General features: G+C 39.8%; 1 protein-coding gene across 1 annotated transcript; it reads right to left on the bottom strand.

Moving 5' to 3' along the window:
• Positions 1 to 14,265: 14,265 nt before the first annotated feature.
• HAAO (3-hydroxyanthranilate 3,4-dioxygenase) lies at positions 14,266 to 48,378 on the bottom strand (the record flags this gene model as incomplete). The annotated part of the gene is made up of 10 exons (XM_084283930.1): positions 14,266 to 14,344; positions 15,753 to 15,835; positions 17,020 to 17,088; positions 18,201 to 18,346; positions 29,524 to 29,567; positions 30,335 to 30,424; positions 33,280 to 33,386; positions 34,999 to 35,082; positions 43,922 to 44,000; positions 48,299 to 48,378. 10 exons carry the CDS (start codon positions 48,376 to 48,378, stop codon positions 14,266 to 14,268), a joined length of 861 nt encoding a protein of 286 aa, XP_084140056.1.
• Positions 48,379 to 72,089: the final 23,711 nt, after the last annotated feature.

Genomic DNA, 72,089 nt, shown 5'->3' with positions numbered 1-72,089 from the left:
AGTTGGTTTACTTGGCCCTGAACAAAAGATTACTGTTTGGGTGGTTTACATGGTATAATTGCTGTAGCTAATCATGTCCCTGGACTCTCAATTTCAAAAATGAACACTTATGTCAATGTAAGTAGTTGCCATGGAAATCCTCACAGCATGAACCTCCTCAGTGAAGACCTTATGGCAGATAACACAAACTATGTCTATGATTTCCCTAAACACATCAGACACCAAAGTGAAAGGTTTTTTGCATGCCTTTAAAACATGTGTGCAAAAACAAGTATTTGTCTGTTCTAGCATACTTTTCCTAACCTTACTTCTTCAAGTCAGATAAAATGAAGGTCACATTCTAACAGCATGCATTCATTTGGAGAAACAATACAAGGAATTGAAGAAATCTCTTTCAGTTGCTAGTGCCCTAAAATATTTTCAGGTGAAATTTTTCTATCCATTCATTCATCCATCCATCTAAAGACTTCTATATATTGAGCTTTTAAAAACACAAGCATGGGAAGCACTGTTGGCAATTGAATGCCTTCTTCCTTCTTTTTTTTCTCACTGATCTACAGTGCTCTCTTCTGTGTAGATCTAGATGTTAACATTTCAGTCATCTAGAGGGTGCTTCTTTTCAACAGGACGCAGCTGCCAATTTCTGGTCTTATAGCATTTCTGGAAAGCGAAATTCAGCTGTAACAAGAGTTACAAAGCCTCCAAAAGAATTGTTCTATTATCTTGAATAAGGTGCACTATTAGAGTGAAATTATAACCTGCGGAAGACTAGAAACAGTGGTGTGTACCTGTTGTTAAGCAGCCTTCGTGTGCCGATGCAGTTCCACCTTGTGTCATGCTGTGGCTGTAATACCTACCTGGAAAGAGAGCCCAGTTGTAGTGCCATGAGATGAGGGTAATTCCATTAGCTACATATTGATACAAAAACAACTGAGAATGGCATTTGTCCCAACACAGAGACATGAGGAAATGAATAAAATAGTTTCAATGCTAAATGTCATGAACTAGATATGGAAAATAACAATTTAATGACAGAATGCACAAGCTGCATAAGTTGATCTGTAAAACAGCTTTTTCAAATATATCCAACTGTTTCTGTGTGTCTTAAATTAAGCAAGAAGAATATTATTACCTTTTACAAAAAGTTTTTTTTGTTGTTGTTGTTCTGCAGGGAAAGGAACTTTAAGATGACCATTCACGTGATCATACAATGTGTATTTATCTCTGTCCTGCTCCCACTGGACTGATGTTGATGTCATGAAAATACCATTCATGACTAACATGGTGCCAGCTGTAGCGAAGGCCAATTCCAAGCAGAGGTGGAGATGTCAGTAATGGTGGGTTTAAGCACACAGACGAGCAAGAGTAGAGAAGTTCACTTTGACACTTAACAGCTGCCCCCATAGTAGATAAAAGGAGTGCTTCATTCCCCAGAGCTTTCAGTCTGTCTCTCCATTCACTATATTCTTTTAAAATTGAGTCTGTTTAACTTCCACTGCCAGACACTCTGGCACAGTTCCTCAGGCACTTAAATATCATTGCGGATTTGGGCTTCCGAGCCTACATCTTATTTCCCTCTGAGGGGGAGGAAGCTTTGCAAGTAGAGTTAATTTTGATTTAGAGGAAATAAATGCCATGAAACCTTTCTATTAGATTAAAACTGATAATAAAAAACAACCTCTGGCCCTCCATGAGGTATGTCTGTGAGCTGCAAAGGCCCAATTGGTTGGGTTGTGTACTGGGTCTGGCTGGAATGTTAACTTTCCCGGCAGCAGCCCATACAGTGCCGTACCCTGTACTTGTAGCTGGAACAGCAGTGTTATCACACCAGTGTTGTGTCTACTGCTGAGCAGCAGTGGAACAGCATTGGGCCTTTCTCTAACCCTCCTAGGGGGTGGGCAAAAAAGTGAGGAGAGAAACATCACTAGGGCAGCTGACCTAAACCAATCAAAGGGATATTCCATACCATGTGATGTCACACTCAGCAATAAAAGGTGGAAACAGGAAGAAGAGGGGAGGGGTGGGCTCTCGTTGAGAAGACGTCGGTCCTCCTCTCGAACACCGGCTGCGTGTGTTGAGGCCTTGCTTCAAGGACGTGGTCAATCATCGCTCATTTGTGGGAAGTAGAGAGTAATTTCTTTCCTCTGCACTTCCATATAGCTTTCATTTATTTTGTTTGTTTGTTTTCCTCCCTTTTTCCCCTTTCCCTTTTATTTCCCCTTAGTTAAATTGTTTAGTTCATGGTAGTCTTTATTTAATTATTATAATTATTTCCCTTTAATTAAATTATCCTTATCTCAACCCGTGAGTTGTTCTTTGCTTTACTTCTCCCCCTCCTTATCTAAAGGAGGGGGAGTGAGAAAGCGGTTGTGGGGTTTAGCTGCCCAGCACGGTAAAACCACCACAGTCCTTTTTGGCACCCAACGTGGGGCTCGAAGGGTTGCGATAACAATAGAATTGATTAAACGCATACAACTAACACACTTGCTTGCTAGTAACCATGTTCCTTGCCCTGTTAATAATAATGGCTTTGTTCATATGTCATGCAATTCGTGTCATATTCTCCTTTCTCCTATATATCCGATCTGACAAAGTGCTACAATCTGTGTTCACTTTTTTAAATTCGTTGTGCTGCCAAGCACTGACCTTGGTTTTACTCTGGAATTCAGGCTCTGCGCTGTTATCATTTGGGTCCCATGGAAACTATCTTTCAGAGAATATTCAGAACTACACTGCCTTCCTTTTCTCATCTGGACACCAGTTTATTAATAATACCAGGAATGGTACCTTTCCCTTCTTTCACAGTGGGCTAATTACAACAGTTTGGGAGTATTTTGAAGATCCATCTGTAACCCATGTATTGCTATTTCTAATTCTGAATAACAGGTTTAATTTTCTCTCTAAGATTAGTCGATTGTTTAGAAAACTTATTTGGGAATCTGTCCCGAAACAGTCTCGTGGTGAGTGGCACGGTGTGTGGGATGATGTTAGCAGATACCTCTCACGAGTGTCTCCTCCAATAGTTTTGAACTTCACCCCTGAGCAAGTGCTAAATCCTAAAAACTTGGTAGAATGTTTGAGAGTTGTATGTCCTGATCCTGATAATGCCGGAGAAAAACAGCTTGCAGCATTGTGCTGGGTCCTGGTTTATTCCTATCAAACACTGTTTAACATCATCCAGCAACTTGAAGAGAGGGAGGAAGTCTCTGAATCTGATGACCAAGTAACACACGCTGTGGCTGACCCAGAGGACCAACCAACTATGGTATCAGTCGCCCCCATAGTCAAGTCAAAACAATGGAAACGGAGGTCAGCTCGTTTAGTAAGGGAAGAAGGCTCTCCTAAGAAGGAGGGAGAAGGGGAATTGGCAGGCACCTCTAAAGCAGAGCCATCACAAAAACAGCAGGAAGATGAGACGGAAATCATAAAGGAATCAGAAATCACTCGATCCATATCCCTGAGTGAGATGTGAGAAATACGAAAGGATTATGGTCGACGCCCAGGTGAACACATCCTCACTTGGCTGCTCCGATGCTGGGATGCTGGGGCCAATAGCATACAATTAGAAGGCAATGAAGCCAAGCAGCTGGGATCCCTCTCTAGAGAAAGGGTAATCGACAAAGTAATTGGGAGAGGAGCACAGGCCCTCAGCCTCTGGAGACGACTCCTGGCAGCTATCAAAGAAAGATACCCCCATAAGGAAGATATTGTATATCACATAGGCAAGTGGACCACTGTGGATAAAGGTCTCCAGCATCTGCGGGAATTAGCTGTGCGGGAGATGATTTATAGTGATTTGGACAATGCCCAGACACCTCAAGACCCCGATGAAGTCCAGTGCACAACATCCATGTGGCGTAAATTTGTGCGGAGTGCACCATCAGCACATGCCAGTACCCTGGCAGCAATTCGCTGGGACGAGGGGACGGGACCAACGATGTATGATGTGTCCTGCCAGCTTCAACAATATGAAGACAATCTCTCTGCTCCGCTACAGTCCTGTGTCTCAGCTGTGGAGAAACTGTCTAAAGGACTTGACAAGCTCGTGGAGAAAGTATATTCCCCCTCATCTAGACAGAGTGATACTTCAGCCACTAAGAATCAGCATTCGCCTGCTCAAGAGAGAGAGTACCCAAGACGTACACCACGTGGCACCTTGTGGTTTTATCTGCGTGACCAGGGGGAAGATATGAGGAAATGGGATGGTGTACCTACTTCAACCCTAGCTGCTCGGGTACGTGAACTGAAAGGAAATACAGCAGCAAGAAGAGGGGCTCCTAAGAGAAATGCTGCTCCAGTTTCTATTGGGCAGTACCCCAGAGGCAGTAGAAGAGCTGATGTTATTCTTGACCACGATGAAGGGACCTCTACCTCTCATTTGCCAGAATTTGTGCATTTGCAAGAATTAAGTGGCAGACGCTCCAGCCAGGACTAGAGGGGCCCTGCCTCTGGCCAGGTAGAGGAGAGGGATAACTGGATTTATTGGACTGTGTGGATCAGTGAAGTCACGCCACCACTGAGTGCTGCAGTGCCGGACATGCTGGAACTTCAGTACGAACTAGAGTCAAAGGCAGCCAAGTGGTATGCCACAATTGATATTGCTAATGCATTTTTCTCCATCCCTTTGGCAGCAGCATGCAGGCCGCAGTTTGCCTTCACTTGGAGGGGCATCCAATACATCTGGAATCGGCTGCCCCAGGGGTGGAAACACAGCCCTACCATTTGCCATGGACTGATCCAGTCTGCACTGGAGCAAGGGGGAGCTCCTGAGCACCTTCAGTACATTGACGACATCCTTGTGTGGGGCAACACAGCAGAAGAAGTTTTTGAGAAAGGGAAGAAAATAATCCAAATTCTCCTGAAAGCTGGTTTTGCCATTAAAAAAAGCAAGGTCAAGGGGCCTACACAGGAAATCCAGTTCCTGGGGGTAAAATGGCAGGATGGACGTCGCCATATTCCAATGGATGTGATCAATAAAATAACAGCAATGTCTCCGCCAACTAGCAAAAAGGAAACGCAAGCTTTCCTAGGCCTCGTGGGATTCTGGAGAATGCATGTGCCAGGCTATAGTCAGCTTGTGAGTCCTCTATATCGAGTGACTCGAAAGAGAAACTATTTTGAGTGGGGCCCTGAGCAACAACAGGCATTTGAACAAATCAAACAAGAAATAGCTCGTGCAGTAGCCCTTGGGCCTGTCCGTACTGGACCAGCTGTGCAAAATATACTGTACACTGCAGCTGGGGAGCATGGGCTCACCTGGAGCCTTTGGCAGAAAACCCCAGAAGAAACTCGAGGTCGACCTCTGGGCTTCTGGAGTCGGGGCTATCGAGGATCAGAAGCCAATTACACCCCAACTGAAAAAGAAATACTCACAGCATATGAGGGTGTTCGAGCTGCTTCAGAAGTTGTGGGTACAGAGGCACAGCTCCTCTTGGCACCGCGGCTACCTGTGTTACATTGGATGTTCAAAGAGAAAATTCCCACTACACACCATGCAACTGATGCTACATGGAGTAAGTGGATAGCGTTAATTACACAGCGGGCTCGAATGGGAAAACCCAATCGCCCAGGAATCCTGGAAGAGATTATGGACTGGCCGGAAGGCAGAGATTTCGGAGTGCCAACAGAAGAGATAACCCGTGCTGAAGAGGCACCACCATACAATGAGTTGCCAGAAGACAGAAAGCAGTATGCGTTGTTTACTGACGGATCCTGCCGTGTGATAGGGAGCCATCGGAAATGGAAAGCTGCTGTGTGGAATCCCATACGACGAGTTGTGGAAGCCATGGAAGGGGAAGGTGAGTCGAGTCAGTATGCAGAAGTAAAAGCCATACAACTAGCCCTAGATATTGCCAAAAGAGAAAATTGGCCAGTATTGTATCTTTATACTGACTCATGGATGGTGGCAAATGCTCTGTGGGGGTGGCTGCAGCAATGGAAAGAGAGCAACTGGCAGCGCAGAGGTAAGCCTATCTGGGCTGCTACCCTGTGGCAAGATATTGCTGCCCAGGTAGAAAACCTGGATGTTAAAGTACGTCATGTAGATGCCCACATGCCCAAGAGTCGCACTACTGAAGAACATCAGAACAACAAAGAAGTGGATCGAGCTTCGAAAATTGAAGTGGCTCAGGTGGACCTAGACTGGGAACGTAAGGGTGAGCTGTTTGTAGCTCGATGGGCCCATGAAACATCAGGACATCTGGGGAGAGATGCCACTTACAGATGGGCTCGTGATCGAGGGGTGGACTTGACCATTGAGGCCATCACACAGGTTACCCATGAGTGTGAGACCTGTGCTGCAATCAAGAAAGCCATGAAGGTAAAATCTCCCTGGAACAGGGGGAGATGGTTAGGGTTTCAATATGGTGAGGCCTGGCAAATTGACTATATCGGACCACTCCCAAAAACTCGCCAAGGCAAACGGTACATACTCACCATGGTAGAAGCAACTACTGGGTGGCTGGAAACATACCCTGTAAACCATGCCACAGCCCGAAACACTATCTTGGGCCTGGAAAGACAAGTATTGTGGCGTCATGGTACACCAGAGAGAATTGAGTCTGACAATGGGAGTCATTTCCGAAACAATCTTGTTACCTCCTGGGCAAAGAGGCATGGTATTGAGTGGGTGTACCACATCCCTTATCACCCACAAGCCTCTGGGAAGGTTGAGAGGTACAATGGACTGTTAAAGACTATGTTACAAGCATTAGGTGCTGGGACGTGGAAACAATGGGACACAAATCTACCAGAAGCCACTTGGCTAGTTAACAACAGGGGGTCTGACAGCTGTGCTGGTCCTGCCGAAACAAAACCCCTACACACTGTGAAAGGAGCTAAGGTTCCCGTAGTGCATATAGGAAGGTGGATGGCGAAGGCAGTGTGGGTTGCTCCTGCCTCGGGAAAAGGCAAACCCACTCGTGGGATTGTCTTCGCCCAAGGACCAGGGTATACCTGGTGGGTCATGCAAAAGAATGGGGATATCAAGTGTGTGCCTCAAGGAGATTTGACATTGAGAGAAAACTAATCTATAATCTAAGTTATATGTTGTAGGAAGATGCTGTAGGATCAACGACAGGTCAACTTTGCAAGGAGCCGGGCAGTGCAACAAGGACTTGAGCTAAGCTGGTGCTGGTGTCCAGACATCCAACTCCGCCTGCCTTGAGTGGCCACTTTGGCAGATGAAGACCTAATCATCAACAGTTCTTATGAACATTTTCCAAGAAAGACCCATGGAATGAAAAGATACACCTGCCTATTAATCCTGTCCTGTTAAATCCTTGTCCTGTTAAAGGACAAGGGATAATGATGAGAACGCTTGTATGCTAAAGTATGGGGATCTGAGTGTGACACAAATGTTATGGAGTAAGGGGTGGAGGTTGTACTGGGTCTGGCTGGAATGTTAACTTTCCCGGCAGCAGCCCATACAGTGCCGTACTCTGTACTTGTAGCTGGAACAGCAGTGTTATCACACCAGTGTTGTGTCTACTGCTGAGCAGCAGTGGAACAGCATTGGGCCTTTCTCTAACCCTCCTAGGGGGCGGGCAAAAAAGTGAGGAGAGAAACATCACTAGGGCAGCTAGTGGAAACAGGAAGAAGAGGGGAGGGGTGGGCTCTCGTTGAGAAGACGTCGGTCCTCCTCTCGAACACCGGCTGCGTGTGTTGAGGCCTTGCTTCAAGGACGTGGTCAATCATCGCTCATTTGTGGGAAGTAGAGAGTAATTTCTTTCCTCTGCGCTTCCATATAGCTTTCATTTATTTTGTTTGTTTGTTTTCCTCCCTTTTTCCCCTTTCCCTTTTATTTCCCCTTAGTTAAATTGTTTAGTTCATGGTAGTCTTTATTTAATTATTATAATTATTTCCCTTTAATTAAATTATCCTTATCTCAACCCGTGAGTTGTTCTTTGCTTTACTTCTCCCCCTCCTTATCTAAAGGAGGGGGAGTGAGAAAGCGGTTGTGGGGTTTAGCTGCCCAGCACGGTAAAACCACCACAGGTTCCTGTGGAAAGGCTTGTTTAGGTGAGCATCTCATGTGGTTGGCTTCTAGTGAAGACCAGGATAGTTCTTTCCTCCTGTACGATCTCCTTCTTTTTCTGTCCTCCAGCAGCATGTATGGAGTGCATCCAACCCACAGAGAGCACAGATGTAGCTACTCCATAAAAGCTTCTGAAACATCCCGTGTCTGACATAAATAAAAATGACCTTTAGTATCAATCTGTATCTGGCTGACAATAATTGGCTAGTCGTTTTATAAAATGACAAGCACACGCAGTATGCTTGGCACAAACTTCACCAGTATGGGCAAGATGAGATTTCACAATTCTTTACTGCACGAAGATACTCAGAAGGCATATATATGTGTTTGTATATATGTTTCTGTGTCTGTATATGTGTGTACACATACACACATGTATATAGTCTATAAAGCTATGCAATAGTATTTTGCACACAGAAAATCAACACATTATAGTGTAGCAGCCTGATTCTGTTAACATGCTGGCATAAATCAAGGCAGCTGCACCTTAATCGGCAAAGATATAAGTAGAGGCAAATTGCTTTCAATAAAGAATTGGGTGTAGATTGCCTGATTTATCTAGAAGATGGAAGAAATAGCTTTAGACAGTTTAATATTGTAATTTGTCTTGGAAATAGAAACCAGAGAGTTGGCTAATTTTTGTTTTAAACTCTAGGTCTGATGGGATAAGGCTGTCTGATTCTAATGCTAGCATATAATTTCCTGTCTTGATTTAAAAATACAGCTAATCTAGTAGATTTTTGGATTAAATAAAATCTTGCCACTGCAGTGTGTGTGATATTTCTGGAAATCACTATGATTTACTGAGTGAACTCTAGTAGCTGAAAATATTTTATGAATATTAAAAATATGTTCTAGAGAGTTAAATATGTTTTCTCTGAAATGTCTATGGCAGTTCCATTTCCTGTGGTTTCATATTTATTAAATGTCATTGTTTCTTCTTGGAGCGTGTGATCTGTGCTCTCTAAACCAAAAGAACGTCTGGAAGGGACTCATTCAATTTTCTTGCTTTATGTCCTGTGTCTTTCCACTACATAAAAGAACTTTGAATCAATGCTTTCTGCATCATTCAGTGTTTTTAATTATCTAAACTTTCAACATCAGTTACTCTCTTATGTCACACTGCAGGTTCTTGTTTTTTTTTTTCTGTTGGGGTTCTTGATTACAGCTATGCTGTAATCTAGCTAATGCTGGCCAGTTTATGACTCCTACAGGTCTCACCAGGTGTTAGCAAGTTCTCATTTTCTCTGCTTCCACTTACATGCCATGGATGAAGAGAGAGAGTGGTCCTGAAATGAGCTTGCATGGGTTTTGCATAACATTCAGGTACGTGTGCTTGTCCTTTTTAATGTGTCTTTCAGACTTCACGGTGTCGTACAAAAGGCAGAGTTTTCAAGCTTTTACTTGTTTCATTCAGTATTTTCCATTCTTCTTCTTCTGAAGAGAATAACAGGATATTATGCAGTACAGGGCCTGATGCATTTGATGTTTGTCTGTCATTCACTAATAAAGCACATAGGGTATGAACCATGTGGGTTGTTAGTCACCAGTATCAAGAAGCCATCGGTAACTGTTAACATTTTTCTCAGATTGATGTAAACAAAGCTGATCTATTTGTGGTCTGACAATCTGCTGATTATTTTTCCCAAGTCAAAATGTGTTGTTTACCTTCATTTTGTAATGTATGCCAAGATTCTAACAGGCAGCTCAGATCACAAATGTGTTCAGGCAAATAATTGTTACTGAAACAATGGTTTTGTAATGATATGTGCTCTCTGTCAGTGCTAGCTTTTATTTTATAGAGTAATGTTTTCTGTAACTCCATTTGGGGAGTAGGAATTATCCTCTAGTTCACTAGCAATACTGGGGTATGAGCAAGCCTGTGTGGCTCAATTTATTTCACCACAGTAGCACAGAGCTTTTTTTTTCTTACAGTGCAGGCATGGAGATGCCCCTAACAGTGTGGCCTGTGATGTGGATGTTCCTGCAAGACAGCAAAGATGAGTGTTTGCCTTCCCACCTCTGCACAGAGATGGGAGCTGTCTCTGGGGCGGCTTCTTGTGACATTGCCCTTTTCCTGAGACTTTTGGGTAAAATGAGGTTATAGATCTCTGGCTGTGATTTGCAAGAAGAGAATGAGCTTGGCTCAGGTCTTGAAAAAAGTAGAAACCAAGCCCTGTGGATTTTCAGTGGAGGTGGCTGCACCCTCAGAACAAAGTATGGCAGGGTGGCATTTAAATGTTTGTAGAACCCAAATAATTTTGCCCTGACTTCAGCCTAATTTATCTCCCAAACTAGGGACATAAGATTTTATTTAGCTATGTAATGGTCATGTATGTGCACCTGTTGAGTAGCTCTTCAAAAATATAAAGTGGTGAGCACTTTAAAATCTTTGAGCACGTGGTTCTGATGTAACTTAATTGAATTACCTGGGCAAAGATCTGGGTATATTTAACCTAAAGTAACATCAGTTTGGAAGGAGTTGTATGCAATTCACAGATCTCCGAACAGGAGAGCTGTCTGCAGAAGTGAATCTAATGCATGCATTTGGGTTTGATTTACCTAACAGCAGGGTTTATTTCTGCTAAGGTGCTTAACAGGAACTGTTGGGTATACATGTATGTTGATTTGATGTATGTTTTCCCCCTAGCTTTCAAGTATTAATAAAAATTTCAGTAATGGTAAAAGGGAGAGTTCTTATGCACTTCCACAGTTTCTGGACAATCACTGATATCACTGGCTGTATCCACCATAAGATCGTTTTGTGTCAGATAGTGCTGGCACTTGTGGGTTGAGATATTTACTCTGAGCTGCAGACTGTATATTAACTTTGCTTCTTCATTATTACTTTAAAATCAACTGTTCTAATTGGGGTCCAACCAGCTGTTATTCTGCATAGTTCGATGCTGAAGAATAGCTCTACAACCACGTGTGTCTTCAATCAGAAACAGACCAGGAGGTGATGACCTTTATTAGACTTACGTGTTCATTAAAGTGCACTCTGAATCATTTACTGAAAATAAAATAAAAATAAAAAGAATCCCCAACTCACTGAAATCTGCATCGTAAACACTGTTTTTGTAGGAATTTGTAAAACAAACAACAAAAAGCTTTTTTTCTTCCTTTACTTATATGCGATGATGGTGGGCGTGTTGTTTTATATGCATCTGTTCTATAATATAAATGTGGTTCGAGATCTGAAATCAGAGTACCATGAATGCTTTTAACACCAGAATGAAAGTATTATCTTCATAAAATTAGAGAAGATCAGTTTACAAGCATGAATAAATGTTGTGTGGCTTTGAGGAAAAAGTTTACTACAACACACATGATAGTTAACTGATCTATCTAGTCTGGTTTTCTGCCTCTGGTAGTTTGTTACTTCAACGGAACAAGCAGGATCTAAAAATAAAGCAAGCGTGGAGGAAGGAGAGTTCATCACTTGACTTGTGCAAGCTGTCAATTTATTCATTGCAACATGAAATGTAGTTGGCATCTGATCATTATTGTGCCTTAACTGTTCTGCTAATTTTAGAAACAATGGGACAGTCTTGAGCTCTGCTGTTGATTTCTGTGATATGTTACAGCATGATATGTGAGGGTCACTGTTTACCTGTGTTTTGCATAAAGTTGTGTTGGATTTTACTGGTGTTGATACATAATGTGACCATGCTAATCAACGTTTTTTGTTATTGTCCAACAGTTCAACACTTAATAAGGAAGAATATATGGAGACAGTATCAAAACTTTTTTCAATTATTTTTAAAATTCAGCTTAGCTCAAAATAAGAATAAAAGTACACTGTGAGGTCAGACCTATCTAGTTTAGTTGGCAATTGGAGGCACTAATTACTGTATTTTTGATCTACGTTGCTAATTTATAACTGACTCTAAGGTGAGGTCTCTTGCCCAATTTGAAATGCTGGCATAATGTTTATATCACTCATATGCATTTAAATGCTGTAATAATAGAAAATACAATATATCTGTAGCTAAAAGGGTGTGATTCATCTTTGGTTTTACAAAATTTACCAGTTTTCTCACTCGGTTTGAACATTTTAAAGGCACTGAACAGTCACAGTCTCTCTGCCCCACAACTGGTAGTATTGGGCCATTTGCCCTTTCCCATTTTAAGTGAGGGGGGGAACTCCTGATGACTTCCAGTCTAGGTGAAACAGAGGCTTGGGTAACTATGGATGCTTGTAGGTAGCTTCAGACTCCTTTGTGTGTGCTTCTAAGCTTTCAGGTCAGCTCTGGCTTGTGATTCTAGGCAGTTTTGAGTGTGTTGAAGGAAGTAGTGCAGGTATGTCTTCTCTCATCTGTGTAGGTTTTATTGTAATATTGTTTAGAATGAATATTTGTATAAAGGCATTACTTTTGAGTCTTGGAGAAACCACGGGCAATAGATGGACTGTCAAGGTAAGCATGCACTAATAAGGTCAACATAAGCCTACCAAAATGCAATAACAGAGAAGTTTATTAAATGTGAGGTGACACAGTATCTGTATGATTCAGATTGAAAATGGGTGCCTAAATCAAGCAGCAGGTGCAACTTATTTAGAAAGAGAAGAATATGTTTGAGTGGAGCCTTAATTCTAAACCCTGAAGTCTTTAAAGGTGAAAAGTTATCTGTAATCTAGAGGTGCTTAAATGTGCATTCTGAAATTTCCATGGCTCACAGTGTCTCTGAATGTGTGAAGAGCTGCTGCAGATCGTCCTACATGCTACTGTATTTTATCAAATTACCGTTGTGTGAAATACAAACATTTATGTGATATGAAGTAAAACCAGAACTAGCACTGCAGTAGTTACCTCCAAACTGGTAAACTGAAAATACAACACTCTGATACCCTAGATTCTTCTGCTGTAGATGTTCACTTGGGGAGCAGGCAATCCTGCAGGCAGACACGCCTGTCAATACCAAAGGTAATCAGATAAATTACTCCCTCATTCAAGGGACACTTGTCTGTTGTAGGTAACATCCATAATAGCCTTAAGGACAGGGCTCAGGTTCTCAAATTAGATCCTCTGTTATTAGGAGAACGTAGCAAAATTCTGCTGTATGCTTTACTAGAAAAGCTAGTGAACCTAAATATATTATAAATTAAGGCCAACATATCTCAGTTTTTCTCACCAAAAATACTAACACTTGCATAAAACACATACAGCATTTCAGTTTACTGAGCTTTGTAGGTGATAGATATATTAAATAAATATTTTCTGAACTTTCATTAGTTATTACAAGAATCAAGAAATGGTAACTTCCTGCTTTTTCAAGCATGTAATTGACAAAGCTCAACATCAGAAAACAAATTAGTTAAATGTTTAATAATGTAAAGTGCAACATGTTTTTTAAAAACAAACAAAACCCACATGTTTTAGGCTATTTTAAATAAAGACTTCTACAGCTGGAAATCCAGGACTGAGATGCCATGATGATAGTGTGGTGCATAGGCAGCATCCCACATGGTATGTCCGGCATGTTACTATCAGCTGTGATTGGTAATGCAGTACCAAGATTTGATAACCTGCTAACAAGTTACCTGAAGCAAGTACAGTGATGATCTAAGTAATGTGTGATGTTACTGCTGCTACTGCTTCCACTTTTACTAACACACCTTCCACTTTTCACAAGGAGAAAGTCCTTGTGATCTACTTGAGATCCTCAAGTAGTGGAGCAGAAAAAGTTTGTAATATCCCTCCCCCTCCCTTTTTTTTTTTTTTTTTAAAGGGCTTTTAATCCAAAGATCTCAGAACATCTGTAAAGTATTGCAAATAAAAGTTCGTGTGCTGTGGGCTTGATAACTCACATACCCAATTTATCATTAATGGCAAAACTGAGGCAAAGAAATGAAGAATGTAAGTAAATAGGCAAAACAATATCTGTCCTATCTCCCTCTCTTTACCTCACAGAGCACACTTGCACTTGAAAAGCTTACAATTTATTCCAGATACTATCATTTATATTACTATGTAGCTAATCCTACTTCATGGATCTGTTTTCATTTGCTTTCATGTAATAAAGTCTCATTTTTAACAAAATTACAGGTTGTAGATTTTGCTGAAACATTAACTACTTGGGGAAAAAAAAGTTATAATGGGGCATAGCACTTGATTCCAGTGTAATTATTATGTTAGACTGTTCAGATTTACAGGAGTTCTGACTATAAATTTATTAAGATGACATAAGTAGGTTAAAATTTTTCTTATCAATGTCAACTGATACAGAAACTAGGTATAAGGCTGCTTGCGTTTTGGATCCTGAGCAATGTAAAGAGCAACACATTCTTCTTCTCTTTTCCAGAAGTACCTGGAAAAATAGAAAGAGAGATGATTGAATACCCACATAGGGGAGGTGGGGAGGACAAACCAACTACCAAACCGAACAACTAAATACCTTGATGCTGCTGAAAAATAGAGGAATTGCAAACAGGTTCTCTTCTGACTACATTTGTTCTATTTCTATATTGGTATATCTTGCTATATTTTTCAGAACAGCTCTTTGTAATCATCCATATAAACCAAACATCATGACACAGTGGGGAAGAACATCTCTCTTCTTATGGATGTAGCAAGGGGAAATTCTGATCTCAGTGATGTAAGGATTTAAACACAGATATTATTTTAACAATATAAGCATCTAAGAATTCAGGAGTATTTTTGCTTTGTGGTCATCACCTTTGTATTAGGTGTTTATGCCAGTTTCAGAGATGACCAGAGATCAGTATCAGTGTACAGCAGTGAAACGTACAATAATATGTGCCTGCTGTACAGGTCTGATAAATGCCTTAATCCAATATGATCTGTGCTGGCAGATCTCTACACGTGCATCATGCCAGGATTTTGTAAACAGTCTCATTGATTGACTGCAGGACTGGGAATTAATTTAAGAGAAGTGATTTCATAGAAGCGGTGGACACAATGGTGGAGGGAGGAGGGGAGGAGGTACTTGTTGGAATCACAGGTGCAGAGAACAGTTCTGTGCAGCTGGGCCGTTTCAGGTCTTTCAGTAACAGCTTCTGGTGTTAGTTAGTGATTAGCAAACATCATCATTACTACTTATTACTTTTTTTTTGTTTGTTTGTTTGTTTTTTCTCTGTAGGAAAGAAGGTCATTTGTAATCATCTGCCTATAGTTTGCTGCATTGTATTACCAGTGGGTGTATGTAATCCTTCACGATGGGTACTTTATTGACCTATGCCACTTTTCACAAGAGTTGGCAAATACTTCCCCTTTCCATTCCTTCTGGAAACTATTTTCACCAGTTTTTCTTTTTACAAATATTATGTGTACCATGATTGTGAAACAGCCTTATGCATCCTACTCCAGGAAGAGAACTGTGCTCTTGGTCTGGCACCCAAATCTCACTGTATTGATGTTGATTAAGACTTATCTGAAGTTTAGAGGATTTGCTGTTGCCATTTAGTATTAGTATTCTTGCCATCTACCTTTATGCATGGTCTTTTGTGTGCTGCCTTTTCTTGGTGTTTATCTTTTATTTTCCACAGCTTAATCGTACAAGGTGAGCTAGAATGAATGCCTGGCTTTGTTTCCTCCAAAAGACACTTCTGCCCTAAGGAGTAATATTGCAAATCCTGCAATCACAGAGGCTATGCTTCTGCACCAGCTGATGCCCAACTTGATATGGACCAAATAGACAGAATTTATATTGTTGGAGTCTGGGAAATCATGCTGTTGAATCGCTCATCTCTACTCACAAAGATGGGGCACGGACAAGTAGGCTGTCACCAGCAGTTAGAGTCAGGGTTTTACCATCCATAGTAACTGTAGATGCACCCTCCTGAAGGGAAAGAAGAGACGGACAGCTTTTAGTTTTCCATGGCTTATCACCAGCAGAAAGAAAATGCTGCAGGTAAGTATGGAAATCTTTCCTACTGAAAGAGCACTTCAAACAAAACACTGTTTTACAAGGCCTAGCTAAATATTCAGCTGATCTTCCCCATCTGACGCTATTAGCATCAATAAAAACATGCTTCATGGTTTGTTGTTCCTCATCATAAAGCAGCAACCTATTGCCTGATGCCTTAGGGATGTGCTGCTACCAATCTAACCGAGCATCCTGCAAGTTGGTACAACTATCTGGAAACTCACAGGGATAACCTGCTGGAGTACTTCAAGCTCCTCTTCTACTTTCCTGATTCCTAATACCTTTCTAAGTCTTGAAAAGAAGTTCACAAGTCAGCAGGGAGCTGACAGAAATCACTAATAGGCATCTGTCTACACTGGAACAGACTCATCATTATCTTGTCAAGCAGAGGAACCAGATTCCTGCCAGCAGCAAGGTCTTGATTGCACAGGCTGCAGTGAGCTGCAGTGTAAACAAGTGTCTTTCAAGAATATTATGTCTTTAATTAGTATTTGATAGTCCCTGTGAATTTCAACAGAACAGGAACTGATAGAAATACCTGCCTTACGAGATAGTTTCCCTTGTGTAAAGGGAAACCAGCTTTTCTCTGCTGTTTTTCCCTTGGGCTGCAAGAGTTTCTTTGAAGCCAGGAGAAAGATGGGCATCTGGATCAACTACTGCTGTGATTTAGCATAAAAATGTTTCTGGATTTTTATTAGCTTTGTCTACCTAGTTCCAGCTGGAGTTCAGTATGAGGACAAAAACTTCGAAGCAAGAACTAATAGGTGATGGTTTTTATCACCCAGAGGCATTCTGATGTATTTGCAAGGTACTCCCTAGCAGGAATCAAAATCCCCATCTAGAACTGATAGAGGATGGCAGTAGTTCTGTTCGCAACATACAAGATGAGGGAAAAGAGGGATTATTTTTATGGTGGCAGTTGTTTACAGGGTTTTTTTTTCATGATAGTTTAAAGCCAAACGATGATTCCTGTCGATGGCTTCTGTGAGAAGGAAGGTAATCATTAATTTTTGTTGTTTGTAGTAAGAGGCTTTACAACTGTGCAGTTTGCTCTGAAATGTGAATTCATGGGTTAATATGTGTGAATTGTCACATACCAGCTGCCATATCCAGATATCTGAATTACTTTTACTTTTTTCAGTTATTCCTGGTCCATAAGCTATAACCTAGAAAAAAAAGGAAAGAAAAGTAATGGATTCATCCCAGTGACTGAAGTGTACACATTCATCTTTCTACAGCATTTAAACATTCTATTTTTAAAGAAAAATGTTCATGGAGGATGACATTATTTTTACAGACATTAAAATTCACATTACGTTTGGTATTCTCATATTGATTCCTACTGATAAAAAGGGAACTGATCACACCTGCCACTCCTTATGCTCTTCTGCATCCTCACTTATCTACTCCTTCTGCCTCCTCCCACTCTCTGCTTTGCATCTATATCCTTCCTGCTTCTGTTCTTGGAACAGGCGCTTCCTCCTCATGAACTCGGGCCCCTGTCAAGAGTATGTTGAAGTCAAAAAGATACTTCCATTAACATTAAAAAGGCTGTAGACCAGACCTTATTTTTCTCATTATCTGCCCTTTTTGTGTTCTTTCTGACAGTCCCACGCTCTCTGTCACTCTGCTGTCGAACGTATTGGATTCTTCAGAATATGACTCCAAGTAACCCAGGGAGAAAATATCTTTTGTAAACCATCGCACATGCAGCACAGACATCACATGGTAACAGCTTCATTTACACTCAAGCTGGACTGTGTTTGACAAGGCTGAGAAGTGCAGTGCTCTAGCATGGCCCAGGCTCTCTGGGGCTGTCCAGGTCTTTGTTTCCATTTTATGTGGATTAAGAAGGAAAAAAAAAAAAGTGTATTTACACATTTGAATTAGATTTGGCACCAAGAGTGCTGTACAAACATATATGGAAGCTGAACGCGCTAGTGAGCAGTGATAGCATCTTGCTGGTATTTCTGATGTGGGAAATAAGGGGGCGGGGGAGCTGTTTTAATCTTAAAGGAAGTGAGTGGAAATAAGGTTCAGGTTGATTCTGCAAATAGAAGTATCTGAGACAGGAGTCCCCTCCCCTAGGTGCGTTGGATCAATGGCCAAAGGTGGGCATTTCCAAGGGGCAGGGCAGGCTACGACTGAATTGCTTTTTTAAGGGTGCATGATTTTCTCAGCAGATAGGGTTGCAAGGCCTGGATTCGTTCACTCCAAATATGAGACACCTATTATATGTATCTTTAAAAATCTCTTTCATAGAAATTAAACCACCTACCTCTGTTTCGAAGTTATCTCCAAAGATACTCAAAGATTGCTTCTGTTTTATTTCTCTGCGATGATCTTTCAACCAGCCTTGGAAGGAAAATGGCTCCATAACACAAGTGGAATTCAGTGGGAAAGGCGTTTCTTTCAGGAGTTCATCTGTAAATGCAGCAGAGGACTATCAGTGGCATTTCCCTTGAGCTTTGCAAACTTTTTACGGTTGCTTACAGCTTGAAGAGTTCAATTCACAGGCATTACCTAGGTAAAAGTCAATGACCATATAGCACCATTTGCTATTACAGTTATCACGATGTAGCACTTGAGGTTAAGACGCATCTTACTTGCATGTCTTGGTGAAGTTGCTTCCCTGAAGCTGTTGTCAGAATTGTGCATCCAGGCTTCTTAAAAACACATTCAAACAGTATGTGACAGACTAGAGAGTCCTTCTGGACATGCTCTTTGCTCTCTTTCAGACCAGCCCGTGCCTTTGTAAAAACTGATGTATTGTTCCTGAGCCTTTTCTGAGCAACCCCTGGCACATCCCCATAGAATGAGAATGAGACCCCTTGAACCACCTTCCTCTCTTTTACATAGTCAGTATTGGCCTTTGTGCTTCTTCTCCCCTATGTGCTAAAAACACTGGCCACAATGAAGCAACCTGGTTATCACAACTTTAAATAGAATATAAAGGCTTTTCTTGTGGTGCTCCTGGATTTGTAGTTGGATTTAATTTCCAGTCATTCTCCTTCATAACTGATTTACTTTAAAATAGCTGGAGGACTGAATGCAGTTTCACTGTAGCTAGTAAAATTCAAGGCTTGTGCTCCGTGTTGCTGTGAGTTGGTAAATGACTAAAGTTAATTTTGTCTAGCAGTGAAGTTCAGAGACAGGGTAATCATCTTGGGGATCCTAGGTAGCTGGTTCTGAGAAGCCACAGGGGAATGCCTCTAGAACGATTTCATGTCAGGATGCCAACTAGATGCAGGAAAAACTCACCATATGTCTGTCTCCCAAAGGCATTGAGCTAATAAACTCACAGCCAAATTCTAGTTACAACCCAAGGAAGAGTAGGTTTTATCAAGTATTAGGGTACTCCTTAGGCAGAATTCCTCTGGTTCTTTTCTAAAGCCACATTTCATAGCTCTGCAGTGTTCTGAAAGCATTACTGCAGTTTTTCACGGAAGGCCATTTCAAATGCAGGTTTTGAACGGTGTGAGAAGGTGGTCAGTGCATCCAGGGCATGGCAGTATCCTGCATAAGCTGCTGCTATTTGATGGATCATAGTATGTACCAAATATCCACATTTATCTTCAGAAAATCTGGATGAGATGAACTCTTGTTGTGGAAACAGGTTTTGTCATTAGAATAAATTCTCTTTAAGAGTAAATTCTATTCTAAATATAATTTATTCTTTCTTTCTTTTAAAAAAAAAAAAAAAAAGAAAGAAACTTTACATTAGATTTATTCTAATCTGGGCCTGGAAACATTAACAGGAGCTAGTCTAAACACCGTTTTATTGTTTTATGACACTACAAAGCAGCATTAGGGTCATTGCTTGGTGATTTTTTTTCACACTGCAATATTTCTGATTTTATTTCTCAGTTTCACAGGTTCTTTGAACTTGCTTTGGAGGTATTTATAAACACTTGTAGACTTTGTCCTTATATTATAGATACATCCAACTATAGCCATTGCAATTTTTTTTTTTTTTTTTTTTTGTTAGGGAGAGATACAAAATAAATATCTAAAATGTCATGATGATTCATAATCACACAGAAGAAAAAAATCAGGATATTTTATCAAAAGTTACTCAGAGCAATTAGGATTCCAATAGCTTTTAAAATATTTCAGTAATAGTAGCAATCTTCACTTTCTAAAGTAATATGAAGATAGCAGAGATTTTTCTGTTATCAGACTAAAACAGGTCACTTGAAATTAGAAAAGCCTTTTGTAATACAAGAAAGACATTGGTAGTAAAAATATATATATATATTATTATATACATTGGTAGTAAATTGGTAGTGTATATATACGTTGGTAGTAAAAAAAAAAATAGTATTTTGTAATACATATACATGTTTGTGTATATATGTATGTATAGACGTTTTTCATCTCTTACTCTATCACATGCTATATTTACCTATATCTACATTTCTCCCTACATATATATCTCTATCTCCCTACATCTCTCTCTCTCTGTGTATATATATATGTATGTAGGGAGAGATGTATACACACACACCAAGATGCCGTGACAATCCCGCTCAGCTCATGGGGTTACACCTTGTTCAAGAATTCCAGCATCAGGCCAACATCAGTTCTGGCTTCACATGCTGGAGAGTAGAAAGCAACAAACCGAGTCTCTAGGACAGGCGCTGTGAAGTTTTCTGCAAGTAGAACTATAAATGCTTCCAATGATTTATAAGGAATTTGGGGTAAAAAAAAAAATAAATAAAGCTGATTTTGTTCTGAGCAAGAAGCAACACAAATCTAACAACGAAAATTAATTATTAATTTCTTAGTTGGTATCTTGACTTCTGTCACTTATTCATAGTAAGCATGATTTTGCTAGTTTTCCTCTTTCTAGTGATCAACTCTTGATCAACAGGATGTCACAGGGATTACACAGGGCTATAGGAAAGCAATCTACTCATACTTAGGGTCAAGGCAGAGTGTAAACACAACCTGCATTTTTTTATTTTTTTTTTAAGAGTCCACACATTGGAAGTAGAGCTTCATTTCAAGTGAAGCCCTGAAGAACTTTCAGTCAGTCTGCTGACATTTTCTTGTCAGTGGGCCCTAGTTTGTGATGGTGTTTGAGCTTATTCCAAAAATTCAGATGTGTTAACAATACTTGGCCAGTAGTAGGACAATGACTTCTGAAAACAGAATCTGGATGAAGTCAATGTTTGGTGTAAGCCATTATGATGATTCTCTTGCCTGTTATTGCAGAAAAAATAGGAGAGCACTGTGATGATGAAGTATATGACATGACGCATCTGACATTGTTAATGGCCTGCTTGACTGAGTCCTCATGTAAAGTCTTCATCTGCAGATTATCCCTTGAAGCTGAAAGCTGCATGTGCCCTGATTCCTGTGAACTTGAGCTAATAAAATGCAATGAGGAGGATCCAGTACTTTGCAATCTCACATATACCGGGATTGAAGCCTGGTGCTTCCAAAGGAACTGAGTGTTTCTTATCAGCCCAATGACTTATATTAAGTTACTGTTGTATATATTTCTGCTTAGCCTGTATATTGGCTTTCAGTAGCAGGAGACATGAGTTGGTGTGTTTCTGGATTTATTACTTCATATTAACACTGTGAAACAAGGAGACCTTAGTGATAATAAGGGTATTTTTATATAAAAATAAAATATGCTAGAAATAAAAAAATGCTAGAATTGACATCTTCTTACATTTTGCTAAGTTAGTCAGCTGAAAGCCTTGTGTATTTATCTCCAAGTGATGTATCGCTAAGTGGAATATCAAATCTAATATGTTCCTACATGTTGTACTGTTCAGGAGATCCATTTAAATAGTTCAATAGTTAAGTCCATTTTTGGAGTTCATTACTATTAAATATTCATACCCCAGCAATGCGTTCTTTGTGGTTTTTATAGCTCTTTCCAGCTTTAAATTAGAATGTGATGATATCATGTTAAGCTGAAAAATACATCATGTTTACGGAATGAATTTATAAATATTTAAAAACAGAAAATTACAGTTTTCATTGGATGTTGATTTCAGTTAAACAACAGAGACTCTATTGAGACCAAGAATATGAAGTTGTGGGGAAAAAAAGAAAAGGACAGAGAGCATGCAAGAAAACTGCCAGTGCTCGTATGGCTTGTTCCAGTCTCAGCTTTCTAACATGTATGGTCCCAGGGTTTGTGAGCACAACCTTGACAGAGACTGTCTAAGGGAGAGCTGGGGACTTGCTGGGATTACTGTTTTTCTGATAGTAATAAAGAGGATTGCCACTGGCTACTGGGTAGATGTGTGTGCATTTGCTTACCCCAGGCTTGTATACTACTTGGGGCTACTTGGGAGCTTTCCCCTACTCCAGTGATATACCTAAACTTTCTTGTCAAGCATCATCTCATTCTCCCAGAGTGTTTCTTAAACTCTACTAACCCCAAGCCCTTATCATATCTCTCTTGCGAACCTTGTTTTTTAAGATTTGTTGCAAAGGAAAAAAAGCAATAAAGTCTATAAAATAAAATACATTGAAATAGTGTCAACTATGAAACTGATTACGTTGGCTTTATGAAAAACTGTATTTTTTCAGTGACATGCCATTCTTCACTTCTAGGCAGCACAGTCTAGATGGAAAAATCATTGACTCTTTAAATCACCTGGTATGTTCTTACTAATTGAGAAAGGCCCTCCATCCTGAGTGACGGTGCTGCCTTAGAAACAACCCATCTCTGCACACTGTGGGCCCATCTCTGAGCAAGAACACGAGAAATTCCCTTACAAATAGTGTCTCCTTCTGTAAAAGAGGTAGGCATCCTTATCCAAAGAGGAACACTTAGATCCTCTTTGTTTTGTTCTTATCCTTTAAAAAGCATAAAAATGGCCCATGATAGGGATAAGGAGTTATTTTAGAACTGTGTATTAATTTATTTTTATCTACTTTAGACGCATCCCTTCCATCTCTTAAATAATACTATATTAAAATGAATAGTTCTGACATGACAGTTTTGCAGATTTTAATCTTAAATTGCCATTGGTGGCAATAATTTATACACTGGGATGTTATTCCCAGCATGCCTACCTAATTCCTTTGAAAAGTCAGCTTCATTCTCAGCGCTAACAGACAAGTTGATGAGACTAGTAGGAGTTTAATAGCTCTGCAAGTCAAATCAGTTAGAACCTGTGGACTGAGGGGCATAATTTTAGGCACCTGTGTTTAAAAACAAACAAACAAAACAAACAAACAAACAACAACAACAACAACAAAAACACATGGTTAACTCATTCCATATAAAAATCCAGAATGAAAGCACTGATGATGACTGATTACATAGGAGGTTAGTTAGTTCATTTTGGTGTTGCTGAGTGTAGATGCAAAAAAATTTAGTTGAAAATTCAGCACTCACATGGTGTAATCATACCTTTCCCTGTGTAACTGTATTTGTTTTTGTAGTGTACCCTGAGAGTTGGCATGACTGCTAATATATGACTCGTCCATGTAATTATTTCTGGGCACATTTTTCCTTGTGTCATTAAATCTATGTTAGAAACTAAACAATTTTTTTTTTTTTTCTAATTGAAACAGGAGTTTGATGTGTAAAGCTTTGAAAAATATTTTTGTAATAAAGAAATATTGTATCTTCAAAAGGAGACATCACCAGCCAGGAGGAAGGGAGTAAATTAGAACAACAAAAATGTAGGATTTAGGCCATATTTCTGTTTAAAGGCTTGTCATGATCTAGCTGGGTCATTGTAATTAAGAATGCTAAACTGTATTGAGATATACTGGCTAGAGTTCCAAGTACAATCCTAAAATCGGGAATCTTACCTTTTGTTTCTGAATCAGCCTTTTATATGACTGTGGGCATTTTATTAATTGTCTTTGTGTGTAACTTCTCCCTCCATAGAAGAGGAAGGCCTGTGAGACTTCACTACATTTGTGAGATAAGGCTTTTTACAGCACATGTGAGTTATTATTACTAAATATCCTTAGAAACACTAGTGAAAATGTCAGGCTGACACTATAAGTGAGTATTCTGATTCAGATGTTACCATCTGGGGGACACTTAAGAACATGCAGATAAAAAGAAGCTACCTTATTAGAGAAGATGTACCTGCTGTGAAACTGCTCTGAGCTTTAAAAATATTATTTATATATTTACTAGAGTCTGAACAGAAAGGAAAACAATTTTATATGGTGTTTCTTTCAATTTCCATGGTGGGTTTATTATATACATTATGTACTTAAAGGTCAGCAGTGGCTTGCTTCCCACGGTGAAGAATTGGGATAGATCTCAGAGAATACAATTTATGTTCTGCCTTCCTTTGAGGAGGCTTAGCTGAGACTATTGTAGGAGATGCACTCTTCTTCTCAGAGATTTTGTTGTTGTTGTTGTTTGATGACTACTGTCATTAGTGGTTCTGGGTCCCTAATGAACTGCTTGGAGTGCTCCTGGCTCCAGGGAACATGCAGCCAGCAGGCCTGGCCTTTGGATGATATCAGGTTTGGGATTGAAGAGTTTAGCAGAAGTTGTGATATGACAAATTATAGCAGCGAGTGTATTCGAGACATTGTAAAGGTATTTTATTAAGAGTTAATAACTTAGGTTAGTTGTGGCCTATCTGGTTTGTCTGAACTTTTCATCTACAGTATTAGCTATATACTCACTGGGTGTATATATATCTGTGTGGTATAACGAGTTGTTAAATATGAAGGAAAAGGAAATGGATGAAGCCAGTGAGAGGCTGCATGGTTATATAGGACTGTAGGAGTATATTAGACGATTCTAGTCCCTTCTTCGACTTAGGTAGCTGTTGCTGTTCAGGTGGGCTTCAGGAGAGAGATGAACGTGACTTGGGAATTTCTTACAGTTTCTTGTGCAATTTTGGTGGGTCTAGGCAGTTCAAAATTATTGACTATTTTTGTCAGCTTGAATACCATTCCGTCCTGGAGATCTGCTGCTGGCTGTTTGCAAAATACATTCCCAAGAGAAACACTTCTTAATGTCTAAACGCTCATATGCTTGTTCTTTTAATACAAGTATTTGAATCAGAAAGAAGTCACATATTGTAGAAGACAAGAAGTAATCTAGATATGTTGGAAGTACTTAAAAGATAAGCGGAAAGAGAATCAGATATTCAGTTTTCTAAGCTAAGTTTTCTAGCAAATGAAACTTATTTCCAAAATGTTTGTTCTTATTGAAAAACAAACAAACAAACAAAACATATCTTTAGAATTAGTGTACCTTCAACAGAAAAATAAATATTTATATAGTTATATTAAATTCAAAACAATGACCATACATTTGCCATTTTGTAAATGAAGACAGAATTTCTTCCTTTCCCTCTTCTTCCATTACATTTCATGTAAAAAGCTTGGATTATTTCAGTGAGTACTAGCAAGGTAAACTTTTAAATTTCTGAGTACTTTTGTGAACAAAGTTCAGCCATTACTGTTTTTTAGAACCAGTGTTTGTGTCTGTCTGAACTGTATTTAAATGTCCCTCATCTTCACTATGAAATTGCGATGAAATAGAAACTGTGAGAGGAGAGCCTTGCTTCCACGCTGGTTCAACCAAAACTGGCAAGAGTTGTTTTGATAACTGTCATTCCTGATGTCAAACTTTGTGTAAAGGAAAACAAACAGGCAAACATACCTCGAGTGATCCATGTTTAGCCTGTGTCCTAAATGCATTCATCCTTACTGATAAAGGAAGGGAGATGTTTTCTCAGACCTTATCTCTATACAAAGGAGACTAATAATTTGGTAAAAAACAGTTCCACAGAAAGTGCCTCAGATAAGGACTGCATGTAATGTGTGTTTCTGATTGATTGTACTTGAATGTACTTGAATCACTCTTCTAAAAATGTGTCTTTTTAATAGCTATTGCCGCCTCTTTGTATATTCTGAGTACCCTGGTTTATGGGACTTGCCCTAGTGTTGGCCGAGACAGAAAGCATAAATAAATCAAGAAGTCTGGACTTAGATCTTTTTTTTTTGGTGGTTCTCCCTTTTTTTTTTTTTTTTATTTGTTATTTTTTAGAAGGCAATTGAAGCTTGATTGATTCCATTTATAGCTTTCCTGTATGGGTGAGCTGCAATCAAGGTTTTATTTGAAGATGTTTTTCATCCTTTTCTCTCACAAAAGGGGAAGCAATAGTTCAGATTTATGTAGAGATGAACCTGAGAGTGCTTCAGCTGGCACTTTAAAACTAAAGGGATTCTGGATTTTCAGAAGAGAAACTAAAAGAGGCTGGAATCCAGCTCTCTGCATAGACCAACTTAAATTTTGTTAAAACATGTCTTGAGTGAAACATCATGAGACACTGGTGGTTGCTTGTTAACAAGTGTTATGCTAATTGTTGAATTCTGCTTCTTTGGGAAAAAAGAAAAAGAGAGGGGAAGAGGGAGAGGGGGAGAAGGAGAGATGTGCAAGACAAGAAGAGAGAGAAGAAGAAAGAGGAAAGGAAGGAATGGGAGAATGCTTAAAAGGGGAGAGAGCAAGCAAGCAAGCGAGAGTGTGAGAAGGGGAGAAGGAGGGGAGGAGGAGAAAGAGGGAAGCTGAGAGAGATGGGGAAAAGGAGAAGAGAGGAGGAAAGAGGGAGGCAAGTGAGAAAATGAGCAAGTGCATGGAAGGAGGAGAAAGAGGATGCAAGCAAAAGTGAATGCAGGAGAGAGAAACAGAGCAAGCAGGAGAGAACAAACAAAAGCAAGAGAGTGAGAACAGGGAGGGCAAGGAGAGGGTGTGTGAGAAAGTAAGAGGGCAAGAGCATGCAAGAAAGAGGGAGGCCAAGAGAGAATGAGAGAATGTGAGAAAGGGAGAGGAAGGAGAGAGTGAGAACAGAAGAAAGCTAGCGGGAAAGAGAAGCAAGCAAGTGGAGAGAAAGTGCATGACTGAGAAAGAAAGTTTTTAGTTTTTCTGCTTGCTTGCTTGTTTCTCACAAGTCTCACAGCTGCTACCTTAAAATTCTGTAATTGATGATCTGGGGTCTTTTTGTCATGTACAAGACACCACTGAGACTTTCAGCATCTTATTATCAATGAGTATCGAAAATTGCAAAACCTGAGCTGTTTGGTAGGCTGAAGTCCTGACACTGAAGTTCGTTGACTCGCTTTTTGAGTCAACACTCGCTTAGCGACAGTTAAGCCACAAACATTTCAAATATTTGTTGTCTTGACTTGGAGGCTACTCCAAGGGAAGAAACTATTTAGGGGGAAAAGATGTATTGAGCTCTGAGCAAAACAGGTACCTTTATTGCTTTACTGTTTTTTTTTTTTTTTTTTGTCTCTTGAAAGAAACAAAACTTTTTTTTCAGCTTTAATTAAAGTCTCATGGCTTTTGGCTTTTGCACAGCTTTTGAATAACTTACAAGGAAAGGACTTTATTGGATTTATCAATAAAAAATTCTCAGAGTTCTTTGTTTTAAAAAAAAAAAAAGACCAGAATATAATAACTTCTGATTGACTGTCAGGTCTATTCTTTAGCTCTAATTTTCTGCAAAAATATTGACAATATAAATCTTTAATATTGTTTTTTCTGTTTTGATATTTAATAATTGGTTTCTGTCATAAGCTCTTACTTCATACTAGTGAGGCACACTTACTGGAAATCACCGTATTGAACAAGATACTATGTGTGAGGATTTTTTTTTATTATTATAGCAGCATCTAGAGGCTTCATCTGAAATTATACTTCCTGTGCTAGACATAGTGAAGACAATGAGAGATAGTAGCTGCCCTAACACACCATCCCCCCCTCAAAAAAAAAAAAGGGGTGGGGGGGAGAAGAGAAATATAAGGGAATTATTTGCCTCTTGGAATAGTAAGGCATGTCATATGGGTCATCTAGATCTGTAAGTGCTAATTTAATGCATTACCCAAGATCACTACTACCTGGACAAGCTTGTGAAGTGTGCCCATGTGAACCTAATGAAGTTCAACAAGGTCAAGTGGACGGTGCTGCACCTGGTTTGGGGCAATCCAAGACACGAGCACAAACTGGGAGAATTCATTCAGAGAAAGACTTGGGGGATCTGGTGGACAAAAAGCTCCACATGATCCAGAAGTGAGCAATTGGAGCCCCGATGGCCAACTGCATCCTGGGCTGCATCAACTGAGGAGTGGCCAGCAGGGCGAGGGAGGGGATTGTCCCCCTCTGCTCTGCCCTTGTGAGGCCCCACTTGGAGTGCTGCATCTAGCCTTGGGGTCCCCAGCACAAGGAAAGATGTGGATCTGTTAGAAAGGGTCCAGAGGAGACCACAAAGGATGTTCAGAGGGCTGGAGCACCTCTCCTATGAAGAAAGGCTGAAAGAGCTGGGGATGTTCAGCTTGAAGAGGAGGAGGCTCCAGGGAGACCTCATTGCAGTATTTCAGTGCTTAAGGAGGACTTATAAAAAAGATGGAGAGCAACTTTTTACTCAGACAGATAAGGATAGTACAAGAAGTAATGGCTTTAAACTAAAAGAGAGTAAATTCAGATTATATGTTAGGAGGAAATTCTTCACTTAGAGGGTGGTGAGGCACTGGCACAGACTGCCCAAAGAAACTGTGGATGCCCCATCCCTGGAGGTGCTCAAGGCCAGGCCAGATGGAGCTTTTGGCAGCCTCGTCTGGTGGGAGGTGTCCCTGCCCATGGCAGGGGGATGGAACTGGGTTGGCTTTAATGTCCCTTCCAACGAAAGCTGTTCTATGATTCAGGCTGGTGTGATAATAGCCTTTTGGAAGACTGGAAAAGCCCAAAGCGTTTTCATGGTGCATATAGACAGAGAGAAGTAAGATCATGGAGACAATAAGACTTTCTCTTTTAAGAAAAACAGAGACTTTTTGGAGAAGCATGTTTCCTAGTCAAGGACACAATGCTGAAAGCTGCTTCAGCTGCAGCCTTTCAGGCAGGTTTTTGTCTGGTTTACTGTTCCCTAAGTGCAGGGACTTGCAGGGTTGCTATCCCATATACAGGACTCTTCTGTGAATTTTTCATTGTGGTCAGGATTATTACCCATCACTATCCACGTTTTAGGTCTCTGCCCAACAAACTCAAGAGTGCAGTTATGACTGGAGTGTGTTCTCCAGTGTGGAAGTTGCAGTTGCTATTCAAAAACAGATGCAAAATAAAAATAGGTCAAGACAGCATGGAAATGAAATATTAAATGAATCAGACATTACAAGAACTAAAACCATGTGTCTTTCCATGGGCATCTTTGTTTCCTGAGTTAGTCATAGGTAAATAGTTATACAGTTATAGGTAAAGGAGAACAAGTAGCTATATAGCAACTATAGTAGCTATAGATCAACTCACTAAAACCTCATTCTCCACAGTCAGACGACTTTTTCTTAATATAAGACTGGAATGGCATGCAAGAAAAATATAGATACTGAGGTTTCACACTGTACAGTTAACTGATAGGTCATTGTGACATCCTCAAATGAACAGACAGGATTTTGGCATTTTCTTTTTGGTAATCATGTATATGGATTTTATTTGTGGTTGGGATAATGAGAGGAAGTACTTCCCCAAACAATTTTCATTTACATAATCACAAAGAAAGAAAAACAGAAACTTAGTCATTTTACGTGGACAGAATCCTTGTTGTTCAATCAGATATAATAATTGTTCTAATTCTGAAATTAAATTACATTACCTGGATTTGGTTTTCCAGTTTTATACTGCCTTGAATTGAAGAACCTGAAATAATAAACATTAAGCAACAGTAAGAATTTATGTTCATGTTTTGTAGGTTAAGAGAGATTAGGCAGTAATGTTAAGAATAGCTGTGCTAGATCCTCAGCTACTATCAAATGTATTCAACAGGGCTACCCCTATTATGTTGACAGAGAGTTTGGCTGAAAATCCTCAAAAATTCATGCCACTAAAAAATTTCCTATTCTGGTGTTTATACTGATTTTGATTTCACTTGCTTGCTGCTTGTACAAGTTTACTTGGACCATAGTTCACCTTTAGCAAACATTTCACAAATCTATAAGTTAATTGATGACATTCACACATTTCCTGGAAAGCAGCTGCTTTTTACAATATCTAACAAATTTGCCACAGTCCTGATTATCGATGAATAATATGGATTAACAGTATTTAAACTAGGGCAAGCAATAAGAGCGAAAAGCTCTAAGGCAGCTTAGAGTTTTACCTAGTTAACATCAATTTAGTGTTAAATTTTCATTCAGTTCTTTTATTTAGCAAAAATGTATGTTTACTTCGTAAAGTATGTTCCAAGTTTCAGTGGGTGACACCTTTTTTTTTTAAAAAAAAAAAAAGATTTAATGATTCTAGGGTATACAAGATGCAATTAAAGATCTTCAGAGCAGTAATTAACTTTTAACAAATCTATGAAAAATACAGCATAAATAGAAAATGGAGTATATAAGTCACAGGCTGATAAAGATCCATTAGATCATTTCAAATGTCTTTTAAAATTTACACAGAAAAAGGCTTACTCTTGAATTATTGGTGTAAGTTGAGTGCCGAGATCTTCACAGTGAAACCACTTTTCAAATAGGACATTAGTTGATTCTCCAACATAGTATCTGACAAAGTAAAAACATTATTAATTTTTTTTTTATTAACTAACAGATCGTGCACTCTTTTTGATAAAATATCTACTTGATGTGTGTAAGCATGTATTATTCTGAAGCATGGTGTACTTTATTCTGAAGTGTGGTTATTTAGGGAAGCTTTATTTTTCCCTGATTAGCTGACTGGTGAGGTGCTTAAATTTCTGTCAAGGGCCTAGTAGTTCTGCTGATCAACTTTTGCATAAGTTACCAAATTCCTTTCACAAACTTTCCAGATTTAATCCTAGAAATTGTTTTGTGTCATAACTCTTTGGGACCAATAAACCCCACTTTGGGTATAGTTTCTACAAAAATACCGGTCCCCAAATACAGTTTTCAGTAACTGCTTCCAAGCAGCTGTTAGATAAATGTTCATTTCTAAGAGAGTCCTCTTGCTTATTGCTCATGCATGGGCAGATAAGAATACAAGACGGATTATGGATTTGTTTGAAAAAATTTGGCTGCATAAATTTGGAAAGTGTTGTTTATCTTGTCAATCTGCAAAGTCACTTTGTGTTTTACTTCCATTATTTTGTCTTAATGAATAAATAAATTGTGCTGAGATCAACAGGACAAAGTAGCTGTTGTCTCTGGGATGACAAAAATAGAAGTTATCTACAGGTTAAAAAAGAACAACTACATGGCAATGGAGAGATATTCCAGTACAGTCACTCATAATGACAAGTGATTGTAAATAGGACCTGTGTCCTTTGGGTTAAAATGACTGGAATTCAGGTTTAAAGGGGTAAACAAGGCTTATATAATTATACTCCACATGTATGTGTATTTGTGTATTCATGTCTGTCTTATATATCCATATTAGTATTGTCCAGAAACTAAGAGCTCTGCACTTCTTCCAGTTTTGGAAAAAGAGGGTACTAGGAAGAGGGTAACGTTATTAATGCCTACAGCATAAGAAAAGCTGTGCTATGAACACAAATGTTGGTTACCTGAGAATCCACATAGAAGGGAAAGGTTACAAATGTCTCTGTTGGGAAAAGGCTTTGGAAGGAATATGCACCTTGCTAGGCATTAAAGAAATAATACAATCTAAAAACGAAAATCAAACTTAGTTGGCTTAGTTTGCCATAGGATTAAGTTTTGCTAGTGCACTTTTTTTATAATACAAAGCATGTAATTGTTACCTAGGTTGAAACACTGAAGCAGGCTCTTTTTATTTCACTTGCACAATAATCAGCATGCTGGTGGCTCTGATTTATGACTGAAGCTTGTAGGCATGGTAAATAATGTAATGGTAATATAACATTAGACCTTGAGTCTGCATACTTCAAGGCAATCTTTGCTGCAGGTGGGTGGAAGTGAGAAGCTTGACAAGAACAGAAGTTCTGGTTGTAAATCTCATCTCCCATGAGCATGCGTGGAGCCAGTGTTGCTTCAAAAGTACAACATGATTGTTCACTTCCCAAACTTCAGGCATCTTTGTGTCAGTGTGAAACCCTGGCCACTAAACACCTCTAAGTGATTTATTTTCAGGTACTTGATTAGATATTTTCAATTAAGAGTGTGTTTTGTTAATCCAATTATTTTTTCCACCTGCAAACCATATGGTAGCTTCTGATTAGTTTAAATTCTCACCCAAAGCATGACTATGTCAAAGTGCAAATCCCTAGATCTACCTGGGGTTCCTTGTAAAGCCATTCAGTATCTTCGTAACTCATGGCATCTACAAGCTTTGTGTATAAGGTAGGTTATTCTATCTGAAGTTACCTACAGCTACTTATGTTCTTTTATTACAAGTGATCATCATTTTCTGAATCACTAGCCAATTGTTTCTAACTCAAAATATCTTTTTTAATAATGCTAGTGCTCAGGATTTATGGACCTGCTATGAAAATAAAATTAATAATAAAAAAAAAAGTGCATAGATAAACGCTGCTTCAAGTCAAGTGGATTTGTCTTCAGCTTCAAATCCATTCAGGTGACTTTCTGAATTATCCTCCTCTTAAATTCCTATTTTTTTCTCTAGAATTCTTTGAACAGTGTGTGTGTGTATATATATTTCTAGCTCATATATTCAAAATTCCCCTTATTTGATATGGCCCATGCAACGATCAAAACTACAGACAAAAGGACAAAAACAGTACATTACAGATATTACTGCAATTTTAAATCTTTATAAACTACGTGAGTAGCTGTGAACTCACTTTGGTCAGCTGTATCCAGTTAATACCAAACCAGCTTTTCTAATTTGGCTATCACTGCTGTGACTTGCCTTCTTAGACTTATGAATTCTGCAAGGTTACAGAACAAGTCTCAGTCTTGCTCCCACTAGAATATAAAATAAATCTTTCATTTATTTGAAGACATTGTTCTCATAAGGCAATAAAACCTAGACAGAGGTGTTTACAATGTAGGGGGGATAGCGTTAAGAAAATTGTCTTTTGTTTCTAGCTACCCGCACATTTGCCAGGAAAGCTCTTCTTTATCTTTTTGTTTTCAGTGCCTACCAAGGAATTAATGTTCTACTTGCCAGAACTGATATGAAAATCTCTTTTGATTTGTGCTGTTACAAAACTCTGAGTTTTTAAACTTAAGGTGATATTCATAGGTGATCTATAGATTGATAGCTCTAACCACAGGACATGTTGTGAAGACATTTCAATGTGTTCCTTGCTAGCCTAAACTAAATGCTAAATGAGATCTCTGTTTGTGTGTAGATAAATGCATGTGTGGACAAAACTAGTAAAAAAAAATTGTCAGGGTGGATCTATTGAATTACTGCAAAAGTATAATACAGTATTGTATTGACATGAGAAATTAATTTCATATTATGAATCCTAACAGAATAGCCAACGGTTATACTTCACCTGAGCCCATCGATTTCTGTCTTTAATCTTTCCCTCTCGATCACAAGACCCACAGTGTCTGCGTATCTCTGAGGAGAATGAGGTATCCTAGCAGGTAGGAGAAACATCTGTTCAGACAAAGAAATGGGAAAGCATCAGTGGTAGGAGGGTTTTTGTTTTGCATATCATCCTTCTCCTGTCCCCAGTCCTCTGTTCACTGTCCCCACATTCCCCCTGCTCCTTGTTGATCTGTGCTGCTCCCTTGCAGCTGCATTCAGTTTGGTACCAACAGCCTGCAGATGCTGCATTTTGCTTTCTCAGTGAATGATGACCATTGATTCAGCGATCAGCATTGCCTTTATTGCAATCCTCCTAGATTGATCATCATTGCTAGACACACATAAAATGAAAATCTAACCAGTTACTCTATCTGGAATCTACGTGTATAAATTTACTGCAATTTCTCAGTAGCAGAAATGGAAATAAAAAGTGAGTTCGTTGTCAGCTCAAGAAGATTTCTAACGTAATCATCCATGTGTGTCCCTCCAACACAGTGAGACCTGTGATTGTGTGATAAGGAGAATTCTCCAAAATTAACAAATACGAGGGACTGTGACAGAGAATGGACAACATTTGGTTGGGAGAAGCCTATTACTGAAGCCTGAAAATAAACTTTCTTGTAGCATCTATTTGACTATGTAGGAAGGTGGTGGTAAGCATGTGCTGTTTTTGAGTGTTACAGATTTCATAGCTGAGTTTGGGCGTGTCATTGCAACTTCTCTGTCTGCAGGACAGAGCGAATGATAGTGCCTTAGTAGGACTGGTGCTGGTCTTCCCTCTGTGGACATTGTGTGTTCCTTTTCATTAATGCTCTGGTATGTGCCCAGATCTCAGGTGTAGAATCTATTATCAGACTGTCCCCATCTACAGGTTTGAAAGTTTAGATCTGTTTAATTGAAAAGGTCACAATGCTTCTTCTAGTGACTAAGCTGTTGGGTCTAATACATGTCCTTCCCTTTAAAGACTGACCCCACTAGATCTAATATTTGATCCTCTCAAAGACTGAGAGCAGTTCAAGCTTTTGACAATGATAATGAGCGGCAGTAGTGTCACATCTAATAACTTGTAGTAACAGCAAGTAAAACATCTAGTCACAAGCTCATTTACAGCATTGAAATCTGTGCTTTAGTAAATCTGCTACTACATGGAAAAACATCTGAATGAAGGTGGATACATTTTGTCCATAAATTGCTCTTTAAAAACTGTTCTGGTATTATGATGGTTGTGAAAGCTAGCCGTGACAACTAAAGAAGGCTGAAAATAGCTGAATTTCTTAACTTCTAACATTCTAAGCAGTTTATTTAATGTGGTGTTTGGGTGGGTGGGCAGTATTTACCTGACAGTGTGTAAGTAAGACTGATTCACTTGAATTCACGTGGCTGATTCTATGCCATGAAGGGGAGTAAGAACTCCTTTCAGTATTTTCTTGGCTGTCTGAATGGATATCCAAAGTACCCGCAGATTTTTATCTCTTACTGAAATTGTGAAATGTTGGACAGAGTATTGTCTTTTGCTGTTAATTACATGGAATTTGTTACAGTGCATTCAAGCACTTATTTGTTTTTTTAATCCTGATGCCATTTCTTACATAGCAGCGATAAATTAATTTTGATATACTTCATAAAATACTAATTTAGCATACATACGTACAACAATAACAGAAAAACAATGGTGTTTTACCTCCCCTTCACGGATGAAAATGTCTTTTTGCTTCCCATTTTCAATTATCTTTAAACACATGTCTCCTTTCACTTGGTAAAAGAGCTGAAGGAATGGGAAAATAACAATAGGTCAACTGCTCCAAAACATTCTGTACTTCATATTCTGTTTTTAAAGAATATATGCACAAAAACATTCAATCTGTTTGCAAATACTTACAGCTTTTTTCTAACAATACATAATAGACTTCCAACCTTCATTGCTTTTTAAAATTTTATGAAATATGTATTATTTCCATTATCTGCATACATATGACAGGCTGTACAAGAGATGTGTAATTGCTTGAAGAGCTCTTCCACAAACATATTGGAACCCTGCTCTACTGTCTTTAATCCTGGGGATTACACTTTGTAGGGCCGGGAATTTATGGTTGAGACATCTGTTAATTGTACTGCATATAAAGCTTCATTTCCATTGTTTTTCAGCTCAGATGTATCAGGGTCTTCACTGTTCCATTCAGTCAGATTAAATGCCCCCTTTCCAAAAATGCTTCAGATATGCAAGCCCATTTTTATTTATTTATTTTTTTAATTTTAACAGAGCTTTTTCAAGTGGGAATAATTGCCCATTTAGAAGCTGTTCTGCTTTATTTCTGTGGTCACTCTGAAGCCCTGCAACAGCTGCTCCTCATCCTACTGTGTGTGTAAAAGGATTATATTCTAGCTTACATAAGGGCAGGGCTACTGAACCTGTAATTCCGCCTTCAGTGACCTTTCCACGGTTCTGTTTTCAGAGTAGCTTTGTGAGGGCTCGGAGGTGTTCAGACCTGGCCTCGTGCTTCATGGAAGAGCTGTGCTATGATCTGTAAGCAGGTCTGTCGTTGACCTGGAATAATGGGCACATTTTTACTCGTACCGTATAATGATGGGCAATAATACTTCAAAAAGTCAACTTTACCTTTCTCATTCTGCCTCTCTGCCCAATTTCTATATACTTTTCATATTCTGTCTTCCATAGCTAGAAACCAAGCAGACTAATACATATAGTTGCTGAAATTCAGGTTAAAATTGCCTGAAATCTGAGTCAAAGTTAGAACTACAGTGGAAATTATTTTATCTGTAGCTATTCACTACAATTTTAACAAAATGGAAATAAACTGCTCATGAAATATTAATAAGAGAAAAAAGAAACCACCCAAGTATTATGGAAACCCTGAAGCAAACATTTTCCGTTAGAAAAGCTTAATCAAATTTTTAATTTAATTATTTTTTATTTTTTTTTTCTGAAACAGTTCCTGATATATGGATTGATATATGTTTCAAAATCCAAGGAACACACTCATGAACATAAGAATAAATACTCTACCAGGGGAATGAAATAGTAGAGAGAACTGAAGATGCACTGGAAAAAAGCTCATGCTGAGAGCTCTTACATGAGTGGAAAGCTCACCTTGTGCGAAGGAGATCACCATGGCTAAATTAAACTCTTGTCTAGATGGCCACATTGCCAGGTTACTTATCCTCATTGCACTCCATTTTCCCATGTTCTTTTCATATCATTTTCTTGTGTGTTACTGAATGACTGTATAAATGCAATATTATCCCTCATTACAGAGCGTGTCAGGCTCCTTGTACAACATAGTCGTTTGGGTGGAGAAATGCTCTCTCCTCCATTTCAAAAAAGACCTATCTTATCTAAGAATATAAGGTTCTGATGGATTCTCACACAGGCCATTGGTAATATCACAGAATCACAGAATCACAGAATTTCTAGGTTGGAAGAGACCTCAAGATCATTGAGTCCAACCTCTGACCTAACACTAACAGTCCCCACTAAACCATATCCCTAAGCTCTACATCTAAATGTCTTTTAAAGACTTCCAGGGATGGTGACTCCACCACTTCCCTGGGCAGCCTGTTCCAATGTCTAACCACCCTTTCTGTAAAGAAGTTCTTCCTAACATCCAGCCTAAAACTCCCCTGGCGCAACTGAAGCCCATTCCCCCTCGTCCTGTCTCCAGGCATGTGGGAGAATAGACCAACCCCCACCTCAATACAGCCTCCTTTAAGGTATCTGTAAAGAGCAATAAGGTCACCCCTGAGCCTCCTTTTCTCCAGGCTGAACAAGCCCAGCTCCCTCAGCTGCTCCTCGTAGGAGTTGTTCTCCAGGCCCCTCACCAGCTTTGTTGCCCTTCTCTGCACCCGCTCAAGCACCTCGATGTCCTTCTTGTAGCGAGGGACCCAAAACTGAACACAGCACTCGAGGTGCAGCCTCACCAGAGCCGAGTACAGGGGGACGATCACCTCCCTAGCCCTGCTGGCCACACTGTTTCTTATGCAAGCCAGGATGCCGTTGGCCTTCTTGGCCACCTGAGCACACTGCTGGCTCATATTCAGCTGACTATCCACCATCACTCCCAGGTCCTTCTCTGCCTGGCAGCTCTCCAACCACTCATCTCCCAGCCTGTAGCTCTGCTTGGGGTTATTGCGCCCCAGGTGCAGGACCCGGCACTTGGCCTTGTTGAACTTCATGCAGTTGACCTCAGCCCATCGGTGCAGCCTGTCCAGATCCTCCTGCAGAGCCTTCCTGCCCTCGAGCAGATCGACACACGCGCATAGCTTGGTGTCATCTGCAGACTTACTGAGGGTGCACTCAATGCCCCCATAATAATATGGCACGGGCAATGCAGAAATTGAAAGATCCTTTTGGAACTGATGACTTTTGGAGTGGTATCTTCCCTATAGCTACTGAGGGAACTGTTCCTAAATGCTTGCACAGACATATTGATGATGCAAAGAACAGGACAGTTTTATGCTGTTAGTGAGTACAGATTGTGTGGATAAGCACCTTACTGATAATGGAAGGCTGAGGAGAGGAAAGGAGCCTTTCAGCTCAACAGTAGAGCAATCCAGACATAAGAAAAGATTCTTGACACAACACTGAGTTTTGAATTAAAATAATTATTTTGTAGTGGGAAAGGAGGAGGGAGGTAGGCTATGCATTGTTCCATTGCCAATAAATGTGTTTTTTGTTTGTTTGTTTGTTTTTCTGTCTGAATTTAAATACTACCTACCATTGTAAATTATGTTTTTTTTTTTTTTTTTTTTTTTTTTTTTTGTGAATGTCTACATGCTTTAGGCTTCTATAAATCATCTGATGTCACTGTGATGCATTAAAGTGGCTGTAATTACTGAATCTACTGATGTCCTTATATTATACCCTGAACTTTTATTGAGGAAACTGTCAAATGTTTAACATTTCTGTGAGTTATAGTCCATGCCTGTTTCATAGGACAGTTTGCCAATATAGTATTATACTGTCATTTTACTGGAACTTTTTTTTTTTCCTTTTTCCTTTTTTTTTTTTTTTTTTGCTCTTTCCTTTTTTTCTCAGTGCTGACCAAGCTTTGCATTCTGGGCAAATATGAGCTCTTCCTACGTACCCCTCCACCCCCACCCCCACCCCCCCACCCCAGAAAAAAAAAAAAAGACATGAAGACACATGAGTAATGAAGTAGTGGTGAGTGTGTGGGTGCTTGATTGTGCTTCAAACTGGATAGCATTGTGTCAAACTGTGAGGAAAGGCAGCTGGATCAGTGCTGAATTTCTAACAGGTTTGCACAGGCCAAGTACAACACAAGATGTGCTCTAGGTGATCCTGCTTGGTAGGGGGGTGGTGATGATCTTCAGAGGCCTCTTCCAACCTCAGCCATTCTGTGATTCTCTTTTATGCTCAGTAGTTCGGTGTATGGCTTGCTAATTTAGATCCACCTTTGACATCAAACTCTGCCTAGATATAGTAGCCCAGAGCTCTGTGAGTGTTCTTGTGGCTGACAACTTATTCATGGGCCTCTAAAGAAATCTGCAGTTTGCACTATACTTTGATCGCTGATTTTGAAAGTGGAATTTAGGATTGCTTAGCCACTTCTGCGACGAGGTTCTGACTTGGCGTATCCTGGTTTGCATTGCACGTCAGATTGTTAAGTACTAAAGTAATATGAAGAGCAAATCAAATTCTGATGTGGGAGTAAAGTCTGGGTGTTCTCCAGACTTCAGCAGTGACTGATCTACATGAGCACAGAAAAACAATTTTCTCCCTTACTCATCACAAGGCTTTTCAGCCATCAGAAGTCTGGAAGGCAAACAGATGAGGAAGGCAGAGCAAACTGTTTGTTTTTTTTTTCTCTGCTCATTTACATGTCACCTGTGAAACATGAATACTAGCCAAGACTCATCCTAACAATTTTATGCAGCAAACATATTTCTGAAGACACAATCTCTTTCTGATGCAAAGGGATCATCACTCTTATTGCTTTCTAATATGAGCTTTGTTTCTTATTAAAATATTCAGAGTTTTCACCAGATAAATGTGTTTTTAAAATATAAGGAGCAAAAAGATCTTGCTTGCTCTGCTGAGACTCATGTTCTCAGTTTAACTCGGGAGATAAGCACTGCAATACCACCTACTGGAATGATCGTCCTAGCCACTTTCCTCTCTCCTTAGGCATCCAGTATCCCCATACAATCTAAAGGGAGAATGAAGTTGCTAGGGGAGTTTCTCCAAAGCATGCTGCCTGGAGAGCAGCATAAGCTAGAAGAAGGGGTCAGGCTTCATTTAAGCAGATTTGTCAGAAACTGGAGCCAAATCCTACTTGTGGTGTGTATGTGAGGGGGAGAAAAAGAGAAATTGAAGCTCAGGCTAGGAAATGCAGACGAGCTGTGACAGATATGACTTGAAATCTTTATCGCTTTTCAGAGCACAACAACTGTATCCCAAACAGAAAGTGTAAATATGCTATACGAAGCTGAAGGGATTGGCCAAGCTGATCAGAGGAGAGAGGGTTTCTGTTCTGAAAATCCTCTGCAGGAGTGCAGTGCTAGGATTCTGACCTGGGGCTGCATCAGTTTGTAGCTGGCTGCATACACGGGAAACAACCTAGATGCCAAGAGCAGAAACTTCAGGCACTCATGCCACAATGAGAAGCAGGGCTTTTAACACCAAGTGCAGTATTGTGCCAATGCAAATGTGTTGCAGGTGGTAGATGAAAGGCTGATTTGAATTTCGCTGCATGGAACTGCACTATTATATGTAGACTCAACATCAGGTGTGAGGAGAATATGAATTGTTATGAAATTAAAGGCAGCTATTGGAGATTTGTTATGTTTAAGTGGTGGACTGAAATGGGTAAAGAGATGGGAGCCTAACTACTTTTCTGATCCTAGATTTAGCATATCTCACCTTCCCCCAAAGCAGCCCACACTGTGCAATAAATAAAATCTGAAACTGATTTTACTATAGTTAAGCTTTGTTATGATCATGGTTTTTATGTGTCATTAACGTCCTTTGAAGCAAACAGTTCCCTTCAGCTTTCACTTATCGTATAAATAAGGTGAATAAGATAAAAGAATAGCTTTTCCCCTACTCGGGCTTTGCAAGTAAGCAAAAATGCAGTAAATACACCGTGAATTTTGTGAGCTGTGTGAACACCTTAACTCTTCACGTCACAAATGCTATTGTATGATGAAAAGTTAAAGAAACCAAGTTATGTCTGGGACCTGAAAAACAGCTATGACCCTCAGCCATAAGGCGCTGAGCATTGTCAGGACTGGCATACAATCTTTCTATACAAGCTTTTCATCAGTACTTCATGAAGGGTTTGTATAAAAACTTACAAAACTAGATATGTATATATAGCACAATCTATTTAGTGCCTATTAAGAAAGTTTTGTCTGTGTAGCTATAAAAATGTTTTCTCACAGCATTTTGCTATTTTAACAGAAGATGTATGTCCTAAAGCAACATTTTGCTGTTTCAACAGAAAATGTATGTCCTAAAGCAAATACAGGAAAAAGAATGACTATGACATAGTGATAAATTAAAGCCAAAGAATGCAAATAGCTTATCTCTTGTAAGGTGCAGCTTTATTTTGCCATTTATAAAATCTGTCTGATAGAAAACAATGTCCTGGGTTTGAGACAGTACTTTTCTGCAGAAGGCTGGCAAATAAGTAGTGTGTCGAAAATTAGGAAGGAGCGAGGTATCAAGCTACATATTTAGGAAACCCCTGCTAAGCAGGAAAAAAAATTGTGAGACTGGGTACTGTTTTAGTCTCCATGGATGTAGATTCCAAATCAAATCTCCAGACCCTCTCATAATTAGCCATCAGAACCCATTTTCCTGATACAGCTGCACACTAAAGGTGCCAGCAGGGAACAGTTTAGGAGGAGGAGGATGCTCCTAAACCCTCATCTCTGTGTGTGAGCTGCTTCCTGCTGTGAACTGTGGGCTGACAGCACATGTGCCATAGGACACAATATAAGCTGTGACTAATAACAGGCACAAAATCATGTCTGAACAAATACAAACAATTCTAGTTAACTTTCCTTTCTAAACCATTTTTTGTGGGTATCAGAATACTAGTAGAACAGTATCAGCTACATTTGTGAAAAGGACTGTGAGTTTTTGCATTCATGATTTGGTTAACGGTATGCCTCTATTTTGGGTTTCAAATTATCACTCAGAACTATAAAGGATCTGTTTTGAATGTTTTTTTTTTTTTTTTTTTTTTTTTTTTTTTTAATCCCAATCCCTATTTATGAATATGCCCTTTTACTAGGAAACTCTCTTACAATTTTTAAATGAAAAACATAGATTTAAAAGATTCATTAGATCACTAGAAGGTGCAAATGTATGAGCATTGTGAAAAGAAAACAGCAATAACAAAAAACTGATGTAAATTATATTCATCTAACTTTTGTTTTATGGGAAGAAAAAAAGACAATTTTTTAAAATGCAACAGGATAGGAACTGCTCAGGGACCAAGAACAATCTAGCATAAACTGAGAGATGCAGGGAGAAGCAAGATCATAAAAAAAGAAATAAATATATTGTATTTATATACTTCATAGTTGGAAGGTATCCCTATCCGTAGGAGGGAGGTTGGAACTAGGTGATCTTTAAGGTCCCTTTTGACACAAACCAGTCTGTGATTCTGTATTCTGTGATATTTAGTACTTCAGTGCAGACTGTTATTCCAGTTCAACCTCAGCTTTTTTTTTTCTTCTTCTTTGTTTTGCTCTTAGTATATACATCTTGGATGTTCTTCAGAGCAAGAAAATAATTATATAAGAACAATTTTGTTAAGTTGCAGGAAAAAATAATTTGGACTCATTCACTTCCATATCTGCCTTCATTTTATGCTTGGTAGAAACTTAATGTCACTGACCTTAACAAAATTCACTTTGTTAATCTAACATATAACGCTTAAAAACATGCCATATAGATGTGATATTCTTTTCAGTGCTTTCTGAGCCGTCATGCTACAGATGTGGTTAATCCTCTCCCAAGGATGCAATCATGTTGACAAAACCACACTTTGTTTTCCCCAACTAAGTATCTCTGGAATTTCCTTGTCAAATACCTGCTAGATGGTAAATTCTTCTGGTCAGTGACAACTGCTTCGTACTGCACTGCCCTGAGGTCTGTCCTCCCTGCTTCCCACCCTGAGGGACCTGCCAACACGGTGCAGCTAACAAAAAGGGATATCCTGAATGTGATGGGTAGCCTGGTACCTTATCAGACACGGCCGTGCCCACAGCTGAGGGCAGGCTGTGAGAATAATGTTACAATTTTGATAGGTTTCCACCTTTTCTTCCGATATTCTATACTCGGCCCAACAGCTTCTCATTACTCAAAGCTTTGAGTTGCATGGCTTTGTTTTGATACAGAAGATACGCAGAGAAGGGGACTGATTTGAAAAATACATGTATGGAGAGATTCTATTCTCATAGAACCATTGGATATCCTGAGCTGGAAAGGACCTACAAGGATCATGGAAACCAACTCATGTGTACACCCAGAGCTTTGTCTGAGAGCTTTGTTGAGATAGTTCTTGAATTCCGGCAGCTCAGTGCTGTGACCACTGCCCTGGGGAGCCTGTCCCAGTGCCCGAGCACCCTCTGGGTGCAGACCCTTTCCCTAACCCCCAGCCTGACCCTCCCCTGTCCCAGCTCCATGCCCTTCCCTCGGGTCCTGTCGCTGTCCCCAGAGAGCAGAGCTCAGCGCCTGCCCCTCCGTTCCTCTCCTCACGGAGCTGCAGGCCGCCATGAGGCCTCCCCTCAGCCTGCTCTGCTCGGGGCTGAACAAACCCAGGGGCCTCAGCCGCTCCTTGTGCGTCTTCCCCTCCAGACCCTTCACCATCTTTACAGCCCTCCTTTGGATGCTCTCTAACAGTTTTATGTCCTTCTAGCACTGTGGGGCCCAAAGTGCAAATAGTACTTGAGGTGAGGCCACACCAGCACAGAGCAGAGCGGGACAATCCCTTCCCTGGACTGGCTGGCAGTGCTGTGCCTGATGCACGCCAGGGTATGGTTGGTTCTCCTGGTTGCCAGAGGACACACTGCTGGCTCATATTCAACTTGACAACAGTTAGAACCCCCAGATCTCTTTCTTTCGGAAAAGAGGATATTCCATAGGATATTCTTTATCCTTCAAAATATGAATGAAAGTAGAAAATGCTGATATCTTTCACAAAGCCCACAGGCTTGAAATTATATATATATATATTTTTTTTTTTCTGAAAATAATATTGATTTCTGAATTTCAAAATTACTTTTGAAATATAAACTGATAATCTGTAACAAAATATCACTTAAAAAATATTCTTACCTTTCTAAAGTGTCATTCCAAAATGTTGACATGACACATTTTGATGTGTAAAAGTACTTTCTCTAGTTTCCTGTTGAAAATGAACTATAGCAAAATAGATCTGATTTCAACACGTAGTTTATTTAAAAAGTAATTATGGTTCAGGTGTATAATTCTGTGTAAGACTTTGAATAGATCTAGTGAGTACAACACCACTGAGCCTGGCATTGCTAATCTGTAGCTTCAAATGTAGCTGCATTCTAACCATACAGATCAATTAAAACAACTTATAGGTTACCTCTTCTCCTTCTTCAATATGATAATCCTTCCTTTCATTTGGTCCTCCAACAAACATCACATTCAATTGATGTCGATGCCTAGAAAAGAAAAGTGACAATTTAAAGCTACCTCCATACATGGTGTCCCTTATTTCATGGATTTTTATTTTTATTTTTTACTTTTGTGATGCTTTGACTACAGTGAGTCAATGAAACAATAGCAAGTGACAAGTAGCAACAAGAATGAGAGAAAACACCTAGATGCATCTTCCTGCTCTGCCACTGGCCTGCTGGATGACCTGAGGCCATCTACTTCCCTCCTGGTGTTTTGGTTCCTCTAGCTGTGAAAAGAGAACGAAGGTACTTACCAACAGTGGAAAGAGCTTTGAACTGCAAAGACAAAGAATGATATGTAAAAGACAGGAAAGACAGGAAAAATGCCCTCTCAATTATTAGTTCAGGATAAAGGTAAATCTCTTTAAGCTTAATAAAGGTAAAATCATGCTGTGTTCCCAGGGGCAGAATTACTAGAGATTCTATTCTGATGGTAGGAATTATGAGCTAATTTCTCTTCTATTTATATCAGTTTTGCTGAGGTGGAACAACATTACAATGGTTTCTTTGTGGTTGTGGTTGATTCACAAAAAAGAGATTCAGGCCCTTTATCTTAATTCTGTCCCTTTTAAGAGTCTCAGCGAGCTATTTTCTCAGCTGTCACAAAGAATAGATAGAACTCCAATTATCTATCACTGCACATATCTTAATAAAGAGGTAAAGTAGCAGTTTTCTGTTTCCTTTGTGTGGGGAAAAAACCGCTATAAATCAGAATTGTTAACTGTGATTCAAAATTTATCCATAAGCTCTCTTTGACGTGTGAGCTGAAGGATGTTGACCTCTACTTTTCAATGAGGAAGTACTTGAGCTAACTGGAAATCCTAGTAATACAGAACCAGCAGGACTATGCTCCCCTACAATTCAGGAAAGAAATACATGCCTCTGTGTCAGCACTTCACAAGCCTTAATTGAGAGAAACCAAACTATTCTGAATTACTGAACGTATTTATTTGATCTGGTACTTATATCATGCTTACTTTGAAGAGAAGTTAAATTATAAAGAACACCACAGTAAGGATTAGTAAAGCAGAAATAACTGTTGTGACAAACCATTCCTTGATCAAATTAAAATCTAAAGAATTAAATTAGATTACAATACTTAAATTTACTATTCTCACCATGGGAACTTGTACACATTACAGCTCCTGGCTTCATGCCAGTATCTTAAAATAAGGAACTGAAATCAGAACTGACTCTATCAGGCAGATTTAATACTTGTTTTCAAGGACATGCTGAAATACTTCTGTATTAATGAACCCTTCTACTAGAGAAGGGTAGGAAGACCAAAGCAGTAACAACATAGCTAATTATTCATGAAATAAATTCAAATCAGCCCTGAAGAATAAGAGAAACATGATCTACGTGCATCATGTAGCCTACTTTTAAGATTAATTAATTTTTACAGAAACCCATTGTATTTGATTCAACTGATTGATTTTATTAGTTCAATAATTAAAGGGGAAGCTATTGCTCTCTAAACCATTGTTCCTTAACTTTTTGTTGAACTATTTGGCAAATCTAACATTAATTCTGGTACCCTATGGATTTAGTTTTGCATAATAAACTGGCAACAATGGGTTAATTCTTGCTTTGATTAAGAATTATACAATGGCACTTATCAAAAACTTCTAACTATCAAATACAAGCAGGAATTCAAAGAGGTTCGTTTGTCCACACTGCTAAATAAAGTTGTCCAGTTAATATAATTGCAGTGAAATAAGACAAATCATAAGAAAGAAAAGCAGGTTCATCTAAGACCGTCTGGGAGACAGTTAATGCAGTTTCAGTATCATAAAGGTTACAGGAGTGTGGAAATTACTTGATTGCATTATTTTTAGAATGAGCTGCTAATCAATGGCCTATTAAGTTTTACATACTCTTATATTTTTCTTCTTAATCACATAAAGAAAATGTGACCAGCAGGCAACCTTTTGAAAATGTCTCAAGACCACAAAGAATGAGATACTCCATGACTGTAATGAGGTCTCCTTACCTCCTTACAGTATCATATTCTGAACTCAAAGAAAAGCTTTAAAAGTGCCTTAGCAACCCTGTAAAAATCAGCTATCCCAAGCGTTCTGATTTTGCGCTAATTGCTCCTTGAGGTTAAAAAGTATTTAAGCTTGCAAGACAGTGTAATTAAAATATATATAATTAAGTTGTAGCTCTTACATCACGTAGTTTTCTTGACTCTGGTAAAACTCTAAGCGGATGATGATTCAGGAATTGAGGTTTTGTTTTGAAATCCCATACAGATACTTAAAACCTTTGATCATCACAATTGTATGGAACATAACTGAATGAAAGTCTGAAAGCTGTAACAAATTTAGAGATGGGAAGTCTTACTGATACACTGTAAGACCTATATTTTAACCTTTAATTCTCTTTTGAAACTTAGGATCTTAAGTTACTTTATTTATTTTTTTTTTTAAGGTGTTTGCCTTCTTGCAGTGTAGAAGGCAGTGAGAAGATTTCTTTATACATCTGCACTCGGCATATAAAGTATCAAAGCCTTTGAAAACAATCTTGGAAATCTATTAGTCACATCTTGGAAAATTGCCTAAAGCTTTTTTGGAAAATCCTGAAAAAATGTAGATATCACTAGGAGCAGGTGGTGAGAAACTCAGTATCTATATAGTACATGGCTTTTCTCTCCTCCTCCACAGGCTGAAGCTTCAATGGAGAAATTGATTTATTTTTTTTTTTTATTTTTTAATCTATGCAAGCGTTATCATGAAAAAATGTTCCTTGTTTCACTCTAGCTTTTTACAGTGTTTATGGGGGAGACTCATCAACATCAAGGATTTAGGGATACGTGTAACTTTCTGACCTTTGATAGACCTCATATTTCAGAGTTACTTCAGAATTACACAGAGCTGCTGGTAGGCTGTGCAGAGTAGTGCAGTAATAACAAAAAGGTTAATTTTACTGATGAAGAATGAAAAAATGAATATTTCACATACTCTAAAATACTAAAGCTTTACCACTGTCATTGGTAAGCTTCAGAAATAGATATGCTTTTATGCTTCCTAAATCCATTCTCAAAATGAAAGAAATGAAAGCACTTGTAAAAAGACACTTTCTTCTCTTTCCCACTGTGAAACTATTGCAGTGACTCAAGTTTCATAATTTCTCATTTAGAACATAAACTGTAGATTCAACAGAGACATCTTGCTAAGGATGTACCTCTTACCTTATTTTTGTCTTGCAGCTTTGAATGGAAATTAGTATCACTGCCACTGCTACAGTAGTGCCAAATCAGCTTTTGATTAGAGGTAGCAGTTCAGGGCAGGGGCAACAGGCATATTCTTTGCTATTGTAGTTGTTAAAATTCAAATGGAAGAAAAATATAGAAGAGCAAGGACACCTGCTTTTCATGTTCTTCATAAAACTCAGTCTTCTATAATTTCTCGTACATTATCCTTTCTTATGAAAACCTTCATATAGAGGCAATGTTGGACTACATGTATTGTCCTCAAGTTCACTGATAAAAGAAATCCTTGGTAACACAACTAGAATGTGCCACACGTTGGATCACTTACACTGGAACTTGTTCATGGACTTTGACGCTGGCAATATGAATACTGTAAACCTGCATAATACCCACACTTTTTTCTTATATTAGCTGTATAATTATTCAGGATACAGTTCATAGCTCCAAGCTGTCAGTCAGTGCCCCGCAATGTTGCCTTTTTAGCCTCATGCTGTGTTCAGAGCATCCTGCCCTGCCCTGACAGCTCAGAAATGCCCTGGAAACCTGCTCTTTCAGCCCTGCTCCCCATTGATTCTCCTTATCTTCATGTGATATGCCCTGTCAGTTTTGATTGCTCCTGCAGATTCAGCTCCTCTGCAATACTGGAATGACCCTTAGCAGCTCTAGCAGCTGTTCCAGGTTGTAAGATGGCAGCATGAATCTATTTGCTAAATCTTACGGTCTATGGATGCAATGCCATCTCCTCAGATTTCTATGAGGTTATTGTCAAAGGGCATGACACAAAGTCCCTTAGCAGCCTAATTGCCTACAAGAGACTTTGAATTGGGGCAGACATATTGAAACTGATCTTCACAGCTTCTGCAGAGTTACCACAAAAAGATTTCAGTTAGTTCCTGTCCTTCAAAACTGCGGTATGACTGGCTGTAGCCTGAGAGGAACTACGGTTCCTTACTAGTCTTTACCACGTATGCATTTTAGCAGTTTCCTCTGTTAGCTAAGAATATTTATATATCTAAGAACAACATTTAAAACAAACAAACAAAAAAAAAACCCACCCTCATTTACTCACATAAGTTTATTGCACACAGGAGGTAAAAAGGCTGCCTTGTTTTCTTCTATCCATTTTCTGACATTTACCAGAAGCTCCATGGTCCACCAGCTACGAAACTTCTGATGAAGATGAAGTTTGCATAGTGCTTGCTCTGTGAGCAAGCTATGTGTGACTCCATCCCCCCAGTTCAGGGATTGGTTGGTAGAAGAGGTGTCTTCAGGCTTAAGTGTCAAAGGGGACAGGTCCATCAGCCAAAGGTCACTTTGCAAAGAGTGCTCATGCTCCAGCAGCTTAGCTAATAATTGACCAGCATTTTTTTTTTAAAAATAAATATTTTCATCTGAGACTCCTACTGCCCACAGGAGGTTGCTTCCTTCTCTTTACGGCATCAGCCGCAGTAAAGAAACTTTCTCTGTATAGAAACTGCCTTGCTACGTACAGTTATGAAAACTTGGGCACTTAATAGAAACATCAGGTTTCAAAGCTAAATGCAGCTTGAGAGCCATTGCTCAAAGTTTAACTACATGTATACAATATAGATAAAATGTATTTTTATACATACTTAAATATCTATGTGTTTCAGGCATGATAATAGAGTCCTATTTCCTTTTCCCACCTTTCTCCAACCTTGTTAGGCTGAATGATTGAGCTTGTGATTGAAAATACTGGGAACTACTTCTGCCAAATAACAAAAATAAAAATGTCTCCTGCATTTGTAAGACCAAAAGCAGTTGTTCATAAACAATCTTTTTAATTTGTCTCAGTCTTTGCCAGGATTGTGGCAGGCCTTGTTGGAGAGCTGAATGTGGTTCTGTGATGCCCTTTGGGAAAATGCAGCATGCTGTCATCAAATTACCAGGCAAAGAAATGGAGAATTATCAGGCATTCCTGGTCTGTATTAGGCTTTATTCCTTCACTGGTGTCTTTTGCATGTCTATGAAGTTCCTAATAAAATCGATCACTGCTTCCCCCTCCTCCTTCACTTCTAATAACCAAATCTATAAACATTTATTTTCAAACTTGGACTACACGATATGGGTGGCTGACAAAAAAAAAAAAGTCATTACAAAATGACAGAGCTTTTCAGTTGCTATTGATATAGCTTAGTCTTCTGACTACATCTATACTATGCTTAGCGTGTCAGTGTGCATGGGTATAAGAGTATCATATGATTTGTTTAGAAGTGAGCTGTATAGCTGCCGTGACTTGTGCATATGGGCTGTGCAGCTTCTGGATTGATGAGTCAGGATACTGGAATGATATAAACTCGGGAGTTCTTTAGCTTGTGCCATTATAACTTTCCTATGGGTGGAAAAAAGAAAAGTGATAGAATGTGAGTTGAAACTAATATTGGACTCTTCTATCAGTAAGTGTGAGGGTGACTCTGCTTTACTTTCATCTCTATGACTTCTCTGCAATTTAATTTAAACTTCTTACATAATTGATCCAAAAAACTCCATTCATTTTGGGATACAAAAATCCACATGGGGATTACAGTTCTGCTATATTTATACAGTCATAATGGTATTGGCAATACTTTTATCTGATATAAGCCCAGAGTATGTATTATTTCACTCAATTATAAATAATAATAAAAAATGTAACATTATTTATTTAGCACATGAAATTTCTACCATCAGAATGACTGTGGTGAAACATCACTGTGTAGCAAAGTCATTAGGCCTGGTTTTGGACCTACAGACAGGAACATTTTGGTGCTTTTTGCACTGTAGGCTGATGGCATGCTATTTAGCTATGAAGGAAAGCAATCTTCCATTTAAAATGCTTTCACTGAGAGGACTGTGACCCAGCCAGAACTGAAGACTCTCTTAATGACAATGGTTTTGTAAAGCTTTACCTCATTGTTAGTAACAGGTATTGAAGAGCAGGACTCCATTTGTCAGGCGTAAAAAACAAGAGGTTGTATAGATTCACAGCAGGAAAAAACTAAAAAGGTCCTGGACTTGATAGAGCTGATATTAATGCACAAGTTTTAACTGCAGGGTTATGCTGTCTCAAACCCCTACTCTCATCACTAGTCTCTGCTCTTTTCCCCGCTAGGTAGAATACAAGGTGCTATTACCTGCAGAGAAAACTATCTGTCACAGGCTGATAAATCCATTTTTATGGCTAGAGTGAGGTATGGGGAAAAAAAAAAAAAAAAAAGAAAAAAAAATATAGCTAGAACTACTCAGGGAGTGCACCAATGAAGTTCACTTTTAAAATCCACCATTACCAGGAATCTGCGGTTATGGTCACAGGAGCAGTACTTTCTGCAACCCTCGGAAATCAGTGCATTTTGAAAAAAGCAGTTAATGGGCTCTCCATGTGTGCAGCAGGTATAAGGGAACATTGCTTCTTTTGAGGAGGGATAAGAAATGGTCTGTGCAGCCTGGAAGTAGTGGGCCATGAAACCCTGTTTCTGTGAAGTAAGTGTATTGGAGAGGCAAAGAAAAGAGCGAGTGTTGCAGGCTCTGTGAGTTTCAGGTAAGTATGGACACTTCATGACCTAAGTGGGGACCTGGATTTTTCTGGCTAGTCCGCTTTGCTGTGGCTCTTCACATCCATCAAAGTCTGTTCCAGCAACTCAGGTTTCTACATCTGCTTTCGGCTCAGATCCTTCCCTCAGGTAGGGAAGGCAAAGGCTCTCGACTCGTCAGCTTTTGCTGACAGAGTTGTGCAAGACTACTGAAGCACAAAACTGCTCCTCAAAAATAAGCCATCTTTTACATTATGGGTGCAGGAAAAAGCAATAGTGAGAAAAAAAAAAAAAAAAACAACAAACACCTGAACATGCTTTCTTTTCTTTTCTTTTCTTTTTTTTTTTTTTTTAATCAATTCTGTTCTTTCTCTGCTATAAAAGATTCTTTGAGAACAAACAAATAAATATATATATATACCCTTTATTAAAATGAAAACGTTATATAATTATTTATAGTTTTAAAATCCCATGTAGTTGTTGGAAATAAAATCAAATTTTTAACAAACCTACTACGTGAGTACAGTTATGTTCCCACCTACAAACTCACGCGGCCAATTTTTTACTATTTGATTTATAAACATGGTATCAAGGGCCTCAGTATTGGTGGGGACACATGCAGGAAACAAGTGGATCACATAGCACAGTAGAAGAACTAAACATCCCACAAAATTTACTAGGATCTTTACTATTGCTGACACTATTACTTTTATGGGAAGGCTGATTGAAATACAACAGCAGTGATTATCATTTATATGCAAATAACAAAAGCAAAAACACTCGGTCCTCCTCTTGCCTGAGTCTAAGGCTGAAGCTGCAATAAAGAACTCGTCATAGCTTCAGCTTTGATTCTTCCTGACAATTTTTTATTCTCTAAACGGACACCTGTTTGGATGAAATTGTACAAAGATTGCTGCAAACATAATATAGTATATTTTATTTGCTGGTGTAATGATGCACTGGTAAGGGTAACGAAAGTAGCTGCAGTTTTCTCGTATGGGAACTAAATCTATGTGATAATATAAAACTGCTCTAAGAAATGAACTGACAGCAATTTTCTTCTCTCCACCATCATCTTCATCAACAGCCAGATACAGCAATTGCACGATACTTCACCTGTCAGTGGTGTATACCAGTGAAACATATTCCAAATAGTGCCCACAGTAATAGCACCAGCAACAGAACAGCTGTCTTGACAAGCAAGAAGCATCCTGTCTCTGTCCAGAAGTTTCCAAATGTTTCTGCTCAGTTATGAATAGGAGGTAGGAGGAAGAGGTAATGAACTCACGTACCACTCAGTCTTGGAGGTCGCTGCTATCTGCTTGAAACTGGCCGAGTGCCCGTCCCCTGCTGCCAGGCCATAAATATTTCAGTTTAGAGGCCATGGAAGTCCAGGCACTGTGGGGCACTGTACAATCATCCACTCGGCAATGACAGGTCCAGAGCTTGTTACCTTGCTCATGCTTCGGAGATGTAGAAAGCAGAATGCTTTCTGGTAATTGTGCCCGTAACCCAGCAGAGCTCTCTCGGTTCTAGGAACATAAATACGGTGACAGCTTAATGATAGCAGGAAAAATAGAAAGGGTATGTCCTTGTGTCAACTGTAACAGGACTGGAGCATTAAATAGGGTTTAAATGCCACACAGAGATAGTGGAATTGACCGAGCTGACTGCAAAGTTCACGTTGGCAGCGTACCTTATCAACAGACACACACGTATGGCTGTGTTTGTTCCTAATAACTGTTTCTCAGCACGTAGTACACCATATGCATGCACTGTGCTTTGTTCTACGCATAAGCACCGGCTGTCTTTTAGCAATGGTCGCTGACAATTCAGCGTTTTCGGAGCAGGCCACCTGCCCGGGGCCCTCCCAGCGGACGGGCCGAGCTCTCCCCGCCGCCACCGGCCGGCGGGCCCGCAGGGGGCGGGAGGCCTCATCCCGGGCCCCGCCGCCGCTCCCCGCCCTCCCGCACCTCACGGCGCCGCCCTCCCGGGACGGGAGCCTCCTGCCCGGCCGTGCCGGCCCCCTCCCTGCGCCGCCGGTAACGGCGAGGGCCCGGCGGCGGCCGGGGGTCGGGGCGCGACGGGGCCATTCGGCGTCGCGGGCGGGCGGCCCGCCGCCATTTCCCGGCCGGCGCCCGGCGAGTGGTTGATAAAGCGTTCGGGAGGAGTTGGTGTCAGGGCTCCAGTGGCGCAATCGGTTAGCGCGCGGTACTTATACAGCAGTACTAAAGCCGAGCAATGCCGAGGTTGTGAGTTCGAGCCTCACCTGGAGCACAGAGCTTTTTTTGGGGAGGGGAAGACGGATTTTTTGGGGAGCGCTCCGCGGGAAGAGAAGAAACGCGAAAAGTTCACGGAAAAATTATGCGTGGGCCTGCACGCGTGCACCCTGCAGGGCCGGGGAGGTGCTGGAGCACGTCCAAGGGGCGGCTGCGTGCAGCTGAGCGGGCTGCTGGTGGTCGGGAAGGCAGGCAGGCAGCGCCTGCTTGAGGCCGGGGTTTAAAAGATGCATCTGCAAGCATGGAAACACGCTGAGGTCTGCGCTGTTTAGCGTAGCCTTTCGGTGTGGAATAGTTACCGCTTTCCTTGTACCAGCTGCATGCGTCGCCCTGCAGGAAATAAAAACTTATTTTATTGGGGGTTACTTAATGCAGGGTAAATAAATACCCACCAGCAGCGTCACTACAACTGAAGAGTAACAAAATCTCCTTTACTTTGGATATTCATTGTAACTGCTCACTACCACAGTAATCTTTTAGGAATGTGTAGTCAAGAGAAGGAAGGAGAAGAATTCAAATAATTTCACTTTCAGAATTGAGGAGGTGGCAGGGCCATAGAAAAAGGCAGTTTCTAGAAAGAGAAAGTTGAGGGACACTGCCCAGCAGGTTTAGGTCCAGATCTTGTAATCATGCATGTTAACATCTAATCTGCTATTGCAGCAGTGCAGTTTATACTAAAAAGCTCTGTGAGAGCCTCAGGATCATGCAGCCAGAGACAGAGACATCACCATTGCCTGATCAGCCCATTAATGTGTGTGCACCAGGGGTTAGCTCCATATCGTATTACTTTCAATTACCACGCCTTCCCTATTCTAGTGACCACCTTGTCCCCTCAGAACTTTGCAGGAACTTTGCCACTGATTTCAGTGACAGTACGCTCATGCCTGAACCACACACCACATTAATATAATAAGGTCTAAATAAACAGAGATCTGTACTATATCAAAGTGTAAATACAATTCATCCTTTCTTTACTGGGAGTTTCACATTTTTTCTGTCATACATGAGTACCATGTCAAAATGCTGGGGAATAAAGACAATATGGAGGAACATTTGCAGAGGTATTAGAAACAGTAAAAAATGAAAATACTGTTTTTCTGTAACTGGAAAAAAATAGCAGAAGGCCTATTGATTGCGATTGCAGAGGGTCTCTATTTCCCAGGTTAGACCCACTTTTTTGAGAGATTGGGGGAAACACTGCTTCCTTTTCTCACCTTCCTGCTTGTCTTAATGCTTTCAGGAACACTATAGCTCCTGCTCTCCATGGCTGAAGAAGAACATGGTGTTCGAAATTGGGGTTTGGTTTTGGTTTGCTGGGGTGATTGTGCAATTTTTGCCAAATATGAGGAGCACAAAACAGATGCTGTTTGGTGCATGCATAGCAGTGATCCAGCTTGTATGCAACTTGCTTCTGCCACACCAGAGAGCAGCAGGACAAGCGGCTGGAGTTGGCACAGTGCTGCAGCCTCCTTCACAAGGCCTTCCTCATCTGCTCCATCCTACCTGGTTCTTTGTCTCCAAAGCAATTTTTGCTTTGGAGACAAAAAAAAAGAAGACAACTAATGGTGAATTTACTAGACTAACACAATGAAAGAATGTTATTTATTTGTGTGCAGTGACTATTTATGAAATAAAGTGAACAGAACTGCTACAAAAGCATGAGCGTATCCTGATGGAGGCAGGGGTGTGAGATAAGATAAATTAAAGCACCTGAAATGTGGTGGCTCATTATGGCCTGACCATGGGCACCTGGGCTGGGATGTTGCTAGGCAGTTGCTCCTGTCCCATTGTGAGGGGCCTTGCAGGGCTTGTGGAAGAAGGGTGCTATTTTGGAACAGGGGTTGGTGAGTTTGTGCTTTCTTTGTTTACTTGGGGGGGTCTGCTGGCTGGTTTGCTGTAATTTGCCTTGTTCTTTGCTGCAGGGAGGATGTGAGGCTGGGGCCGGAGGCCTGTCCCTGCTGGGAAAACTGTGGTGCTGATAGGATGAGGACCAGGGTGCCTCTGGTTGTCATTCATGTTTATAACTTTTTCCTGAAAAGTAAGTGTCTTATGGGCTTATGAGAGGAAAGTGTATGCTGTTGTTTACACAAGGTGTGTTTTTTGTTGGGCTTCTTGGTCCTGAATTATTGGATAGTGCTTTAATTCTAGTTGATAGTGGCCTGTACCTGTAAGCACATATATACTTACGTATGTATGTGTGAAGATATCTTTATACCATTACTGTAAAGCTCTCAGTGTTTGCTTGTGATTGGTATCTTCTTTTTTTAAAGCTTGCTTACCTGTGCCTCATTTTCTGTTTGAAAGCAAATGACCAGACATCATTCATCTTTCTCTGAGCCACTGCTCTATGTCACTGTCCTCAAAGGGTGACATTGGCTTGGCCAGGGCTGTGAGCTGCTGGGACTTGGGCAGTCCATGGGTGTTGCTGGAGGCTTCATCAGGAGAATTTCCCCATGTAGGAACTTTGTTGATTATTCTGTGCTCTTCTGTTCAGGATGTACATCTTGTAGCCTATATCATATATATATATATATTATTTTTCTTTTTATGTGTCTGGTGTGAATGTCATACTTGTGGGTCTGTAAGTATCCAGCTCCTCTGAAATCCTTTGAGGATCCCTCTTTTTAAACTTCTTCTTGCTATTTATTCAATGTCAGGTATGGTCTGTAGTTGCTCTGCAGTGTTTTTCTGGTTACTTTGTGTTCCCGCTGAATTAGAACTCGCTTTATGGATACATAAAGAAAATTTATGTACCTGTTGCTTATCGCTTGGGGAAGGATTTACAAATATCAGGCTATTGAGTGGTTTTGGAGAATAAATAATAATCAGCTAGGAAGCAGGCTTGAAGAGTTTGCATGATACTTCTCACATGGGGAGTCCCACTGGAATGAGAGATCCAGGATGTAGAAGAAAAGGCAGGGTTATTACACAGGCTTACTCAATGCGACCCCTTCCTGATGCTTATTTTTAAAAGTGGCAACTTTTTTTTCTCAGGTGTTTTTCTAGTTCTGAGCTTTGTGAGGCTCTGAAGTGTTTGCTTAACTTGGTTTATTTAAACGTATTGGCCTTGAACTTTGCACAGTATGGGGTTTTGTATATTGTAACAAATGTCTGTAAAAGTTTATGGTAAAGACCTGGTACACTTAGTTATTTTGAAACTAAATTAATAAATGTTTTAGTCAACTTAAAAATGCGTTTATGTGTTAAACAGCAAATAGGAGTACGTTTTTCTTGTCTTCCGATAGATGGCACTGTGATCCCACAAAGTGAAAAAGAAAACCAAAGCAAAGCATTCCCAGACATCCTAAAAATAGAACTCCCTTGCCAAATGGTTTGTTGTGCGCAGCAGAGAACAATAGGCAAAAATTCCAAGGGTTGCTTAGAAAACGCAGTCAACTAGAGGTGTAGATACTTTGTGTGTGTGTGTGGAGTGGTGTTTTTTTCCTTTTTTCTTGTTTTCATGTTGTGTGTAACATCTTGAGGACCTTTCTGAAATTAAAAATCTATTGATCAGTTGTGTTTGGAGCAGCAGAGGTGGATGAGATGTGTCATGTGTTTTAAAGTCCGTATGAATTCACTACTGTTTCAAACTGCCAACAAAGCAGGTCCAGCTTAGATTCTCTTAAACTTCTTCAAGAAGAGCTGCTGTTGCTTGAGGCTTTCATGCAGCATTGCCTGAAGTCCAGGCAGCTGCTTCCCATCGAGGCTGCCCATGCTGTGGAGGTATTAGACTAGGGTACAACAGCTGGGGGGAGAGGAACAAAGTGCAGATGCTTGCAAACTAAGGGAAAGGACTTGTTTAACCCAAATATTAACACGTGGAGGAGCAGAATGATAAGGAAGGATACATGTGTCCAATGGTGACATGAAAGCTTCTTTGATGAAACGAATGGCTGAAAGATGAAGGGGGTCCTTGGGCTTATAAGGGTTGACAGAAGGAAGGGAAATAAAGGAAAACTAGATAGAATTAATCTCTTGCTCTCTGAAACCCAGGAAGTGGGTGTTACAAGGAGGGAATGAGCAAGGGAGAGGGGGCATAATAAAAAAAAAAAAAAAAAAGGAAAGGAGGAGGGAACAGGGAGCTGGTAAAAGAACATAGACGAGGAAGCTTTTTTTTTTTTTTTTTTTAAATATATATAACTAGACAATCCACATATGAACATGCTGTGTAGGGCAATGAAAAACAAATGAATAAGCATGAGCCAAGCATGCTAGTCTAAGATAAAGTTACTATAGAGAGCAAATTGGCCTGCCCATTTTGCCTGAGCAAAGAGTGATCTCAAAATGTTTTTCTTCTCTGTGTGTTCTGAGTGGTTACTTCAGTGTGCCAGTGTAAGGGACCCCTCGGCCTCTCTCGGGATTAGAGCTGGTGTTGGGAGGGCTGGAGAGCTCAGCTTTCTGGTTTGGAAAAGGAAGGAAGTGGACAATCAGCACTGGTGTTTGTGCCTGAGTAATTTTCTTGCTTATGCTGAGTTTTCTGTGTTAGGTTCTTCTTTTAAAGTGGAAAAAGTCTCCTGGTTTCTTCAAATAGTTTTGGTGCAGCCTAAATATTTGAAACCTTGGAAAAGGCTCAAAACACAGTAAGAAAAACTAAACCAGATCCAGAGAGAGAACAAGCTGGGGAAGTGGCTGAAATGGCAGGGGATAGTTTGTGTGTCTGTAATTAAAAATGCTGTTGAAGGCATGCTCCCTTGAAGGAGGGAACTGAGCCTGTACTGCCTGCTTTGTATAAGGTCTTTGTTTATTGGCAGACAAGTTAGGATATTGCTAAGAAGTACATCTAAAATTTTTAGCATGGAGTTAGACAAAGATTGAGGAGGGAAGTAGTGACTTCTAAAGGCTTATCTTCTGGACAAAAACAAAAAGAATAAAATACCAGAGGCATTGTGCTGCAGATCATGTAGGCATATGTAACTTGGAGAGTTAGCTGTTTTTTGTGAAGAGAGGCTGTCAAACTGATCACAAACATGAAAAACTAAAAGTATTTTCAAGGAAGAGAATAATAAAACTGAGTCAATTGACTTCATTGCTTGCATTTGCTTTCTGTATATCCTGGCTATTGGAATGAGGATTAGAGTTGGTTAACTACAATGCTTGATTTTTAAGTACTGTTTACACACAGTTTGATAAAAGCACATCATTCTTTAAATACTTTCTTTAAGGAGAGGCATGCCAGGCTTGTTCCGGCAAGGATGAAGCCTGGTTAACATTAAAAAGCTTTCAGTAATGCAACTTCATATAGCTTTGCCCATGAACTGCATCCTGCAAAGTGCATCTGCAGCTTTCGTTTACACTTGTATGGCATTGCACCAAGCTGAAAGCATTTTCCAAGTGAAAATGAGCCCTTGTTTAGGGTTCAGGGAGCTTTGCACCAAAGTGGTGCTGGGTTCAAGGGCTCTTTTCATCTGAGGGTAGTGCCTCCCTGCTCAGTGCCCAGGCCCAAGGCTGGGGTCTTGCCTCTTCTTCCCATCACAGGGGGCTCAGCTTCAGCAGGAGAGGGGCACCCACTGGGGGAAAGCTTTCATCACCAGAGTCATTGACAGGGTTTTTCAGATTCTTACAGCACTTGGCCAAATCTTCAAGGCCGCTTAGGGCATGCCCACGTGATGCTGATATTTTTCTGCTTCTAAGCATCTAATGTTGCAAATGCAAAACATTTGCAATGTTCTTGCCTGAGTGGTTACTCTGGGGCTTGAAAAATCAGTATTTGTAACTCCTACTTTCTTTCCATTGTTTCTTGTCCCTGTATGTTAAGCTCAGTATTGGTACTCTTTTTTCCAGGCATGTCATTAACTACCTCTGAAGAATGCTGTCCTGTCTGAGAGCTGTGTGGCTGCCCAGTACTGCAGAGCTCGCTTGCTGGGGCTTGTGGCTGCTCTGAGGCAAGTGTGAAACTGATGGCTTGCACACAGCTGTGTGTGCAAATTGGCTGTGTGTGGTGGTATGGATGGCTTCACTTTTCAAGAATGTAAAGCCCGAAAGTTTTGTGAGATATCAGATATAAAAATCCTCTTAAATGGTGTTTGGGCACCTCAGCATTCTCCTGCGGTTTTCTGAATGCACTCTATCTGTAGCCTGTCATCTAAATGCCTCCAAAAGTGAAGATAAAACTGTCAAGGAATGGAGATTGGTGACTGTTTTTGAGATGTAGTATTAAAGAAACAGATACATTTTCACTGTGTCAGTGAACTTGCCTCATGCTGTATAAGAGGATAAATTTTGGCCCAAAGTAATGGGAAGCTTATGTCTGGCTGCAAGGAAACCAGGAATTTCATGGGGCTTTAAAGTATGACCCACTGCATTATTCAGTATGTGTGATTTTTGGCATGATGGAGCAGTTGAAAACAGAAGCAGAAATTATAGGGTAAATAATTCTGGCCAAAGAGAGGCCTCTGCTTATGCATGTGTAGTAAAGAAAATGGAAGCAGAACCACAAAATACATTTGCTGTGAAGAAGATCAGCAGTTTGGAACATCTGAATTTACCATTTGCTGCTAAAACTGAGTATGATCCTCTGAGGTGACACCTGAAATCAGGAGGGTGCAATCACCTTCTCTGAGTGCAGGCTGACCAGTACATCATATGAAGACTGCTGCACTTTGCAGGCATCATTTTAGGGGGGGGGGGGCTTCCTGTGCTGCAGCTACTGGGTTGGAGGATATAGTGCTCCTTTAGTAGATGATCTAACAAATGTCTGTGACCTGACTTGTAAAAATTTTCATATCTTTGGAAAGAGATGGCCATCGGGCTAGATACATTGCACTCTGTACGAAGAGAGCTTCTTCACGCTAAATTGTTTTTCTCATCTGTCATGTTTTATTTAGTATTGAAGTAGCACTGTCCTATGTCAGTAATCAGAGCCATCTATCTAATCTCCTTCTTCATACATAGAGAGCTGCATATGATTTGATACGATGTTGCTTTCCGTTTAGGCAAAAAAGAGCTAAAGTAGTGCTGATAGAAGTGTTTGAGCTCTGTCTGAGCAGTGTGGTTTCAGTTTGCTGCATTTGGAATGAGAGAGATCTTCAGAAATCTGCAGGACCCTTGCGCAAGTGAGGTGCAAATTAAGGCAAATAGCAGAAAACTGTTAACACAGTAATTTCTCTAGCTTAGGCATGTTTTAGTTGCTCTTGAAGCTTAGATTGCCTTGGCTAAATGTGTACCAGTGTTTCCACACTGGGGAGGGTTATCACTGGGGCATGATATCTGGAGAGCCATGGGTTGAGGAGAACAGCTAGTGGTGCTGATCAGACGTGACCCATGGTGAGCTGCTGCTTCAAGATTGCTTCCTTGCACAGCATGATAATTGGAAGACTGTAGTTCCTTGATGTCTCCAATGAATTCTGGTTTGAAATACAAATCTTGACTGTATTTAATTTTTACATGGAATATTTCTACTTATTAAGTTGCTTATTTTCTCTGGAAGCTAATCCTTTGGATAATAGGGTGAAAATTCCTGTAGCTTACTCCACTAAATGACTGCTGGACAAGGAAAGAAAAGAGGGTTTAAGGGTCAATTTGGAAAGTAACGTAGACCAGAAGTTTCCAATAACAGTTGTGGTTTGGATACAGTTGAAAAAAGAACAGCACATCTAAATTCAATTGTACTTGCATTGGCTGAGTAATAATCTTAGAGTAGATGTGAACAATACACGCTGGAGACTAACAAGCCATATCCTGAAAGAAAATTATAACTGATGCAGACAAACTGGGAGAAAAACTGGTAGTGATTACAAGCAATGAAAGTGCTGGTCCTGGCTGTCCTACTCAATAAATAATCTTGAAGGGGTATTAGCAGTGTTAGTAGTAGCAACATTTAACCATCTGGCTCGGCTTCTGTGGGATGTTTTCTTAAAAAAAAAAAAAAATAAAAAAAAATAAAAAATACCAGTTAGTGGAACTGCGTCCATTGAAATTGTAGGCGAACTTGGCACCGTGTTGCTGTGTTGGCAGTTCCTTGTGCGCTGTGTGTCCTGTGCTTGATTTGCCTGTGATCATTTGACCTGATAGGGCAGATGTTTCTGTGATGTGCATGGACCATTAGTGGTCTATGAAGTCCTAGTAAATGCTTGTTCAAGTCACCATGCATTGGTCTAACCATGCTGGTGGTCTGCAATAAACCTGAAGGTAGCTTCAGACCTACGAAGCTTTGTCCTGTAGCATTGGTGGCTGCAACTCCAAACTTGTCTTGACTGTTACACAGCAGACAAAAAAAAAATAATAATAGTTTGTCTCTTGCATAATCAAATCTCATGTTTTTACTATTTCATTGGCTTAGAATTGTAAATGTGAATGTTGATCTGGCAAAAGTTCCTCTTACATATTTACCACGCAGACGCTTATGGGCGACCCTGAGTATATGAGCCCTTGCTGTAGCTTAGTGTTGCTGTTGACTGTATCTCCCACGAGTTCTGCTTGTGCCTTGCTTTACTGATAAACTTTCCATCTTGTTTTTGTCTTTAACAGTCTAGTGCTCATAAAATGATCAATTTGGTGCAAAATGTCAGCTTTCTACATGTATTTTTTCATTTGATTTATCTTTTCCTAAAATCGGGCTTTCTTCACCCCATCAGCAAATGGAATTAAGGATAAATGTTTTAATCTCTGAGCAATGCCTTCCCCCCACCCTGCCAGTACCACTAAAACTACTTTGAAATACACAGTGATAGTATTTCTTGGAATCTGATTCATCCTGTAATCAAACTGACAGGCATCAATGGAGCACTTAGGAGTTTATGCTTGGAATTAAGTCCAGTTGAGTGCTTCTGGAATCTTCTGGTAATTTCCTTTTATCAGTGTAAGTGATGCAGCACGATTCCATCATAATTACTGTGGAGCTGCACCAAATTAGATGATATGATTGAGGCTGTTTTTTTTTTTTTATAAGATTTCTTTTTCTTGGAAATTAAAAGATGGTAACAGAGAGGCAGGCTGTGTAACATTCACCATTTACTGTATTTGTTTGCCATCCTGTATATAGAAGAGACCTATTCCTTCTGTTTAGTATTCCCTGATAGACTTCTTGCAGTCTGCTCAAAATGAGTATCAGGTACTATTCTAATGCAGTGGTGTTATAATGTAATTCTGTTCTTCCTTCCGTGCAAGGCATGGGAAAATCAGGCTTGTACTGTTAAGCATCTGTGTCTAGTAAACCCATGCATGACTGAAAGTTGGTGTACAGGCTCATATCCTCCGTTTGTTTACATTGAGAGAAATGGATGTTCATGTTATTTCAGTTAAGTGAAGATATTTCAGATTTGTACTGGTGAAATGGGACCAAAAATATCTGGCACATGCTTTTAAGTGTTGTATGAAGATAAACAATGCTGAAGACTTTTTCCAAGAAGTGCCAATCAAACAGAACTGCATGAATTGCAGACAGCTTCATTGGTGATGTTTGTGTGGTACAGACCATGCTGGGAGACAACTCTGTACATGTACCTGAATTCATCTGGCACTGTTCATCTGGGTTGCAGTAAATAAGACACTGCAGTACTTTCAAATAATCAGAGAATATCCCAAGTTGAAAGGGACCCACAAGGGTCATGGAGACCAACTCCTGGGTCCCCGAAGGACCACCCAGAAATCAAACCCTGTGTCTGAAAGCTTTGTCCAAACAGTTCTTGAACTCTGACAGGCTCAGTGCTGTGACCACTGCCCTGGAGAGCCTGTCCCAGTGCCTGAGCACCCTCTGGGTGCAGACCCTTTCCCTAACCCCCAGCCTGACCCTTCCCTGTCCCAGCTCCATGCCGTTCCCTCGGGTCCTGTCGCTGTCCCCAGAGAGCAGAGCTCAGCGCCTGCCCCTCCGTTCCTCTCCTGAGGGAGCTGCAGGCTGCCATAAGGCCTCCCCTCAGCCTGCTCTGCTCTGGGCTGAACAAACCCAGGGGCCTCAGCCGCTCCTCATGAGTCTTCCCCTCTAGGCCCTTCACCATCTATGTAGTCCTCCTTTTGACACTATAATAATCTTATGTCCTCATGTTGCGGTGCCCCAAACTGACCACGGTGCTTGAGGTGAGGCTGCACCTGTAACAAAAGCTTTGCTGAAATCCCAGATCACATCTTTTGCGTTATTTATTTATTTATTTTACATCCATCATTTAGAAGAAAAGATACCTAATTATTCTGTGACTAGATGCAGGGAAATAAAATCAATAATATGGGCTCTTCAGGTTTTTGAAAAGGCTATATCCAAGGGTGGCAGACCTGGTAGGTGGAATACCTGCCTCAGGCTGTGGGAGACAATGGTGTCTTCCCTGATTAGCAGTTTCCTCTCTGCATGTCCACAGGAACCACAGGCTTGGGTGTCGTTCCTATCCCAGAGTTGTCACTATGCATGAAATGATAGTTTTAGGGGCCTGCTGTTAACAGGAAGCACTTTCTGCAGGGCATCAGTGCTGCGTTGTGTACAGTGCATGGAAATCTGTGGGGTTTTAAAGAGTGGTGGTGGTCCTCCCATTAATGGGAAGTGCAGCTGCTGTCCTTGACTATAGTTGAACTTGTCTGTATGCACAAATGCTTGATCAGAAAATTTGTTACTTTTTATCAAAGTGATAAGATTGGATAGATTTAAATACTTTTGAATGTTCAAAAGTCTGTAACCGAGCCTCTGGAAAAAGCTATTAGACCATTAAGACAAGCAATTTTCAGCAGATGGCAGCATTGCACTCTGTAACTTTAATTTTCTAGTGGTGGCTCTGCAACTCTACTCTTAGGCTGGTAGGAAGCTGCCAACTAAGAAGTAATCCAAAACCACTTCTAAAATGTTTTGAAATACAGGTCTTAATAGATGATGATAATTAGGTATTGTTACAGGCTCATGGCTTTCATATGGAAAATACCAGCGTGCTGCATAAGAAAGTACTGTACTAAAAAACAATACGAGTATACTCGTTTTTTTTTTTTTTAACTCTTTAAGTAATTGCTTTGAGATAGAAGGAGGTAATCTGATAGAATTGTTCTTATTTGTAAAAATATTAGCAAATACCTTAAAGATGCCAGACTTTGAACTGGAACCATGTGCCTAGATCTGTAAGTGCCTTCCTGCTTATTAAGACAGCAACCCCATTTCTGCTTTAGAAAAGAATGAACTGAGTTTTCTAGTGCTCTATACTATATCTTATAGACAGCTTGTGTATTGATTATCAGAGTCTGTAACCAAGCAGATGTTACCTTGTTAAAAGTTATAGCGGTTACAGGTTCAGATGTAAAACTGACTTTTTTTCCTGTGAGTAATCAGTTAAGAATATTACACTTGTATGCAAAGCATGTGTGTGAGTCTACATTATATGCAATGTATAGCAATAATGGAAAAATAGAGAGGATCCCCACCAGCACCTCTTGCTGATTCATGGGCGCTTCACTAAGAAGGTGAAGGAAACAAACTCTTGTTGCTTCTAAAGGGCGAACTTCAGTGACCTCTTCAGAGAAAAGCTTCTAGTTCCAGGTGGACATCTATCCATGATGAATAACTATATACATAATCCTAAACTGTGCAAGAGAACTCATTTTTCATGTGCTTCCTTAGGGAGAACATGGAGCTATTTTTAGGTTTGAGACAAGGCGCACTTTGAATGGACTATATTGCAACCAGCTAGCACTGATGAAAATGGCAGTGCAGAACACGAGGCAATAAGAAATGAAAACCAGGTCCAAGTAGTGCAGCTATTCAGAAAGAGGTTAAAACATACCCCTGCTGTAGATTATGCTCACAAGACTGTTGGGTAGAAGCAAGTATACAAATGGAAAGGAAGCTTTTTGTACCTACGTTAGACTTTGGCTTGGGAGTTACTGAAGTGAAGAAACTTTTCTCCTTTCCTTCCCACTCTTCTTCCTTGCAGGTCAAAATAAGTGTATATTAGTATAAGCAAAGCAAAGTTCAAGCTGAATAATTTGGGCTACCCTCTAGTATGATTCTGCCCTTAATCAAGAAAACTGCAATCAAAATTGTGAAACTCTTATCCTTATTTTTGCAATCAAAGTAGAATGTTACAGGTCCCAGACTTGCTTGCAGAGATGAATGAATAGTTCTCCAGCTATATGCTGTCAGGACGTGATATTCTGGAATGAATCTAACATATGCAAATTTCACTGGGGTGGGAGAATTTTGAGAATATCGGTGGTATGGGAATTGGGCTATTCTCAGAGCATGAGTAAGCCTGCTTAAAACAAAATGCAAAACAAGAGCTTTCTTAATGTTGCAGGAAAAAATATTTTGAAAAGATTAGTGACCTTTTATTTTATTCTTTAAAAGTGTACAAGGAGGCTGGGAATCACTGTCACGTATGCATATACTGTTAAAGGGGGTATTAATTACCTTGGGCACATTTTAAAGCTTTGGCACAGAGATTCTGGATACTTTGAGCATCCTTTGCTTTAATTTGCTAGCTGTGGGGAGCAGGATGTTGTGTTCTTTTGTAGGAGAGAATTATGTCTTCTGTAAGAAGTGGTCAGTATTGCTTTTTATATAGTAACATCCACTTTCCCAAAGGAAGGGGGTCTTAAATGAAATTTAAAAAATAAGGGGGGGGGGGGGGGGAGAATGACACAAAAATAAAAACAACCAAACCAGAACAATAACTCTTAATTATATCTGCCATTCAAGAGATCTTAGCAAAAGCCTAATAAGTTTCCAGATTTCTTTGTTTCAGAATTAAATCAGGTGATCAAGCTCCTATGTCTGTTTGGGCATTATGTTTCTGAGATAAGGCACTTATTCTAAACCAGCATTCACATATCACTTCAGAGTAAATCCTGAGAATGTATAACATTTGTGTGTGTCTTTAGAAAATAATAAAAAAAGCTTAAAAGAACAACAGAAAATAGGTCTGTCTTTGAAAGAGTTGTCCTACCTATGCATACTCCCTTCCTTTACTTTGTTTGAATGAACAGTTCTGAGGAGGGTGGTTACTTTGAATGGCTTCTGCTGCTGGAAGTTTGTATGGCATAATATCTTCTGATGTCTATCACTGAATTTGGGATAGCATTTTATATTAAGAAAAATCACACTACAGTAACAATAGGCTTAAAGGGGTGTTAATTCCTGATGTTGCTTTGGCAGTAGCATAGAGTATCCTGAATTTGACATAGTCTTAAAGAAAAAAAACTTCCTCATCTGCAATATACACTTATGTGTTCTTTCAGGATTGGATGAACTTGCTTCTGGCCTGTTTAAATGGCCATGTTTTCATATTTTAATGATATGCTGGTGAAACACTGATCGGTGTTCTCAGAGGATGTTACAAACAACTTAAATCTGATTTATCTTCAAGATGGTGAGCAGCACTGACTGTGGAGATGAGTTGAATTCAGCAGTTCCCTAAATCCCTGCTGCAGTGGACATAGCTGAGGTAGTAATTATTTTAAATGGTACTTATGCCATGGAGTGTGTATAACCAAATGTGGAGTACCAGTAGCTCAATGTTTATGGGTTATGTAGTCTCAGTGTGACAAAAATTGCCATCACTTTCCTCTTTGATGCTCTTAATGAATGAGTTGATTTTTTTTTTTTTTTTAACAGTAAGCTGTAACTCCTGAAGGCAGGGGGTTTGATCTTTGTTTGCTAAATAACTTTTTTTTTTTCGTAGAATGTATTTTGTAGTTGCCTGTGCTTCCTGAACATGAGTTAAGTGTTCTTCATTTACATGTTCAATAAAACAGCATAAAAGATGTGTTTTCATGTGTTACTGCTCTGTAACAGTTATTTGCATATCATGTACATTTTAGAAGGAACCTATTCAAATTGCTATGTAAACCTTACAGAAAGACTCCCTTGGGCTCTGTTGTTTGCTTTTATAGGGTAGATAATTTAAGAATTGTTTCTTTTTAGAGGATTAACAGCTTTAAGAAAGTGCTTTCTAAAGAGTTGCTTTTGTTTTCAAAGTGGGACAAAGTCAGTTGGCAGACCAGCTTTCAAAGCATCTCAGTCCTTTGGAACTTGTAGTCTAACATTTGCCTAAAGAAATGATTTCCTGGCCTGTATAGACAGTATTTCTTTTTGAGTAAAAGGCCTCTGAAAGCCTGCTAGGAAGACTCCCCAACATTTGGAAAAAGAAGAGATCCTTATAGCTGCTAAAAGCTTTATGAACTGGGCTAGGAATGCTGCATATTTTACATGCTGAAATCAGACAAATATGCTTGCAGAACTTGTGATCTATTTAATCTTTCCAGAGAGTAAATTGTGGTGTTCTGAGATTTTTGTTGTCATTGTGTGGTGTGTTGTTTGTGTGTAGTGATTTTGACAGAGCTGTGCAAGGACATGAGGGGGGGGGGGGCGGGGAAACTATGCATAGTAACATCTGTCTCAGAGCTGGGCTGCTACAGGTGATAAAAACAGACCAGTTTTTGGGTACCCAAGCCCAGGCACCTATGTTTATGTGGGGGGGGGGCAGCACTGGGCTACAAACCTAAGTACAGGGGGAGAACAGGACTGCTTAGATCAGCCCTGTCAGAAGGGAGTCTTGTAACTCTGGGGCAGCTGCCATGCTTAGGATGGTGGAGGTGGTAGTGAGGAGGCAGCTATTTCTGTTTGAGAAAGGGCTCTGAAACATGAAAAGCTGCAGAGCTTCTGTTTGGGAGTAGGGGAGAGGCTCGGTGTGGAAAAGTAGAGGAGAGATGCCCCCCTCTATCAAGTGTGATGTGTGGTATCCAGTGCAGCTGTGACTTTCACCTTACAGGATTACTGCTTGATGTGATAGCATGAAGTCACCATGTCATATAATGTATGAATCCGGTATTTCCTCACTCCATGAGGAAACAAAGGATTTTGAAATATTGATATTCAACTCTTCAGTTTGGTGAAATCAAAGAAATGACTTACCTTGTTTGGTTTGCAGCAAGAAAATGATCATTGCTGGTGGAAGGGTCTGGTCATGACTCAGTGGTGCTGCATATGTGGCTGCTGGTCTCTGTTTCACTGAGTGAATGATGAAGCATAGTAGTCTTCCATTTCTCAGATGGGAAGAGGGATAATTGCATGGCAAGGATCAAATTTAAGGTTTAGCTTTCAGCTAAAGCAGTAGCTCAAACTTGATTTTTTGTGGTACTTCTCATCTTATCTGTGAACACTTTGTGTTTGTTGGCTCTGTTTTCTTGCTGCTGTAACATCTCACAAATATTTAAAGGATTCATCTATAACATCCCTTCGAAATGAAGACATAATATCCTCTTCTAACAGATAAGGAACAAAAGCAAAAGGATCTGTGTCTCCTTGGAGTTGGATATTTAGCATATTTAACTTCTCTGGGCAAGAACAAAACAAGCATTATAAAATACAGTATTTGCTTCTATGTAGGAATTTTTAATATTAAAATTTTAAAATCTTTCATTTTTATTATGTTGAAGGCTGCAGTTGTTCGTAAAAGTTGCAGTGGGAATAAGAACAGTAAAAGCAATACTTATCACTCAAGATACATGCCTTTTTGAAGTTGTACTTGGACGACTATTTACTTGCATCCTCTGGAACATCCCATTAACCAGCAGGATAGTGTCTTTATGACTCAGCTCCTAAATGAGAAAATTTTTCTCCATTGTGTAGCATGAAAGTACAGAGCATGTATTTAAAGTGAATTGCTCGAGAATTTGTTTAGACCTCTGTTTCAATGTGGTATTTAGAATGTCTAGGCTGTTTGTTTTGAAGTCTAATAAAGCAACGTGTTTCACCTGAATTCAGGCAATGCAAAACTCTTATTAGGATTTTGCAGAAATATGATACTATACCTACACTTATCCTTGCAGGATATAGGAAATTCAAAACTACTTTCAAACAGATAAATTATAAATTGGGATGTTGAATTTATGATGTCTAATATTTTCTGTGGCTCCTCTCAATATCTGGAGTAGCAACAGAGCAGATAATTGGTTGTACTACTTTAACCCCTTATTGCAATTCATGCCTATATTCCTTTTTCATGTACATGGAAACTTAGGCTGCTGCTATCTGATAGCTGCTTGCGATAGCACCCAGTTCACCCTTCCTTTTGAGAAATCCCACACACTCAAACCAGCAAAATGAACAACCCTTCTCTGTAAATCTTAAGGAATATGTTCCCTGACAAACCAAAGAGCATTATGCCACCCCTTATGGCAATTTCAACATGTAATTCTGACACTTAATTCAGAAATGCAGAAGGGGAAGTGCTACTGTAAAGGGATAACCAGATCTGAAACACCAGCACATCTTGTGGCAGCACGCATCTCCTACAGAGCCAAGGGTTTCTCAGAAATAGAAGCAGGGGTGGTTCTCTGCTTAGCAAAGCAGGCAGATCCAGCTGGCCCTCGGGGAAACAGTGGAGTTCTTCTGGTCTGAGGTTTCACTCTTCTCTCGCTGCAGTTGGAGATCAAAGTGGATGCAGCAGCAATTCCTTTGTCATTAGCACACTTGCCACAGGCCTCTGCTGCCGATAGGGAAATGTGTATGGGAGTGAGACTGTGGTTTTTGACTTTGCCCTATGGCTTTAAGAGGAAAACTAGATCTTATTTGACTGGCATTTTTGTTGCGCTTCTTTTCCAATAGAATTAAAGTGACTTCCCAAGATCCAGTGTTTCTGTTTCCAAGTCATAACTTTTTTCCCTTGTTGAAGCAGAGAAGGTTAAACAATGCACAGCTCTTTTGTGTGCTGTGGGCTTTGTCGGTGCTCAAGCTCTGCAACCCTGTGTCTGCTGGACTTGAACCAAGTCTTTGTGTGTTTGCTTTGTTTCTGTTGTCAATCAGTTCAGGTATACTGGCACGTGCTTTGAAAATTCAAAAGAAGAAGCAGAGATGGTAATTCAACTTTGTTTATGCTGTCTAAATCAGTGGGGGTGCCATACATATTTGAATCCACATAGGTATGTGTGTGCCTGTCATTTTACCTTAGCAAATAGAAGACTCTGGCCAGAAAGTAGAGCACACTGTTATGCAAACTTAATATTCTAGGTCATCCGTAACACAGCTTTGATAAAACTAATGCTCGCTCATCTATTCTGTGGACAGTGGTACTCAATGCAAGACTTATTACTCTAAAACATTTAGTTTTATGTTGGGATTTCATCATTGTTAAAAGCTCTTAAAAATCTAATAAATAACAATTTGAGGTAACAGTCTGTCCAAAAGATGAGAAACAAAATTTGTAGGTTTCCAGTCTCTCTGGACACTGATAATCATTTACTTGACGCTATCTGCTGTGCACTAGAACTAGAAAAAAATATGAAAGGTCAGTTATCCTCTGACAGAGGAGCTGGTAAGATATTAAAATAGGTTAACATAAGCCAGAGCTGGCAGTGATTTAGACTTGTGGTAGGTAATATTTATGAGAACTCACAAATGTCTAAGCAGTTCTGCCAACTTATTACTTATCCTCTCAGTCCTTACAAAATTAAAGTTGTTTCTTCAGTGTTCTGGCATTTATGGCCTATACAAAAATGTTCATTTCTGTTTATTTTTACAGAAAGCGATTTCTACAGCTTCTATGAGAGAATAATCATGATGGGATTAGCATTTTTTCCCCTAAATGTTTTCTTTCCATAATCATCCAGTTACAATTACAGAATGTTCTGATTTTTTGTCTTTTTGTTTTTTTTTTCTTTCCCTCATATGACTCCAAGCAAAACCTTAGTTTTGCATTTGTTTTATGGTAGTACCAATACTGTACAGTCTCTCTGGTTAATGTCTTTTCAGTAATGAGCTTAGTGATGTCTAAAACCCAAATTCATGGAAAATTCTGCTGGAAAGCCTGAGAAAGGTCATGCTTCTGCTTTCTGCATCCACTGGAAGTGTTCTGTGGAAAGCTCAGCAGAGCATCTAACCAGCTGCTTTACTGAGATGAAATAAAGGTAATAGGAAGTTGGCTTCAGTAATAACACTGTTTTCTTTATTTCCCCAAGCTAATAACTTGGATATGTTTTATAAACTCTGTAAGCTAGTTAATGATCCTGTGTTGAAGGCATAAGGCTTGGCAAGGACCTGCCACATGACTATTCACGCTGGATTTGGACCTCAATCTTCCTGGTCTTCCTACAAAACTGTCTCCTTACCATACCCTCTCTTGCTGGCAGAGGAAGCTGAATGTACTGATGCTGTGCTTGTGTGTCAGTGAGCTCCCAGGCAGAAAACATGGAGAGAGACCCAGAAGCACTAGTGAATAATGCAGCTGGAGGTCCCAGACTCAGCTGGCAGCAAGTTCTGCTCCTTCGTCTGTGTTCTCCCTGGATGCCCATGTGTGCCACTGGCACCTGCACAAGTCACCTGCAGAGGTTCTTGCAAGCAAGTACATGCTGTGAGTGCAAGATCTCTGAAATCTCAAAATTGGAACAAACTGAGGGTGCTGAGCAGTCAACAGCATCAACATTTGAGGTTTTATGGTAGCAATGGGAAACCTGTCTCTAGTACTTGTCGGCACCTGTCTGCTGTGACATTTCTAGATATAGACAGGAGGAATGCTTGAAAAACGTGAATGAACTGAAATGTGGAGCTGTATTTTGAAGAAGGGTCTGATATTCATTTTGACGTAATAAGGTAGTAACATCTGTATTTATCCACATTTATAAAACATAGGTCTAGAGCCTGTAATAATATGGACAAGAGACCTTTCTGATTTGTTGAAGTGTTTATAGCAGGGTCAGCTGTGCACTTGAATTAAGTTTCTCATACTGCTGTACTAAATCTGTTTAGGGGTAGGAAGAAATCAAATAGTGATGCCCTTCAGAGGCAACTTGGTCAAACCAATTCAGAGCAAGCAGATTTAGATTTGAATTTTACTTCCTCTATCTTCATGTTCTGAAATGCATTCTCTGTGTAAAACTGGCACTTCTCTTTCTCTGGAACAACTCCATCATCCATAATGCAGTTGTCCCAGAGAAATGCTGGGCAACTCAGACTTGTTGCTGATCCTGATGGGGAAACAGTGGGACAGATAACAAATCAATTCTTAGCATGTAACATAAAAGTCCTCATGCATTTCAACATAAAAATACTCTTGATTGAGGTGACTGGCTTTGCAAAGAGTCAGACAAAGTTGCTGTTCTCTCTCTATTTTAATTTTGAAAGTGAAATGTTGAAAATGCAGCTTTGTGTTAG

This window comes from Netta rufina (genome assembly GCF_964035555.1).
Source record: "Netta rufina genome assembly, chromosome: 3".
NCBI classification, from domain to species: domain Eukaryota; kingdom Metazoa; phylum Chordata; class Aves; order Anseriformes; family Anatidae; genus Netta; species Netta rufina.
This window is presented reverse-complemented; position numbering and strand designations above follow the sequence as displayed.